We start from the raw sequence: 72,089 nt of genomic DNA on the forward strand, positions 1-72,089 counted from the left end.
TTACAATTTTTTTTCATTTTTTTAGAGATACATAGATCACACAAAATTTTACATTAAAAAATATAAGAGATTCCCACACATCCCACTCCCCACACCCCCCACTACTCCCACATCAACATCTTTCATTAGTGTGGTGCATTCATTGTATTTGATGAATACATTTTGGAGCACTGCTACACAGCATTATAGTTTACATATCCATTCTATTCAGTGGGTTATGGCAGGATATATAATGTCCTGCATCTGTCCCTGCAATATCATTCAGGACAATTCTGAGTCCCAAAAATTCCCCCATATCATACCTTTTGTTCCCTCTCCCTGCCTTCAGCAACTCCCATGGCTACTGTTTCCACATCAATGATATAATTACTTTTATTGCTAGAGTCACCATAATTCTATAGTAGAATACCAGTAAAGCCACTCTAATCCATATTTTATTCCTCTATCCTGAGGATCCTGGGATGGCAATGCCCACTCCACCTCTTCATTTTTTAAGAAATGTAACACAGAGGGGTTTAACTATGGCAGGGGAGGAACACTGGTCTGGGGTGTCATTGATGGGGGATGCATTGGTGGAAGGACATTCCTCCAGGCATGCATATAGGGTATATAGACATATTCAATGTTTGTTGGGTATTGACACATTGGGTAGAGTTTCACATTACAACTGAGGGAGTGCTGAGTTCCCATCTTGGAGATTTCTGTCGCATCCCCCAATGGAACAGCAACAACCTCTAAGTGCAAGGGCAAAGATGAGTGAAGAAGGATGGGCCAGTGATGGGCCCATGATACTGATGATCATGCCTATGAACCTGTGTGCTTGAAATTTCAACTTGACCTAGAGCTGCAGGGTGCCTAAAAGTTACCTCCTGAGAATCTCCATGTTGCTCAAATGTGGCCACTGTCTAAGCCAAACTCAGCATATAAATGCATTACCTTCCCCCCAGCATGGGACATGACTCCTGGGAATGAGCCTCCCTGGCACCAAGGGATTATTACCAAGCACCAGCTGGTGATGCAACTGGAAAAAAAATTGAGTTAAAGGGGAAAATAGTAAAGGCAAATGAGTTTATATGACTAAGAGATTTCAAAATGAGTCAGGAGGTCATCAGAGAGGTCATGCTTACACATGTCTCAGGAGGATCTCAGAGATAGTCAAAGTAGATACAATCCAAGGTAGTGGTGCTCCTGAGGGCTACAGAGCACACAAGTTCTATAGTCATGGCAGATGGCTCTGGAGTTCAGTGCCTTGCCAGTGGGTGCTATTTTGGAATTTGAGCTCCTGAGGGTGATGGAGTTGGACTTAGATGTAACTTCTCCACATATGTCTCTTCTGTCACTTTTACTGAACTGGTGGTTGGTGCTGGGGTTGGTGTATGCCCAGGAAACTTGACTCTCTGGACTGTCCATGTGCCAGCTGGGCCCTGAGCCTCAGCAGAATTGCAACACCTACTCTCCAGTTCATTGGACTTAGGTCAGCTAACAAGGAGGTGAAGATGGCAAACTACCACACCAAGGAAACAAGAGATTCTACAACTGCAAGCAGGAGAATCCCATCCATCAGCCACGTGAGATCTAAGCCTCCTCACAATTAACATTCTTGAAATCCATATTGTGTCTCAATATCATTTCCCAATTTTTAAAATCCATGTCTTCTTTAAGAAATGTCTGATTTCAGGTCTGGGGAATGAAGTGTAGAAGATGAACACAGAATATCTCATCATATCTAACAGCAAGGAAACACAAATACAAACAGGATCATGTCAATAAAAGACTCCAAAGTCAAAATGAAGATGCTCCAAATGGCCAAAGAGGGAACATTTTGGAACAGCAACAACTAGTTCATCATGGGAAGAACAGACACAACTAGTTCATCATGGGAATCTCAGTTTGTGGCCCATGGTTTAGCATTTAGTCTCCTCTAAGGCCCAGTAGGGGGCACAATGCCATTTCTCAGAAGGACAGTATCATCCCAGAAGATGGCAAAGCTTCATACAAAATCCTAAGAGTATGTGCTGTAATTCTCCAAAAGCAGCTAGCCAAATGCTCCAATGAGCATCTACATCTACTACTGCCACTTCAAGGCCTATTGGATCTGCTGAATCACATGGCCCAAATGGCAGAGAAGTTTGCAAAGCAGCCTGAACTCACTGCACAGACTTCTCTTGTTCGGGTCACAATCAAACTAGCCACTTTTTGGGTTTCTCAGTAAATAGGCCAGATTAGCACATCCAAATGAGGAAAATGTTCCCTCTGAAATCCAAAGAGACTAACTAGACATTGTGTCTCTTTATGTTGTAGGAAAAACCAGATGCAACAGCTTATCCTTCACCTAAGAAGAGATATCTCAACAAGCTCCTCACCATGGGACACCTAGAAATTTCATTAAGGTGGAAGCCATCCAAATTTTGGTTATATTTTTCCCCACCCTCTGACATGCAAATGTCAACCAATGAGTATTTTCTATTTCTTGCTCACTAGGCTCAATCGGCATAATGACATCGATGGACCAGAGTGATATTCTGAGGAAGAGAAAGGTTGTCACGTTCCCTGTGGAACACATTATGGCAAAGAGTTAACATACCATTGAGATAGAAAGCGAATGTGTATTGCCAGCCTAGCCAGCTGAAAGGAAACTGTTTCTTGTGGTCTTTACTAACAACAACAACAAAATTTCCAGATCAATAGCCATACTCTGGGTACAAGATAATATATTAGTTTCCTCAAACAATACCATATCTGGAACAGCACCTGCAGTTGGAGGGACCACCTGAGTTAGTTTATGATAATCTCTAAGATCCATCTGTTTTGCACTGGCCAAACTGGAGAGTTGAATTGAATGTGGTGGGAATCATCACCCCTGCATCCTCAAATCCTTCATGGTAGCACTAATCTCTGACATTTCTCTAGGAATATGGTATTGTTTTTTTTTTGTTTTCTGTAATTCTAGGTAGAGACAATTCTAGTGATTCCCACATGATTTTCCTACCATAATAACCTTCACCGCTCAGGTCAGGGAACAAATGTGGGGATTCTGCCAGTTGAGTCCATTATAATTATATCTTCTGGAACTGGGGAAATAACAAAAAGATGGGTTCAGGAATACACTGCACCCACTGTAAACTGAACCTGAGCTAAAATTCCAATGATCACCTAATTTCCACAAATCATGCTTTGACTGCTGGACCCCAGTGATGTGTTGAGCCTCCTGGGGTTGGTGTCAGTTCAGAGCCAGTGCCCAGTAAATCCTGGAAAATCTGATTACTGCCTTCCTGCCAATACACAGTTACCATGCTAAAATGCCATAAGTCCCATTGGGGAAGGCTAGGAGAAGGATGAACAGCATAAACTTTGAGAAGTACAGCTATGCTCTTCCTCAAGGTGACCTGATATTCCCTTCATTTAAGGGCCTCTGAGTCTGTAAACTGTCTCATCTGAGAATGAATGATGGGAGAAATTCTCTGTCTTTGTGGTTCATGTTATACTTTTGTCCACTTGACCTAGAGCTCTTCTGCTTATGCAGAACATGTAAACATATAGAAGACTGCCCAACTATTTTGCTTCAGGGCCCTCCGTTATCAATTTGCCAATGCCATCAGTTTTCTGCACTTTAATTCATAGTAATTCTAATTACTGCTTTGATTCCACTGTCCATTACAATAACCATTCCCAATATGTCTTTGGTGATTAAGGGCTGCCTCTCATCCCCTACCACCCTGGGATCCAATTATCCCCATAGCACTTAAGGATCCCAGTTCAGTGACAGCAGTTCCCATAATAATATCACACTGGCAAAAAAAAAAGCAACCAAGAGTTCATGGATTCTGGAGCTCCCTTCACAGTTTTTTTTCTCACAGTTGTGGTGAAAGATATGTCTTCAAGACACTCTTGGTAGGTGAGCAGGTCTTATAAAATAAATCCATTTAACATTCCAATCTCCTTAAGCCTTTGCATACCTTATTCTACAGTATACCAAAGCAGTTAAGGCACCTCAACTTCATTTTGGTTGGTGTTTCAGCCAACCAAAAACCAACAGAGCTCTTTCTAACACTCTGAGCTACAACAATCCAGAACCTCTGCTTACTGAATCCATATCAATAAATCGAGCCTGAACCAAATTGATACTCCTTGCATCATTATCCCTTCACCTTAATATAGATTCTCTCACATATTCCCCTGATTAATGTATGCACAAACTGGAAAAATTATGCAATTCTTTTGAAGTATACCATAACCTCTTCATGGGTTATAATCTATACCTTACCTTCTGGGGTCTGCAGGGATTTTATCCTAGTCATAGGTCTAGAAACAAAGAAGAGTGGCGAGGGTAAGTCCTGAGGAGAATTAAGAGGGTCTTACAAGTTGGTTCATCTGGAAAAGCAGGGTTTCATATGGAAAAGCTCCTCAGAGAGAAGGTGGAAGGGCTATTTCTAGTGGCAAAGAAGTCTTAGAAGAATTTAAGGATTTATTGTGCTCACATCATGATCTGCCCATGTCCTCCTTCCAATTTATAGGATTCCATTCCTTCCTAATCAATATCATCACTTTAACTGCAGAGACACTGTAAATTTGGGAAATCAATTTGTGTTGAAATTGCTACTCACACATGGCGTTCTGCATTTGGTTTTAAATATATCAATTCTGCAGCTATAGGACATAAGGGTTTCTTCCAAGACACACACAGAAACTTTCAAACCATTTATGTAATATTTGATCTGGGAATTTGAAACCCTGAGTGACTCCTTTCCTTTCATACCTTTATCTAGCATATTTAGGAACAAACAATCTCATTATAGTCAGCTTGAAAATAATGTTCTAAAGTGTTATATACACTGTCACCCAGAATCTTGCCTCTTATAGGTAATTATGTAGTCATAACCAGTGGTGACATTTTGCATATCTCTATTGGCAAATCATGCCTTGAACTATCAGTGCCTACTTTACTGTCAGAAATAAAGTAGTTAATGCCTTTAAATCTAATCAGACTAAAGAAAATATTCTAAAACCACAGAACCATTTCAGAAAATTCATCCTTAAGATTCTGTTCCTCAAGAATCACTCTCCATACAAAATATCTATATAAGACAAGGTCTATAAAAAAAAACAAATCCACAGGATATATGTGTGTAGATGCACACACACATATGTTTACATATATATATATATATATATATATATATGTAATTAAGAGATTTTATTATAAGGAATTGGCTCACATGTTTGTAGCAGTTATACAGTCTAATTCCACAGGGCATGATGCAGTCTAGAAATTCTCATAAAGGTGATGTTGTGGTCTGGCATTAAAATTCCTCAGAGGAACGTGGTACACTGGAAATTCTGGGAGATTTAATTGCGAAGTCTTGAAGCAAAATTCTTCTGACTCTGGAAACCTAAGCTTTTGCTTGTAAGACCTCCAACCAAATGGATAAGGCTCAACCACATTATGGAGGGTAATGTCTTTTAGTTAAGATCAACTTATTTTTGATACTAACTCAATCTACAAATTACATCCATAGTAATAAAAATACCACTGTACCCCAAAACCAGCCAAAGTGACATATGAAATTAACCATCACAAGGGACAGGGAAGAACATATTCACAAGAAAATATGTCCAGAATATAGTAAGCACTCAGTAGGTGAAAGGCACTAATTAATAATATTTCATGTTCACAAATATTTGCAACATATTCAAAGTACTAAATATTCTTCATGGATAATATTTTTAAATATATTTTCTTCAGGATGTTCAAAGAATACATTTGTGAAAGTTTGAAGCTATAAGGACCCTAGGAAAGTGTTTTCTTAAAACTAATTCACTGCTATGGGTATAAAGCTATTGTAAGAAGAGCCTTTCGATTAAGTTACTTCAGTTAAGGCATGGCCCACAGTAGGTCTTAATCCTCTTACTGTAGTCTTTTGTGAGAAAATGTAATTCAGAGAGAGAAAACCACAGAAGCAAGAAGCTGAAGCAAAGAAACCCAGAAACCATCTGATGCCACCATTTACCTTGCCATGGGACAGAGGAATCCAGAATTGCCATTAGCCAGTCTAAGGAAAGAAAGCATTGCCTGAAGATGAATTAATTTGAACATTTTTCTCAGCCTCAAACCTATAACATTATAAGATTTAAAAATTCCCATTGTAAAAGTCCACCCATTTCTGATATATTGCATTTTGGCGGCTTAGCAAACTAAAACAGATATATTCAATAATACATATTCTAAATAGAATATATGTATGCTTCAAATGACTATTCTTCAGAATATAAATTAAATCATTATAAAACATGTAGAATATTTTGGGGGATTTTAAGAAGACAGTATCATTGGATTTTTAGTCTCCTTGATTAACCCCATTAAAAAACATCAACAACAAAGCTATGTACCAAATTCCAATTCTAGTGATAACATCTATCACAAAAATAGGTGACATATTGTCCCTCTTTGCCCCAAACACAAGTAGATGGGCATAAATCATCAAGAGCTAAAAATATGAAGGGACAATAGACAAAAGGAATAAAGTGTCCAGGAAAAGGAGAAAGGGAAGACAGCTTTACAACACTTTACAAACACAACAGAAAATGGAGTTCCATAAGTATAAGAGTAAAAAATTAATTTGATGAAAGAATGAACAATAGAAAGTGATCAAGATGAAATTTCACATTTATAATAAAAAAGAATAACCTTTCTATTAAAATTGTACAGAAAATCACATGCTATGTCCACAAAAAGTGAATACTATAACATTATTTCAAAATGAGCTAAAACACATTAAGAAAATGACACAAAGTATGAAAGAACAACATATATCACATAAAAGAACAATAATTTTTTAAAGTTATAAATTAGGCAATAGAAGTCAGGAACTTTTTTAAATAAAAGAAAATTAACTTCAGAAATTAAGACTGAACCAGAAGAAAAACAAAGAAAATAAACAAAACAGATAATGCCTTAGAAAACAAAGAGGATTAAATAGAGACAGAAAATAATCATTTTTAAAAAAATGATGGAAGTGGATTTATAGGAAAGTAACAGGCAAAGATCTAATCCACATAGAGTAGGATTATTGAAGGAAAAAACCAAAGCAAGTGAACAGAACAAATATAAAAATTATAATTCAATAAACTTTTCCTCGTGTTGAAAAAGGAAATATATGAGATGACATACTGAAAAGAAATTATGCATACCTAAGAAATTACCCCCCAGAATAAACATCCAAACATACCCTTGTAAAATTTGAAGACTTTTTTTAAAAAGAGAGAGATTCGTTAAGCAGCAAATTAGAAGAGATTAAGTAAAAAACACATGTAGTCCTAAATTTCTAATTTGGTTGGAAAAGAGCTAGAAATAACTAACTCAGAAGCAATCAGCCTCACTGACACCCAATCTGTAATCTTGAAATATGATTTCCCTCCTTGAAGAGATGATGTTTCTTGGTAAAAATTATTGATTCAAGAGCTGAGGAATGAAATGTGCAAGAAGAACTCAAAATATCTTATCAGAATGAGAACTGACAAATAACTATAGTCACTGAATTATTATATAGATGTATTTTTAATTTTAGTATAATATAGAATAGCTCCTTCACTGTAATTGTGGATGTGATATATGTTAACTTTAAAGTAGCTAGAGACAAATATATGAAATTTATTTCTTTGATTCCAATACTATGGTTTAAAAGTGCTAATCTTTAACTCACAATTAGTCCCCATTTGTATTCCCTTATCTTACTAGGCATGGATTTTGTCAATCCTTAACAGTCCATGATGGTCCCGCTTTGTCTAGTTTAGTCATTTTAATTAGGTGATTGACAATTTCCTCTAGTTTAACATTACCTTATATGATTTAAACTATTTACATCTTTATGTATTACTTAGCTGGACTTCATCAGTTCCTAATGGATATTAATTAAGCAGTTTACTGACCAGTTTTTAATCTATAAACAGATGCCTCCTGTAAGAAATGAAGATTAGTTTAGTTTTCACATAAAGGAAGAAAATATTGATTAATGTAACCTGGCAACCTACTGCCTCAGTCCCCCACTCCAGGGTTAAACAGCAACAAAAGAAACCAGTTTAAGCCAGTCCTATAGGCAGTAAAAAAGATGCCCAAGAAAGAGCTAAGTCAATACCAATTCAGCACTAAATTACATTCCTTATTTGGCAAAGGGGAGCAGGTAAAAATGAAAATGGTTGGAATGTGATGGAGGAAGCGGTTAATCACAAACTATTGCACGGGAAAGTTAGATCTTCTCTGATAGGCTGTAACTTCTGAAGTATCCAATCTATGGAGAAACAGAGGAAGGGCTTGCATGCTAGGCTTAGGGGTATAAATTGTGTCATTTTTCTTTGTTGGGGCTCCAGCCACATTTTCTGATTGTGCGCCCCTTCTTGCAAGATTGAGAATAAATTCTTTTCATCTCCACAATAAGGTGAGCCTTATTTTCTTCCAGAAGATTTCTTTCTAACACTCCTCCAGCCAGCCTCTGGGGCCTGAGCTCACCCCACTTCCAATTAAACAAATCAATCAATATCCCCTAACATCCCAACATTGCGATCTCCACCTTCCTCTGTTTGAATTTCACAAAAACCCAAAGTTCCTCCAATTCAGGGAAAACGGATTTGGCATTATTTTCTCTTAGTCTCCTGCCTTGCACAATGCAGTAAAAGCACTTTCTTTGAGATCCTGGTGTCTCAAATTGGTCTTTGAATGCATCAGGCTGATTATACAGATTATTTGTCTGGCAACAAGATCATATAGCAAGGACGGCATTAGAGACAACTCAGACAGTGTCACAAAGACTCAAGAAATAAGCTAAAGAGAATTCCATAGGCTGAAGATAGAAAAAATTGAGCACAAAAATATTGCAATAGATTGAAATACAAAATATGTTGAGATTGGGGAATTTAACATGGCACCTTTGGACACTAACAGAAAACATAATCATTTTGAAAACTAGAAAATGAAGGAAAATTATTTTTTAAAAAAAAAGCAATTTCAGGGACCCCTGAGATGATATCTTAACTGCGATGATAGATACATGAAGCTATACAATGATAAAATTGCTTAGGAATAAATAAAGACATGCAAAAATGAGTACAAGTAAACTGGGGAGACTGAATAGATCAGTGGATTGTATTAGAGCCATTATCCTGAGTGTGATATTTTACTATAATTTTTGTAAGATATTCCTGTTAGAAAGAAATCTTCTTCTGGAAGAAAATAAGGCTCACCTGATTGTGGAGAAGAAAAGAATTTATTCTCAATCTTGCAAGAAGGGGCACAGAACCAGAAAATGTGACTGGCACCCTGAAGAAAGAAAAATGACACAATTTATACCCCTAAGCCTAGCACACAAGCCCTTCCTCTGTTTCTCCATAGACTGGATACTTCAGAAGTTACAGCCTATCAGAGAAGATCTAACTTTCCTGCGCAAAAGTTTGTGATTAACCGCTTCCGCCATCACATTCCAACCATTTTAGTTTTTACCTGCTCCCCTTTGCCAAATAAGGAATGTAATTTAGTGCTGAATTGGTATTGACTTAGCTCTTTCTTGGGCATCTTTTTTACTGCTTATAGGACTGGCTTAAGCTGGTTTCCTTTGTTGCTGTAAACTCCCTGGGAGTGGGAGACTGAGGCAGTAGGTTGCCAGGTTACATTAATCAACATTTTCTTCCTTTATGTGAAAACTAAACTAATCTTCATTTCTTACAATTGCCTCTCTTTCTTTTAAACTCTTTTTAGTGTTCACATTTCCGTTCTTCAAATTTTCTAAGCGCTATCTTACACTTTTCATCATAAGAATCTCTTTAAGGGGGTACAGATAGTTTTGCTTACACTGTATGGGCATTTGTTTGGTTAGGGCAGTTTCAATGAGTCTTTGAACTAGCCCTCAGGCACATGGAATGATACAGCATCTGACTGTGGTAAGCACCCCAGCTGAGATAATGAGGGAAGTTAAGATGGACAGCGCAACCCCTTTCCATTTTCCAAACCAATTTTTAAGCCATCCTCTGAGTGAATTACTAATGCCAGAATTCTCTGCTAATTCCTCAGATAGGGCTGTTGGACTTTGTAAGGCTTTAGTGATAGTTCCATCAGGGGCAGTGTTATTGGGGATGAATGTACAGCAACTACCTCCAATCATAACACAGACTCCCCCTTTCTCAGCTAGCAACATATCTAAGGCCATTCTATTTTCCCATGCTATTTTGCTAGTAGCATCTAATTGTTTTGCAATTCACTTAACTGCATTCTTGGTATAATTAATAAATCTCTGTTGATTATAATAGATATAATTAATACAGTTTACATTTTTATTAATGGTGACTCACCAGAACAAGAATGATTCAAACCCAGCTGCTACCTGATTTCTAGCCTTAAACTCATCTGGGACTCCTCAGGGAACTCCTGTATTGTCTAAATAGATCTGCTCATCAAAAGAACCAAGTAAACTTCTTTTCCCTCTCCCTTCCTGGGATGATATTCTCACTTCTTTTTCAAATGCCAGGGTGAATGGGATAGCCAATTGGACCAGAGCACAGATTCCGCCCCACCTCTCAGGCAGTATTGGTCGGAGAACACCTTTTCCACAGGACCACCACAGGTCTGCTCGAGGTCTGACCAAACTGGAGAAATTGTCAGTATGATCACTGCTTACATTCCACACTTGTGTACACGAGGCCATAGTTCCAAGGTCCTGGAATCCTTTCCCCTGTCTAGAGAGACAAACAGAGTGATTCCCTGGGCCCAGACATGAGGCAGGTATGGCCTTGATGTTTCCAGTGGGAAGAGAAAGGACAACGTACTACAATTTTCACCAGGAGTAGCATTTTGAAAGAGGAGTATCATGCACTTGAACTCCTTTTCATGCTTTTCCATACCGAGCAGAAAGGGTACAATATGAGCTGTGGGCCGGCCTGTTGCACAAGCATAACAGTTGCTTTAGTTTAGACTCTGGACTGTGTATTTGATCCATTCTACCCAGGCATTTGTGTCCCCATATCCTCTCTCTATTTCTATGGATTGTTTTAAATCTTTTGCCTAAAGTATCCTAACTGCTTTGGGATCATTTTGAATTGGGAAACTGGCCTTTGGTGGGTTTTCCTGTGGCATTTCTGAAGGGTTAGCTGGAGAGGGTGTTGTCGATGTCATATCTACAGGGGGAGGAAGGACTCGGATAAAGAACCTCCCCAGAGGGTCTTTACCTGTAACATCTGCTCCCGTTCCGTAGACTCTATCAACTACTTGGTCCCTGGTGCTGCTCCCAGTTTCTAATTTTCTGCTTTCTTAATAGTTATTACTACTGGATTGCACTGAAGACCTTTGCAGTTTGGTGGGGTATTACCTTTATAAAAGGTTATTTTACCCTTTAATGGCCTTGAACTTGGTGAGACCCATTCCATATTCATGGTCTATCCCTTATACTACGTAGTCCACCGTACATCATCCCAGGAGGGGAAAGGAGAGGCTCGACTGTAACCATTCCCCACTGGCTCTGGGCATAGGTATTTATTTTCCCCACTCAGCCATCGCTGGTGCTCTAAATTCCCACAGTCTATTACTTGGCAGACATCAAACTGCACCGTCTGGGACTCTAGACCTTCGGTCACATTTATAACTAATTTGATGGGGCTAGTAGCTTTTCGGGTTTGAAACATCATGGCTAGTAAGATTATTTTCACCTGTAACTTAAGATCTGAATTTCTCCTTTGGTATTCTGATAGGACTACGACCATTGTTAATTAGGACAATATACAGATCAACCCCCTCCCCCTCCCCCCAGTTATTGTTTTTTTAGTGTAATCTTTAAGGGATCTGGGGCTGAAATTATTTTCCAAGACTCAGACAAAGTTGTTGGATACTTATCGTCTGGTTCAGGTACTGGTCCCTTTACTCGAGTGTAATGAGTCCAGCCTTTTTCTGCCATTTGGACTGCTGTTTTAGTTGTTAGCAAGACTTGATAAGGTCCTTCCCAGGTCAGTTGGAGTTTGGACTCTTTCCACAACTTGATTAGGACCCAGCTGCCAGGTTGGTGTTTGTGGACTGCAAATTCAAGAGGCAGAGTTTGAGCCAGCAAACCCCAATGTCTGAGGGATGACAAAGTAGAAGACAGGGCCAGTATATAATTTTGAAGAAAGAGATCCTTCGACTCAAAGGAGGGGAGTTTTCCAGACTTCTTAGGGAAGGGTAGACCAAAAAGCATTTCATAAGGAGAAATTCCCAGTTCCTTCTTAGGGGCAGTTCGGATTCTTAACAGAGCTTTAGGTAAACATTTAACCCATGATAATTTGGTTTCTAAGACCAACTTAGAGAGATGTTTTTTTTAAGGTTTGATTCATTCTTTCCACTTTCCCTGAGGATGGTGGGTGCCAGGGTGTATGGAAGTTCCATGTGACACCTAGACCCTGCATAATATTTTGCAACACTCTGGATGTCAAGTGACTACTATTGTCTGAATCTATGTTTTCTACTAACCCGTACTGGGGAATGATTTATTCAAGGATAATTTTTGAAGTCCCTGTTGCTGTAGCTGAAGCATGAGGGTATGCTTCTACCCACCCTGTCAGGTGATTCACAATAACCAGAACATACTTTAATCTACCTACAGGGGGCATTTCAGTATAATTAACCTGAATGCTCTGGAATGGTCTCAGGCCAGGTTCCCTCCCCCCTGGCACTTGCTTTCTTAAAACTTTCTTATTAACTTTCTGGCAGATTTTTTGTTTGGCTATAGTATAGCTCACTTATTTGTTTGGCTATAGGATAAAGGTTCATACACGCAAACTGCTTGAGAACCAGGTCACATATGGCCTGTAGTCCCCAGTGACTCCCTTGGTGCAAAACTGTTAGTACTTCCCTCATTATTTGCTCATTCAACATCTGCTGGCCTTCTGGGAGAAGCCACTTCCCTTGGCTATCTAAGGTTGCCCCCAGTTGTTCTAGTTCTTTTACTTTTTTTTTCAGAGAACACAGGGATTCCAATTTCTTTGGGGATAGAGGGTATCAGGACCATTATTTCCAGAGGGAACAGAGGGAAGCCTCTTTGCCCTTTTCATTAGCCAATCTGTTGCCTTTTGCTTCAAAAGTGTGGCATTTCTGATGCCCATTTATGTGTACCATGGATATTTCCCTTGGTAAGAGCAGACAGGCTAGCACTTGTTTTACCAGTTCCACATGGTCTAATTCCTTCCCTCTGCTATTGATCAATCCCCTTCCCAAATTTTTCCAAAGATGTGGACCGTGCCAAAGGCATATTTAGAATCTGTGTAGACTGTGCTTTTTCCTCTAACAATTTAAGGGCTTGATTTACTGCATACAGCTCACAAGTGTGAGCTGACCAATCATTGGGCAGTCAGCCAGCTTCTTTCACCTCACAAGTTAGTTCATCAACAACAGCATAGCCATTATGCCTTTTTCCTTCCAGGACCTTAGAAGACCCATCTATAAACAATTTTTCCCCCACATGTAAGGGAAGATCTCCTAGGTCAGGCCGGACTTGGGTTTGGTATTCAATTAAGTCTAAACAGTCATGTTTAAGAGTTTCGACTTGGTTGGTCAACAATTATCTCAAAACAAAGAGTTTAATTTTAAAATCTTAGCAGTATATTGGCAACATATTAACAATAGTATATTACTTAATATATTCTTGAATAGGAAAATTGATTATGAATAAATTCCCCTTATGAATGAGAATATAGAACTGAAAAATTCTAATGAATGTACTTTTTCATGTTCCTCTCCCTCCTGCATTCTACCCAGGAAGTCCATGGATACGGCAGCAGGGTAACAAATTTAGCATGTCTTACAAATGTAGCTTTCTTTTACTGAAACTAGTTTGTTCAGGTAAACTATTTTAATTTATTTTAAAATCCTTTAAAATAAACATTTTAAAGCTGGGTGATTGTGCCTAATGACATAAATATTGATGACAAGCAACCATGATGTGGTAACTGATGAAGACGTTGTTGACCATGACTGAGGTGGCTGTGGAGATGATGATGAAGAGGAGAGGGAAGAGGAGAAGGAGGAGGAGGAGGAGAAAAGGAGAAGGAGGCTGTTAGAAGTGAAAAGCACCAAAGTCAACATTAGAACCAAAGCTTCCCAAGTTGCAAGATAACTCCCTCAATAAAAGGAAAATTAACACACCTGGGAGGAAAACGTGACTCACAGCAGAGGTGTAAACAAAGACTCCCAATTGCTCCTTCAGTGAGGACACAGTCTCTGGAGTCACCACACCCCAGAAGAGGTTCTGCTTCTAAATATATAAACAGACCCGAGGCTTCCAATCTCAGTGACCTGTGGTCCCCCCACTTCCTGATAGTTACTTCCTGATTTTTAAAACCAAGGCATCCCTCAAAATTACCTGGATTCTGTAACATTTTTTTCTCAGAACAGGTCATTCATTGTAGATTTAAAGAAATTTCATAAAAACATCTCTCATCCATAAACTTTTGTTTATAATACAGGCTATTTACAACCATATCATTCCCCTTACCTCTAAGTGCTTTTCCTCTGTGTTCTGTGTTCTCAGCAGCAGTAACCGTGAACCTCTGATGGTCAAGTAAAATGAGAGGTAAGAACTTTAGTAACTAATAAGAATATGTGGATTATTTAAAGGAATTAGAGGAGTAAAAAAATAGGTCAATGCTGTATCTGTCAGGTTTCCCCAGAAAAACAGAACCAAAATAATGTGTGTGTGTACGTGTGTGTGTACAGAGAGATTTATTATAAGGATTGCACCATGCAATTTTGAGGCTGACAAGTCCAAATAATGTTGGGCAGGCCAGAGGCTAGAAAATTCTGGTAAGAGTGTTGTTGAAGAGTTCAGTGTGAATTCATTAGCTGGAAACTTAGGAAGGATTCTTAAGGGAGAATCTTTCTGATTCCTGATACCCTCAGTTCTCACACTTAAGACTCTAACTGATATGATGAGAACCATTCCCATTTTTGAGAGTAATCACCTAAAGGTCAACTGACTGTAGTTGATAATGCCACTTATGAAATACCTCCATGCAACAACTAGGACATGGTTGGCCTAAAAACTCAACACCATAACCTAGACAAGCTGATACAAAATTATCCATCACAAATGCAGTCTAGAATTTTCCTATACAATGGTCTTCACTTCTACACTGCACTGAAGGAATGGTGTTCACTCTAGCAAATTGCAGTTTTCTGGAGACCAAACAGACTGCTGGTCAAAAGTCATGGGTTCTAAGCCCTGTTCTCTCATACTAGCTGTATGATCTTGAGTAACTTATTTAACTTTCAGAGTTTTGAATTCCTAGGGAATGAAAAAAAAATGTTATAGCACTTCTCTTTTATCATATGTTCTACTCAAATTAAGACATGAAGTGTAAAACATAGTCAACCACAACACTACCTTAGAGATATAGGTGTGCTTATTATAAGGATGAAAACTAGAGGCAAGAGAAGAAACTCAGTAATAGGAGGTAGCAGAATTAAATTTCTGTTCCAACTGCCAATATGTAACAGACCTCAGACAAATCACTTAATGGCCAGGACTTGAGTTTTTATGAAAATGGGATAAGAGTCCTGCTCTAAATATTTTCTCCCCTTACTCAGGAACTTCATGAGGTGTTAATGAGATTGATCTTTGAAAGGAATATTTAAAATATAAAACATTAAACAAAGGTTAGTAATTATATAAGGAAAAAAATTAAAATAGTGAGAATATAACTTTATTAATAAGTATAAAAAATACATCTGAGACAGAGATGTTTGTAAGTTTTGTATGCCAGCAATGGTGATTCCAGGCTTTCTAGAGAAGATGACTATAAGTTGAGCACTTTGCCACCAGGGAGATAATAGTGCCGAGGTGGGATTTTTTAATTAGAGAAGTTGTGAGTTTATAAAACAATCACACATAAAGTACAGAATTCCCATAAACCATCCCACAACCAACACCTTGCATTGAACATTTCTTAACATAGATAATGGCACTTTTTTATAATTGCACTGTTTTTAACTGTCTTTCTTAAAATTGATGAAAGAATATTAAAATAGCTCTATCCATTGGCCATCATTTACATTAGGTGTATTTTTCCACATACCATCCTTTTATTAACACCTTGTATTAGTATCATATTTGTTATAATTTATGAAAAAACATTCTTCTACTTGTACTATTAACTATAGTCCATCATCTACAATAGGGTTCGCTGTGTTGTACAGCCCTGTTTTATATTTTAATTTTTATTCCAGTAAAATATACATCCTAAAGTTTCCCCTTTTAACCACATTCACCTATATAGTTCAATGCTGTTGATTACATTCACAATAATGTGCTACACACACCACCATACATCCCCAAAACTTTACTATCAGCCTAAATAGAAATTATGTACAAGATAAGAATCAACTCCCCATCCTCAAACCCCAGTCTATCTCCTGGTAATCTATAATCTACATTCTAACTATGAGTTTCTTTATTATAATTAGTTCCTAACAGTAACATTAAACAATATTTGTCCTTCTGTGTATGGCTTTTTTCACTTAACATAATGACCTCAAGATTCATCCATTTTGTCACATGCATCAGGACCTCAATCCTTTTTACAGTTGAATAATATTCCATTGTATATGTACCACATTTTGTTTATCCACTCATTGGGTGATGGACACATAGGTTGCTTCCACCTCTTGGCAATAGTGAATAATGTCTCGAACACTAGTGTGCAAATATCTGTTCAAGTCCCTGCTTTCAGTTCTTCTGGGTATATGCCTAGAAGTGAGATTACCGGATCATCTGGTAATTCTATACTTAACTTCCTGAGGAACTGCCAAACTGTCTTCCACATCAGTTGTACCATTTTACATTCCCACCAGCAATGAATGGGTGTTCCTAGTTCTCCACATCCTCCCCAACACTTGTAGTTTTCTGTTATTTTTTTTTTTTAGTGGCCATTCTAGAAGGTATGAAATGGTATCTAATCATAGTTTTCATTTGCATTTCCCTAACAGCTAATGATGTTGAGTATATTTTCATGAGCTTTTTATCCATTTGTATTTCCTCTTTGGGGAAATGTCTATTCAAGTTTCTTACCCATTTTTCAATTGGGTTGTTTACATTTTTATTGTCGAGGTATAGGATTTCTTTATATATTCTGGATATTAAACCCTTATCAGATATGTGGTTTCCAAATATTTTCTCCCATTGTGTAGGCTGTCTTTTTACTTTCTTGATGAAGTCCTTTAAAGCACAAAAGTTTTTAAGTTTGAGGAGGTCCCATTTACTTAATATTTTTCCATTGCTTGTGCTTTGGTGTAAAGTCTAAGAAACCATTGCCTATCACAAGATCTTGAAATGATTCCTTATATTTTCTTCTAGGAGTTTTATAGTCCTTTTATTTAGGTCTTTGAATAATTTTGAGTTAATTTTGTATTACAGTGTGAGAGAAGGGTCCACTTTAATTCTTTTGCATATCAATATCCAATTCCCCAGCACCATTTCTTGAAAAGACTTTTCTATCCCAATTGAGTGGTCTTGACACTCTTGTCAAAATCAATCAGCTACAGAAGTAAGGATCTAATTCTGAATTCTCAATTTAATTCCTTTCATCAAAAAATCTATCCTTATGCCACTATAATGCTGTTTTCACCACTGTAGCTTTGTAATATGCTTTAAAGTTAGGAAGTGTGGGTGCTCCAAATTCATTCTTCTCTTTCAAGATGTTGAAACTTCTTTTTCAAGAAGTTTTGGCTATTCAGGGACACTTACCCCTCCAAATAAATTTGATAATTGGTTTTTCCATTTATGCAAAGTATTTATTGGGATTGCATTGACTCTATAAATATTGAATCTGTCAATCATTTTGGGTAAAACATATTAGTGATATTTAATCTTCTAATCCATGAATATAGAAAGTCTTCCCATTTATTTAGGTCTTCTTTGATTTCTTTTAGCAGTGTTTTATATAGTTTTCTGTGTTTTGGTCCTTTATATACTTGGTTAAATTTATTCCTAGATATTTGATTCTTTTGGTTGTCATTGTAAATGAAATTATTTTATTTCCTCCTCAGATTGATCATTACTATTACATAGAAACACTACAGATTTTAGTGTGTTGATCATATCCTGCCACTTTGCAGAACTTGTTTATTAGCTCTAGGAGCTTTGTAAATTTTTCAGGACTTTCAATATATAGGATCATGTCATCTGCAAATAGTGAAAGTTTTACTTCTTCCTTTCCAATTTATATGCCTTTTATTTCTTTTTCTTGCCCAACTTCTCTGGCTAGAACATCTAACAGAATGTCGAATAACAGTGACCGTAGTTGTCCTCGTATTATTCCAGATATTAGAGGCAAAGCTTTCAGTCTTTCACCATTGAATATAATGTTAGTTGTGGGTTTTTCATATATGCCCTTTATCATGTTAAGAAAGTTTCCTTCTATTCCTGTTTTTCAAAGTGTTTTTTATCAAGAAAGAATGCTAGATTTTGTCAAATGCATTTTCTGCATCAATCGAAATGATCATGTGGTTTTTTCACCTTTTGTTTTGCTAATGTGGTATATTACATTAATTGATTTTCTTGTGTTGAACCACCCTTGCATATGTGGGATAAAACCCGCTTGATCATAAATATAACTCTTTTACTGTGCTTTTGGATTGGATTTGAAAGAATTTTATTGAAGATATTTATGTCTATATTCATATAAGAAATTGGTCTGTGATTTTCTTTCCTTATAGTATATTTATCTGGCTTTAGTATTAGAGTAATATTGCCTCATAAAATGGGTCAAAGAGTGTTCCCCCTGCAATTTTTCTAGAAGAGAATGAGCAGAATTTGGTTTTAATTCTTCTTAGAATATTTGGTAGAATTCACCTGTGAAGCTACCTGGTTCTGGGCTTTTCTTTATGGGAGGTTATTGATGACTGATTCAATCTCCTTACTTGTAATTGGTCTTTTGAGGTGTTCTATTTCTTCTAGAGTCAGTGTAGGTTGTTTGTGTGTTTCTAGAAATTTGTCCTTTCATCTAAGCAGTCTAATTCATTGGCAAACAGTCATTAATAGTATTCTCTTACGATTCCTTTTATTTCTGTGGAGTCAGTAGTAATGACCCGCTTTCATTCCTGATTTGCTTTATTTGCATCTTCTTTCTTTTTTTCTTTTGTCAGACTAGATAGCACTTTGTCAATTTTATTGATCTTCTTAATGAACCAACTTTTGGTTTTAATTCTCAATTTCATTTATTTCTGCTCTAATCTTTTCTTCTGCTCACTTTGTTATTAGTGTGCTGTTCTTTTTCTAGTTCTTCCAGATGGGCTTTGATTTTAGCTTTTTTTTTTTTTTTTTAATGTACAGTTTAGGGCTATAAATTTCCTTGCCAGCACTACCTTCACTATATTCCATAAATTTTGAAATGTTGTATTCTCATTTTCATTTGTATTGAGATATTTATTGATCTCTTGCAATTTCTTTTTTGAGCCAGCCACTGATTGTTTAAGAATATGTTGTTTAACCTCCATATGTTTGTGAATTTCCCAGTTCTCTGACCATTATTGATTTCCAGCTTCATTACATTATGGTTAGAGAAAGTGTCTTGTATAATTTCTATCTTTTTGAATTTACTGAGATGTGTTTTGTGACCCAACATGTGGTCTATACTAGAGAATGATGCATGCACCCTTGAGAAGACTGTATATCCTGCTTTTGGAGAGTGCAGTGATCTGTATATGTCTGTTAGGTCAAGTTCATTTATCATACTATTCAATTTCTCTGTTTAATTGGTGATCCTCTAACTAGATGTTCTGTCTATTGATGAGAGTGGTGTACTGAAACCTCCAACTATTATTGTAGAGATGTCTATTTCCCCCTTCAGTTTTGCCATTGTCTTCCTCCATATTTTGTGGTACCATGGTTAGGTTATGACTGTTTTTTCTTCTTAGTGGATTGCCCTTTATATTAATATAAAGTGTCCGTCATTGTCTCTTATAACACCTTAGCATTTAAAGTCTATTTTGTCCAATATTAGTATAGTTACTTTAGAAATTTTTTGGTTACTATTTGCATGGAATATCTTTTTCCATCTTTTTGTTTTCAACCTATCTGTGTCTTTGGGTCTACACTGAGTCTTTGTAAATGGTGTATAGTTAGATGATGCTTTTTTATCCATTCTTTCAAAAAAAATTTTTTTTGAGATACTGGGGGTCAGGGAATGAACCTGGGACCTCGTATATTGGAAGCTGACACTCAATCACTGAGCGAGATTGGCTTCCCTGTGTTGGTTTTTTTGTTTGTTTTGCCTGTGGTTTTGTTTTTGTTGTTATTTTTTAGGAGGCACCAGGAACCAAACCCAGGGCCTGCCATATGGCAAGCAGGTGCTCAATCACTTGATCCACATCCACTCCCCAATCTATATCTTTTGATTGTGCAGTTTAATCCATTAATGTTATTACTATAAAGGCAGTACTTACATCAGCCATCTTATTATTTAGTTTTTATGTCATATCATTTTATTTGTCTTTTTTACCTTTTTAAGTATCCTTACTGATAATCTTCATTTCTTCACACTACTATACGTCACTCTGTCTTGTCCTTTCCTTTCAACCTGCAGAATTCCTTTTAGTATTTCTTGTAGGGCAGGTCTCTTGTTGATGAACTCTGTCAGTTTCTCTTTATCTATGAATATTTTAAATTCTCCCTCATTTTTGAAGGACAGTTTTGTCAGATAAAGAATTCTTGGCTGGTAGATTTTCTTTCAGTACCTTAAATAGAACATACCACTGCCTTCTCTGTTATTTCTGCTTAGAAATCAGCACTTAGTCTTATTGTGGTTCCCTTAAAATGACAAGTTCCTTTTCTGTTGTTGCTTTCAAAATTCTCTTTATCTTTGGCACCTGATATTCTGATTAGTATGCATCTCAGGGTAGGCTTATTAGGATTTATTGTGTTTGGAGGATGTTGCACTTCTTGGACATGAATATTTATGTCTTTCATAAGAGTTGGGAAATTTTCAGACATCATTTCTTCAAATTTTCTGCCTCTTTTCCCTTCTCTTCTACTTCTGGGATGCCCATGAGGCATATGTTTATGCACTTCATGATGTCATTCAAATATCTGAGACCCTGCTTAATTTTTCCCATTCTTTCTCTATCTATTCTTCTGTCTGTTAAGATTACAATTGTCCTGTCTTCTAGTTTGCTGATTCTTTCTTCTGCCTGTTCAAGTCTACTGTTGTATGCCTCCCGTGTATTTGTTAATCTCTTTGTAGCAGTTTGATATTGTTTATGAATTCCAAAAATAGATATTGGATTATGTTTGTAAATTGGTCTGTTCCTCTGGGCATATTAGATTATTTTAGATTCAGAGGTTTCACTTTTATTTTATTAAATCAGGATTAAGGCTTTTATTTGACCACATCATTAGGGCATGCAGGGTTGAGTCCCCACTCCCTTTTTGGGAAAGAAATGAAATAGACTCTCACACAGAAGTAAATGTATGGAGAAGTAGAATACAGAAGAAGAGAGACAGCTCATTAGACAGGATCCTGCCACTCTGGGAAGAGTGATGAGCCTGATAGTCTATAGCCGACCTTGTGAATGGACTAGAGCAACTGATCCCAGAAAGAAATGAGCCCTAGTAAGAGAGATGAGCCTTATGCCAGCCTAGAGCTGAGATCAGAAGAAGCTGGGACCTAGAGGAAAGAGGAAGGCTGAACCCTCTCAGTCATTGCTTGCCATCTTGCATCAACACATGGCAACAGACTTTGGGTTAGAAAGTACCTCTTATGGTACCTTGAGTTGAACTTTTTAGGGCCTGGTTACTGTAAGCTTTACCCCAAATAAATACCCTTTATAAAAGCCGACAGAGTTCTGGTACCTTGCATCAGCACTCCTTTGGCTGACTAATACACTCTTCTATGGTGTCCTTCATTCCCACACTTTCTCTTATGTTTCTTTTTGTTCTTTCAAATTCTTCTTTATGCTCACCTAGTGTCTTAATATCCTTTATCTCTTTAGCCATGTTTTCCTTCATCTTCTTGAATTGACTTAGGAGATTTGTTTGAACATCTTTGGTTGGTTGCTCCAAATTCTGTGTCTCCTCAGTTTTAATTTCCTCTACTGACCTGGCCATGTCTTTCTGTTTCTTCATGTAGCTTGTAAATTTTTGCTGATGTATAGGTATTTGATTATCTTGATGTGTTTACTCTGAATGTCTGTTTTTCTCTCTTGCCTAGGGTTTTATTCTTGATTAACTTTGTGTTAAAGCTCTTCTTTGACTCTTAGTCCACCTTATTCTAGATTTTAGAATTGTATGCTTTTTACTACTCAGTTGTTTTCAGATCTTCCTCATCTAATTCTGGCCCTGGACATGAGATATGAATTTTTAATATTGCACTTTTTTTGTAATTATTTCACTTCCAGATGAAAGCTTCCTTTCCACTATCCCTTCTCCAGGAATATTGATCTGTTTTATTTGTTTTTGTTTTGCCTTTATAGTTGTTTACACTCCTTTTGTTGTCTCTAGCTGCTTTTGCCTGGAGGGCAAATTCTGGGAGGAAGGTCACTCCTCCAGAAAGTCCAGAGACTTTCCCATGTTAGTCTTTTCCAGCCAAAACGGGTCCAGATACCCATGAAGGGGGTAGAAACCAGTTGCAATATACCCTGCAGAGCAGATCAGGAAGGGTGCCAAAATCCTCTTTGATGACTCTCCAAAAGCGTGCTTTTCTGGCCTGCCCAGAAAGTGCAACCTTTCAGCTAACTCCTCCCCAGCCCTGAGGAAGTGCTGTATCTTTAAATTTCCACTCCTTCCTCCCCGATATGAAACAATGGTTGCCCTTTTTGTCCAGGGTGGGTGGAATCAATAGCTCCGAGTCAGGACCCAGCAATCTGAACTTGCTAATCAAATGCCTTGGATCATTTATCAGCTGTGTGCATCCCTCTGCTTAGGAAATCAGATTTTTATGGTCATTTTTGTCACCAGCAAGCTAGCTAAGGACCAGACCCCAAGGTGGTCTACAGCAAGAGAGAGGGGATGGGTGCTGCCAGCCACTTCACAGAGAAAGCAACTCACTGTTCTTTACACAGTTTATCAGCCTCTTTCTCTTCCTCTTCCCTGGATGCTGTACTGTGTTCTTCTGGGCTCTGGAGTCCCAGAACAGTTATTTCAGATATTCCTACCATTTCATAGTGGTTTTGGTGGAAGAAATGAGTCCTGGACCTCCCTACTATGTTTTCTTCTCCAGAAGTCTCCCTCAGTGTCAAGGTTATATTTGTTCTGAATATAGTAACAGTAGTAGTAATAATAATAATAAATAGCTATTGAGCACTAATTATGGACAATACTATGTGCCAATGCACAGGCTGCACCACAGACCAATTAAACCAAAATCTTTTGTAAGTGGAACCAAGTCATTAATATCAGCCAATGTTGAGAACCACTGCCTTAGGACCTCCATTCCAGTGCAAATCTAAGAAAAAGACCCAGACACATCACAACTCATTTTTATAGACACTATTTGTAAAGTATTTATAAAAATGCAATACCTATGTTATTTTTACAGCCACCTTAAGAATTTATTTTATTATTTTATTTATCATTCAGATAACAGAAATAGACTTATCGCTAAGTAATACAGCTGTAACTACCGTATCACCCTGACACCCTGACTATGGATTTGAGACAGGTATTCAAAGGTTCATATTAAGTGAATATTTGGTAATAGTATAAATGACTCATATTACAATTCTGAGTCAAAATACATCTCCAACTACAAAATATACTATCTATTATCAATAGGGTATAGTCTACCTTCCAGAAAACTGAGAGTGAGGGGAGAAGTCATCAGGAAAGAGCCCATTATTCCCTCAGCCAGGGCCAAATACTCAAAATTAGCTTCACAAGCAGTCCAAGGGCAGCTTTTCATAGGTTCTTCTCTCTGAAACATATAGGCGCAACTATGAGGAGAATGGCTGCAGAAAATCACTCTACAGTGACAGAGTTCATTCTCGGGGGATTAACAAACCGACCAGAGCTCCAGCTGCCCCTCTTCCTGCTCTTCCTAGGGATCTACACCGTCACCATGGTGGGGAACTTGGGCATGATCACGCTAATTCGTCTGAATTCTCAGCTTCACAGCCCCATGTACTTCTTCCTCAGTAACTTGTCCCTTGTAGATTTGTGCTACTCCTCTGTCATTACCCCTAAAATGCTGGTGAACTTTGTGTCAGAGAAGAACATTATCTCCTACGCGGGGTGCATGGTACAACTCTACTTCTTCCTTGTTTTTGTGGTTGCCGAGAGTTACATGCTGACAGTGATGGCCTACGACCGCTACGTTGCCATCTGCAGCCCTTTGCTTTATAACATCATCATGTCCCATCAAGTCTGCTCCCTGCTGGTGGCTGTGGCCTACATCATGGCACTCATGGGCTCAGTAATAGCAACTATCCTCATGTTAAAGCTGTCCTATTGTGAGGTCTTCATCAGTCACTACTTCTGTGACATCCTCCCTCTCATGAAGCTCTCCTGCACTAGCACCTACGATGTCCAGATGGTAGTTTTCTTTTTGGCTGGATTTGATATATTAGTCACCAGTTTAACAATCTTTGTTTCCTATGCCTTCGTTTTCTCCAGCATTCTCCACATAAGTACAACAGAGGGCAGGTCCAAAGCCTTCAGCACCTGCAGCTCCCACCTGGCAGCTGTGGGAATGTTCTATGGCTCTACTGCTTTCATGTACTTAAAGCCCTCCACGGCCAGTTCCCTGGCCCAGGAGAACGTGGCCTCCGTGTTCTACACCACAGTGATCCCCATGCTGAACCCCCTGATCTACAGCCTTAGGAACAAAGAGGTCAAGGCTGCCATGCAGAAAAAACTCTGGAGAAAATAATTTTGATGCAAAGGTTCTTATTCTTTCCAATTTTAAATGTAAGCTGTTGTAAATGTCAGAAAGAAGCCCTCTGAATGTGGGCCCAACCAACTCTACATAGTCCCTCTTCCTTCTCTCCCTCTCCTCTCTCTTTGACACTGAAACTAGCTCATTTCTCAGGATCTGTTTTCTCTCCTGAACTTTTTGGCATTTATTAACTTAATTGAATTTAACATAAACTTTAAAATTTCAACCTTGAGTTTGTGAGACATTCATTGTTTTATTACCTTCTATAGATAAAATATTAATCATGTTCTTACTTTTTGTTCTTGGGAACACACACAACAAACAGAAGTGGATTTCAAAGTCACCAAGAAGTGAAACACAGTCTCCTCTCTCACTCCTCTCTATTTATTCTTGCCCAAGAACTTCTACCTGATCTCTTTATTCAAATGCATTAAAAAATAATAATAATAGCAGCTAATACTTTTTGTATGCTTACTATAAGCCAGGCAGTCTTCTTAGTGCTCCATATATATTATTTCATTTATATTTCACTATACCTCAAGTATTCCTCACTAGAGGTACTATTTTTATCCCCATTATTGTCATTTGGTTTAATACCTCACTCAGGGTTATGCAGCTGGTAAACAAACAACACTGGGATTCAAACCCAAGGCTGGATGGCTCCAGGGCCCACACTCTAGGTTATCACATTATCCCCCTCACTTTAGGCTGTCTCAGGACTGCCTATTGATCCTCACCTAATTAAGTCCTTCCACTTTCAAATGACTCCTAAAATTAACTCAAATCACATCCTTTATCATTGACCAACCTTTGTTTTTTTAAAGGCTTCCTCAAGTTGACTAAAAAGATTATACTGTCATCATCAAGTCGACTTAGTTTGCTTGGGACTTTCCCAGTTTTAGCACTGAAATCCCTGTCTCAGGAAACCCCTCATCCCCAGGCAGCCCAGGAATGTTAGTTATCCTGGATCAAACATTGTTGCAAAATCCTTTGCCAACATCACTCAGAAAATCCAATCATCTTGGGACATAATTTCTTTTCCTTACACTTATAGTTATATAACGATACACATTTTAGACTCAGCAACCTTATAGTGAAAAAGATTTTTGGGCCCAATATTGTATCAGTCAGTGGTTCATTATGGGAAATAGAAATTATTCCAAGTTTCTCAAGCAGAAAGAGATTTAATATAGGGAATTACATGCTTACACATTTTTGAATGATTAACGAGGAAGAAGGACTTTGAGTCCCCTTTAGTCTACTGAGTCCAAAGCAATTCCAGAATAGATATGACCTAGAAGTCCGGGAGCTCCTGCTTTTACTGTCACTATTGCCACCAAGAAAAATGCCAATAAACTGGCAAATAAAAAACAGTACTGGGAAGCGAACTTGGCCTAGTGGTTAGGGCGTCCATCTACCACATGGGAGGTCCACGGTTCAAACCCTGGACCTCCTTGACCCATGTGGAGCTGGCCCACGTGCAGTGCTAACGCACGCAAGGAGTGCCGTGCCACACAGGAGTGTCCCTGCGTAGGAGAGCTCCATGCACAAGGAGTGCGCCCCATAAGGAGAGCTGCCCAGCACAAAAGAAAGTTCAGCCTGCCCAAGAATGGCGTCACACATACAGAGAGCTGACACAACAAGATGACGCAACAAAAAGAAACACAGATTCCTGTGCTGCTGACAACAACAAAAGTGGACAAAGAAGAACACGCAGCAAATAGACACAGAGAACAGAAAACGGGGGGGGGGGGGGGCGGTGGGGGGTGGATAAAAATAAAATAAATAAATCTTAAAAAAAAACAAAACAGTACTATAGGATATCATTCAAAACCAGAGCATCTATAGAAGGATTATCTGGGAACTTGTTAGAAATGAAAACTTTCAGCCTCATCCAGATCTACTGAATAATGGGGTGGGGTCTACTATCTGCTTTTTAAGAAACCCTCAGGTGATTCTGACACACACTCTCACCTTCTGAGTCTCACACAATTACTGGAAACTAATTCACATACAGAACCCTACATGGATGGGAATCTGAAAATTGTAAATTTCAGCCTCTTAACGCTCTGACCAGAGAGACAGTGGGACTGATATTGAGAGGCATTCCAAAGTAGCTACTTTACTCATTTCCTCCTGACCTTTCTCTAGCAAGAGCTGCAATCTCGACCATTAAAGATCCCTTCTATTCTGAAAATAATGTAGGAAATCATCTTTTCAATATAAAGATGAGAAACCAAAAAGAAAAATTTGGTAAATTTGATTACATCAAGTATTAGAATTTTTGTCCATACAGGAGATCAGAGGTAAAGTTAATAAAAATATAATAGAATTGGAGAAGATACCTAACTAGCTCATATAATGCATCAAGAAAAAGACATCATCATGAACAGGGGAAAATGGTCAGAATATAGAGAACAGACAATTTGCAGAAAAGAAAACCTGAAGTGCCCCCGAGCACATCAAGCGCCCCAAGCTCACTCATTACTAATCAAAGAAGTGCAAATTAAAATAACAATTATATATCTCTTTACAACTATAAAACTGACAAAAATTTAAAATCTGGATAGTGTTAAGTGTTGCTGAGGATGTGGTGATTGAAGAAACTTCATGCATGGAGAGCATTCTGAAGAACAATAAGATATTACTTAGGAAAAATAAGTAAATGCATCTGTAAGACCTAGCAATTCTAGTCTTGGGTATATATGCTGAAACAATTCTCCCCAGGCTCATATGAGGGTATATACAAAGAGGCTCATTGTAACATTATTAGCAGTGGTGACAAATTAGAGAAAAAATGAGGAGCAAAGTATTAGCTATAAGCATCATGGATGGACATTACAGTCATAGCAATGAGTAAGAAAAGAAAGATTATGAGATACAAAGCATATTGTTTATGTATAAAAAAATACAAGCATACAAACCGACAAAAGCATATTTAGAAAAAAATAACATTAAACACTTAGGCAGGTTAAAATGCTGGTCTGGAGAGATAAGATGCATGAAAATGGGATTAAAAGAAAAGAAATGGAAATAAAATTCCTTTTCTTAGGTCCACCTCCATTTCTTTATCTCTCAACACACCTAAGAATTCCTAGTTACAGGGAGGCACTGAACTATTGACTAGAGAAGCAAGCAGGCCAGCCCTTAATATTTGTGGGGCCTGCAAAAAAGTTACAAATAAAGCCACACATACCAAATATCTGAATATAAAAAAGTTATGAATCAAGTTAACAAAATGTTAAATATTTTCCTTCATCCTACCTTCTCAAATAAACTGTCATAACAAGCAGCAAGATAGGTGCAAATTTAGAAGTCTCAGAATTCTGATTTCCATGTCAGAATGTAGTAGTAGGAGAAGCTCCTTGGCTCCTGACCCCCTGCCCACAGCCACAGCCATAGCTTGTCCCTTTCCATGTCTGAGGAGACCTCACACATATACACATAGGAACATCCTCATATCCAAGTTCTGTACACATCCCTTGCAGAGAGCTGCCCCCCAGGACATCTTGGTCTAGGGGTGAACAACCGGTATTGTGGTCTGCCCCTAGAATGATGAGCCAGAGCAGAGTCTGTAATTAGGCACAGGTTAATTTAGGCAGGGAATTCTGGTACCCCAAACACTGGAAGCAAAGTCTAGAAGCAAGTGCATGGGCTCTGGCACGGTACATCCTCTCGGTCCTAGGTACTATTCACTCTACATGGAGATGCACAATGAGAGGAGGGTCAGATCAGGGCAGAGGATAGGGGCACCACTCACCCAGGCTAAGACAGCTACAAGAGAGAGAGGTGACCTCTGCCCATGTATTTGTCCCTAGCAGCTACTCCTCTTCCCACACTGGCTAATCCCAGTGGGGAATGACATGCAATGTTTGTCCCTCACATTACAATTTACAAAGCACCAAGAGCAAGCAATCCTCACAACCTTATGACGTCATCCATAAGACATTTTATAGAGATGAGAACTGGGGCATAGTGACTTGTCCAAAGTCACACAGTGAGAAATTGGCACCAACATTCCACATCTTGTGACTGCAGATTGCTTTTTTTTCAAAGTTCACACCCTTTCCGCGTCTATACTCTGTCATGCATTCTGTCACTTCTCAGAAGAACCTAATGTAATTGAAACACCTTGGGACTAGTCCAGGATGAGGCCATGGAGAGGATGGACTTTAGCATTAGGTACACAGCACTTTCGAAAAAGGAACCACAGTTCAGAGCCTAATCCTTCCTTAGGGCAAAGAATAAAATGCAGTTGTAAATCATCTCAGATAGAGGTGGGGGGCTCAATTCTGATCCTAAACTACAAAATGAGAGCTTTCAACCTGCTTATGCAAATTTCATTTAAATTCCACCACAATGACATGGGGTCTCTGGCCCCACAGCACTTCCTTTCCCCATCACCTTGCAGAAAGTGCCTCATTTGGGACAGTTTAACATAAGCCACAGGAACCTAACAGCTCAAAGGACAGTTCCAATGTAAGCAATGAGGCAAGAGCTCTGACTAAAGTTGGACTAGCTTCCAAAAAAAGATCTGAAAAGGCCAAGCTTCCCTCCATTTACCACGGGCCTGGACAGTTATCTACGGAATCATCTCCTGCTCCTAGCATAAATAATCACTCAGAGCCAGTTGCCTAAATACGTCATGCACGCATTCTGCCTGTCTTGGATCTCTGCCTGCTGTCCCTTCTCCATGCTCAGGGGCATATTGCTGCTTGTACACAAGCTCCCAGAAGCCCTGCTGCCAGACCAGATGGTCAGCTTCACAGTGGGCTCCCCCTGTCACTCACGTCCCTGGCCCAAAAGTTATCCTCTAGTGTGTTGCTGCCCCTATTCAGGTGGGGAGGCTCCATTAGTTTAATCCACTCTGTGCATGGGATTTGGAGTAAGAAATCTCCAAATATCATAAAAATGACCATGTTTTATTATTTGGGGCTGGACTGGATTAACCAAGAGTCAGATGAAGCATGTGCTTAGGCACCAGAAAATTAGACACTCTGCCTATTTGGAAAAATTAGCTTTGGAAAACATCTTCACAATTTTGCAATTAAAAAATGTGGAAGGAAACCACTTTAATTTCAGGATCTGTATAATGTTTGTGCTGTTTTCAAATTAAATTTTTTCTTTGAATTTCATGACTGAGGGAGACTGGCCACTATAAAATTTTCAGGACCTAGGACACCAATATATTTGAGATAGGTTGTCTACTAGTGACAGATCAGTGGTTCTCAAAATACGACCTACACCATAATGACTAGGGAGTTTGATAAGGCAAAGTGCTACTATGCCCCACCCTGAAGTTTCTGAATTATTAAGCCTGGAGGTAGGATTGAGAACTTGCATTTCTAACACACGCTGATGCTGCTACACTCAACACCATGCCTTTGGATGAAGGTGTCCACGTAGGCCACTTTATCAGGATCAGTAATTATATTTTTAAGTTGGTAAATTTTACCAGGAACCCCTCCAATCTCCTAATTTAAAGGAGCAAGGAATATGGTCATAATAAGGGGGACTGGCTCCAACATTCTAAGAACCCAGCAGTGGAAAAAAGTATAAGGGCATCACATTATTAGCACACAGATTTACACTTTTTTATTATTTTTTTATTGTCTTTTTTTTAAAGATACATAGAACACACAAAATGTTACATTAAAAAATATAAGAGGTTCCCATATACTCCACACCCCACCCACCCGCACTCCTCCCACATCAACAACCTCTTTCATCAGGGCAGCACATTCATTGAGAGTAGGAGTTATAACTCTGCTGAGGCACAGGGCCCAGCTGGCACATGTAAAGTCCAGAGATTCAAGTCACCTGAGCATACACCAACCCCAGCGCCAACCACAGTTTCAGTAAAAGTGACAGAAGAGGCATGTGTAGAGAGGTCACATCTGAGTCCAACTCCACCACACTCAGGAGCACAAATTCCAAACGAGGGCCTACTGGCAAAGCACAGAACTCCAGAGCCATCTGCCATAACCATAGGACTTGAGTATCTCTGTACCCTCAGGAGCACCACTACCTGTTGTATCTATTTTGGCTCAGACTTAGACTTAATCCCAATCTTTTCGACAGAGAACTTCCCCATTTCTCTATCACCTAACAGGTATCCTTAGTATATAAGAAGTAGATAATATTTCCACTGTACAGATAAATAAACTGAGATTAATAAGTGAGAAATAACTCAATCTTTGGGGTTCATAAGAACCAGAGCATAACACATACATCTAGCATATCTTAAAAGATCATATTTTTTTAAAGGCAAATGTGGCAATTTTAGCTTCCTAGTGCTCCCATTAGAAATTACCACAAACTGGGTGACTTAAAACAAGAGAAATTTATTCTCACATAGTGTAGAATGCTAGAAGTTCAAAATCAAGGGATCAACAAGGTCAGGTCCTTCTGGAGGCTCTAAGACAGAATCCATCCCATGACTCTCTCCTAGCTTTTGGTGGTTTCTGACAATTCTTGGCATGTCTTGGTCTGTAGATATATCACGCCAATCTCTGCCTTCATCTTCACATAACCTTCTCTGTGTTTCTCCTCTCTGCCTCTGTATCTCACACATCCTACTTCTTCTTCTTAGAGCACCAGTCATTGGATTTGGGGTCCATCCCAATCCAGGATGATTTCCTCTTAAAATCCTTAATCCAATTACATCTGCAAAAACCTTATTCCAAACAAGGTCATATTCCAAGGTTCTGTGTGGAAAGAAATTTGTGGGGGACACTACTACGCCCTTTTGCAACAGCTAAGGTTGGAAATTCATATAAAATGCACAAGGCCTAATGGCGAGAATTGTCCTCTTGAGTCTCAGAGAAATGCAATCCTTGTAGCACCATCACCAACTGCAAAGTACAGGGGCTTTTTAGTCAGGCAGATCTAAGTTCAAACTGCCTCTTCATTTACTGCAAAACAAAGATTCACAGGCTGGATACTTATTCTGTAGAGTTAAACATTCTCCAATATCAACCTCCCTTGGGAAAAGTGGATCCCCAAACATGAAACCCACATTGTGGGAAGAGAGGCCCAGATGAGAGAAATGGAGAGAATCTGGCTTTCCTTTTGCAGTCTGGACATTGACAGGTTGACAAGTCCAAATATCATCCTGGATAGTGAGGGTAAATGATGGTCTCTGCCATAACAGCTGGGCACAACACCTGTGGGGTTCCACAAGGTGACACCAATTAAACAATGATTGAACAAGAGAAGCACTCCTCCTTTACTTCCCTTTTGCTACCCTTTACTCTTAGGATGCTCATGTTGGAACTTCCTGACTTTGTTTCAAGATGCACTACAGGGCATCAAGGTTACAATCATTTGTCCATTGTATGGGGAGAGCATCCCTCTAAGGTGAACATGGTGGTGGGTATATATCAAGGAGAAGACCAAGGGGAAGGCATAAGGGAATCTGCAGTACAGTCTGCATCACTTGGTCAAATTGCTTATTCCTATCCACAGAGTCAGCTTCCAGCTCTAAATTTTATTGATTCTTGGGTTATTTTTGCAAGTTATTTTTTCCCCATAATTTCTTCTTCTATGACAGTTTCACCCATTACAAAGAAATAGCCTCTAAAGAGACCCACAGGTTTTATGGTCATGGCAGATGAAGTTCACTGCCATGTCAGTTGGCCCTTCTTTGGAGTTGGTGTTTCTGCGTGATGGAGCTGGACTCAGATGTGACCTCTTTTCACAAGCCTTTCCTGTTACTTTACCAGAATTGTAGTTGGTGCTGGTGTTTAAGATACATCTAGGGGATCTGAATCTCAGGACTGACCATATGATAGCCAGGCCCTGAGCCTCAATAGACGTCAGCTCCTAAACTCTGGTTTATTGGACTTACCCTTCTCAGCTAACATGGAGTTGAAGAATGTCAACCACCACACCATGGAGCCAAGAGTGCCTACAACTGAAAGCAGGAGGATTGCATCCAGTATCCATGTGGAATCTAAGCCCCCTCTTGACATAGATGTGGAACGGACACAACCAATCCAAGGTTGACAGGATGGAGGAATACAGTAAGGATTAGAATGGACTTATTGATATTCTATTCATGAACTATTGTGGTTAGTAATCGAGAAAATGTGGCATTGGTGTGGAAAAAGTGGCCATGGTGGCTGCTGGGTGTGGGGAATGGGAGGAAGAGATGAGATGTGGAGGCATTTTTGGGACTTGGAGTTGTCCTGGGTGGTGCTGCAGGGACAATTACCAGACATTGTAGATCCTCCCATGGCCCACTGGATGGAACGTGGGAGAGTATGGGCTATGATGTGAACCATTGACCATGAGGTATAGCGATGCCCAGAGATGTATTCACCAAATGCAATGGATATGTCATGATGATGGGGGAGAGTGTTGCTGTGGGGGGAGTGGTGGGGGGTGAATGGGGACCTCATATTTTTTGAATGTAATATTTTTAAAAAATGAATTTAAAAAAAAGAAAAAAAAAGAAATAGCCTCAGAAATATGGGATAAAGAAAAATCTCTGTTTATTAGAATAAAAACCAAAAGTCCATTCATTCATTCACTATCAACTGATAGTTCCAGCAATTTAGCAATTTGAATGTTTAGGGGGAAAAAAATGCCCTCCCACTAGAAAACACTGAAAAATGTGGAATAAAAACGCTAAACCATTAAAATGTTGGCTTGTCTAAAAATAACAGTGTTCACAGAAGAAGAAAAAAAGATGAAGCAGCATTCTGACAGTATGGATGAGGATAAAACAAATGTTTGTCCTGGAAATAGCTGTCAATCCTTGGAGACCTAAGGCCTGAATTCTTAAGTGCAAGGAGCTAGACAAAGGACCTGGTATCCAGGCAGGAAGGAACATGGGATTCCAGGCCACCTCACCTCTTCCATTACCCTCATAAATCCATAATCAAAAGGTGAATCCTGAGTGGGCGAACTAGAAAAAACTTACTATTGTAGGGACATGATAAGGATACAGGCCGCTCTGACCCTTGGTCACAGAAAAGAACAGGGAAATTAAAAAGAGAAACACTCTCCCTTGAGAATCACTTGCCACTGACTGCATTCACATGTATATAGAGCTGAAATTCACACTAACTCTATAACTTGTAAAGCACCAATCCAAAAATTTAATATAAAGTGGCCCTTGTGCTACTATGATGAATTAGAAGTATGATAAGTATGCCTAAGAAAAGTACAGAGTTATATGAAGGCATTTGACTTAGGGCAGCTGAACTGAGTTTCTAAGGTCAGGAATGGCCTCTCTGAAGAAGAGAAATTCAGAGACCTGTGGGAAATGTAGTGGATATATGGCTTTGCAGCATCAGAATACCTTCCTCTCTGGAGGAGCTGTATTTGTGTGAGCTTAGTTGAGATTTACCCACTGGTATGGTCAGACACTTGTTCCCCAGAACTCTGGAATTACCTCAGGATCACATTACCCAACTTCAGCCAATCAGATGCAGCACTTTGCTTCTGGAACAAGTGGTAAGAAGAATCCAGGACAATCTAGAAATCATACGGGCCAAGACAAAGATAAAGTTTTCTAGAAACCAGCTCCAGCGTGTGGTATCCCGGGACCAGAGCAAAAAAAAAAAAAAAAAACAAAAAACAGTCTCTACCTAGACTGTGCCCTTAGTGTGACAGTAGCTATCTGCACAAAGATTAAACTATATCCCATTTTACAAGGGAAAGGTTAAGAGGACAAAAACTGCTGTCTAGGAATTCAAAAGGAAGCTCAATAACCATCACTGTTCAAATTCAAGAGAAAAATCACAGACATCTCATCAAAGAAAATTAGATACTTTGGTTCCTTAAGATGTTGACAAGACAGATCTTCATGAGCCTCATCCTGATGAAAGACACTGTGGGTCATTTTTGCTAAACCAAATCCAGGAGAGATAAATGGTTTTCCAAAGAAAATAATAAACAGGGATTAAGTATAATTTGCAGATGCTAAAGATTGGACCTAGCTGCAGAATTGGGAAATGAAGAGAATGAAGAGAATGAAAACAAAAAGATTAAGACAATGAAATTGAATACTACAATGGAAATTACTATGTCAACGAAATCCACATGCTTGTGCCAAAGATGCTTATTCAGGGGCTGGAAGAGAGAGGCTATTTTATGCAAGTGAAGACTGAAGCTACTGTGATCACAAAAGGGCAGTCAGCCCGGGCCCTCTGACAAATGAACCATCATCAGGAAGCACTCCTGAGGGGTCAGGGCCTCGTAGTGACAAAAGGGCCAGTGGTATCAAAGTGATTACTAATGGCAAACAAGCGGGAATAAGCTGAGTCACTGACATCACATGGATGATGGAGTTATTCTTTCACAAGGCTCATTATGATTTTGACACAGTAGAAGAAACCTATGTAATAAAAACTAAATATGGAGGTGTGGAAGTGAGAATCAAGCCCATTTAGGGTGACCAAAAAAACGAAGAGGAGAAGGAAGGAGCTCTGGTCTACCCGTCAACCTAGCAGGAATATAGTAGTCACTGATAAACCATTTTCCACAGCCAATCTCTTCTGAGGACTCATCTCTGGGGCTAGGAAAGAAGAATTATATAAGAGACAGAATTAGTTCTTTGAGTCCAGAATAAGAATTTCTATTACTGTAACATGAAAATCTTTAGTCTTGATGGAAGAGAATATGAGTGATGTAGGAATGTCTATCACTTTCTGCCACTTTTGACATGTTTCTCTACCCTCTCCTTTCAAATCCAAACACAGAGTTGAAAAGTGTCTAAAGCAGGAGAATTTAACCTTTTTTGTTCCACAGACCCCTTTGCCAGTCAGGTGAAAATCAGGGACCCCTTATTAAGTCCACACGATGGCAGTTTTTAAAACATTCAGTTCCCAGGGCTTTGTGTTAGGAAAAGGACACGAAGAGATAGAAGATGCAGCCACTCTCCCTTGTCTGCCTGGTGACACCTGAGCAGAATCTTACAGTCCTTTTTCTCCCTTTTCTAGAAGGAAAATAGCTTAGGTGATGTAAAAGGGAACTGTTCTGAGCCTACAGCCTTCTATTCATTGTTATACTAGAAAATAAAAGTCTAGTTCCTTTGTCTCTAAGTTTCTTGACAGCACTGAGCCTAAAGTTATAATGTCTTAATAAGGCAGTGCCCTAATATTCTTCTCCAGTTGAAAGAAGGAAATGTTTTCTGTCGACAGCACTGTAACGATAAGATAATATTTTTTAAGTTTTTTTCTTTTATAGCGGCCATAAAACTTTTTCTTTATAGATGTTCACATTCCAAATTTGCAACTATAACTATGAATTGCTTCCAGAGTTTGACTAGAAACCCAGAGAAGAAAGGACCCTCAGATATTCTCCCAAGGAGGAGTTACACCTGGAAACAAGAAGCTTTGCTCATCGTGTTCATATGTGAAGAACTCTTTGACTACTCTCATGCACAATTTCATGTAATTCCTGGTCTTCTTACGCTGGAAGAATACGAGTTAGATGTCTAATCTATACTTCCCTCAATAAATATGAAAGGATTGAGAATTTAGAGTGCATGTGCTCTAAACACAAAGGATTATATTAGAAATAAATATCAAAACATACCTGATGACTTCTGGGAAGATGGAAGATTATAGAGGCAGAGGGATCACTTTCTCCCAGAAAAAAATAGCTAGAGGACAGGCAGAGACAGTCTGGAGGGCTGCTCTGGGGCTCAGGACTGAGGGGAAGATGAGACACCACCCAGAAGTGAGAGGGACAAAGGAAAGGAGTCTCAGCTGGCTGAAAAATCCTGTGAGCAGAGCAGCAAAAGCAACAATGGGCACCCATCTGCCCACCTATGGAGTAAATAGCAGTCTGTGGACTGTGGCAGCTGTGAAATGCACTGACTACAGACTGAGAGAGTTGCAAGGGTCCTCTTCCCTAAGTAAGGGGAGAGGGAAGGACACAGCCTACAGCAAATTCAGATTTTTGACCAGCAAACTTGATCTGCTGCATTGGAGGAGTCTCACATTTACAAGCCGGCTGGGTGGACCACAACGTTATTTGCACTGAGAGCAGGCAGGGAGCTAAAGATAATTTGCCTTCTCAAACATCCTCCTACTGCCTGGACTGGTTGCTAAGATGGCAAAGGGAGGGAGGGTATGGCTGGCCAAAGGTAGAGAAAGTTTGTTTGTGAGGCTTGGCCAACCCTGAGGATATTGCTTCTGAATGCATGAGGAGTTATTCTTTTTTTAATTTTTTTTTGAAATAGTCATCTTTGTGGCAAAATCATTTTTGAGCTCTTCTGGATTTAAGAAAGTGCTAGAGAATCTAATCAGTTTTATTACCAAGAATATTGAGAAGTTGATAGGTCCTTTAGAAATAAGCACCCCATATTTTCCTATTTGTAAACAACTCATCTCTCAGAAATTGGCTTAGCTAAGAAAAATGTGACAAACATTATTCAAATTGTTCCTCCCTATTTTAAAATTTCTAATTCACTTTAACAGAATATATTCTTTCTTCTGTCTTTTCTCAGAGGAGATCTTCATCTTCTTTGATACATTTTTTTCTTTTCCTTTCCTTCTTTATTTTTTTTAAATATTACATTCAAAAAATATAAGGTCCCCATATACCCCCTACCCCCCCTCACCCCACTCCTCCCACATCAACAACCTCTTTCATCATTGTGGCACATTCATTGCATTTGGTGAATACATTTTGGAGCACTGCTGCACCACATGGACAGTGGTTTAAGTTGTAGTTTACACTCTCCCCCAGTCCACCCAGTGAGCCATGCAGGACATTGGTTGGAGACCCATACAATGAGAGTGAAGGTATACTCACATCCTGGGGAGGACTGATATTCTCAAAAAGAGGGAATTGTGTCTCTCGAGAGAATTGGTGGCTCTCAATGGGTTAGGGCAATCGAGTATGTCAAGCTCTCAACATTGTTGCAAATATCTGTCTATATGGTCTTTCAAGTAATGAACATTGATTGTCACTGTGGGTGCTGTGGGGAGAGGGAAAGATGTATTGAATAGATGGAATCAGTGTAACTGTGGGGCAATGGAAGTGTTCCACAAGATCATTCAATGATGGATATAGGACATGTTAAATTGCACCAAAAATGTATAGAAGTCTATAGGCTAAAATGTAAACCATAATGTAAAACATAAGATAACTAAAAATTTAGAAAATTGTATATTATGAAATATAAACCATAATGTAAACCCAAATGGAACCATGTTTGAAAGCTATTGTTTCAATATCTGTGCATCAGCTGCAGCAAATATAATGTGAACATGTAAAAAGATCATTGCTGGGGAAGGGACAAAGAGTTTGATGTTGGATATGTGGGAGTACTGTATATTGTTATGTGAATTACTGTGATCTAAAACTTTTGTGAAGATAAAGTTAATAAGTAGAAGAGAAATAAAAAGAAAGGATGTAGACACTGAGGAAAAAATGGAAGAAATTGCCTTGCCACTGTACATACAAGGCAACGGCAAAACATCAAAAACAAAGCTTTTTCATTTTTTATTTTTTGATACCCCAATTTATTTTTACTTTATTTTTCTAAATTAGTATGTATTCTATATCTAACCTTTAAACCCATCACTATATTCCATTTTACTCTTAATGGAACCTGGCAATATATTAGGCCTCATTTTTAGAAGTTTCAGACCACAGATGAGGAGTTACTCTGAATGCATCCCCCCATAGCACCTGGAGTCTAAGCTGAGAGGTCTACCAAAGAGCACCATCTGCTGGCAAGACCAGAAAAGTGCACAAAAAAGGAAAAGTGATAATAAAAAAATGAGGTCCTGATAGGAGCAGTTAAACAGGGGCAATACTAAATATCTAGAACAAGTTGAACCAAGAGTCAAAGAATAGTGGTAGCACAGCAACTTAACAGTAAATCCCTAGGGAAGAGAGGGAACTTGAACATCAGAGTAACTCAGTATGAGAATCAGATGCCTAGACATCAGCAAACAATTACAAGCCATACAAAGAAAAAGGAAGATATGACACAGGCAAAGGAACAAATCAAAGCTCCAGACAGGACACAGATCCATGAGGCTCATACAAATCTCTTTGTATGGAGTTGAAAGATGATATGGCTAAAGAAATTAAAAAAACATTAAGAAGACACTGAGTGGGAAGTGGGCATGGCTCAACTGATAGAGCTTCTGCCTACCATATGGAGGGTCCAGGGTTCAATACCCAGGGCCTCCTGACCTGTGTGGTAAGTTGGCCCATGTGCAGTGCTGCTGTGTGCAAAGAGTGCCATGCCCCACATACCAGAAGTGCACCCTGCATGAAACCTGCTCCACATGAAAAAAGCACAGCCTGCCCAGGAGTGGTGCTGCACACACAGAAAGCTGATGCAGCAAGATGACAGAACAAAAAGAGATGAAGCTTCCTGGTGCCACCTGATAATGCAAGTGGACACAGATGAACACACAGTGAATAGACACAGAGAGCAGACAATGGGTGGGAAGGGGAGAGAAATAAATAAAATAGATCTTTTAAAAAAAAAAAAAGAAGACACTGAGTGAGCTAAAAAATTTTGAAATCTTGGATAGAAAAGTAACAGAGCTTATGGGAATGAAAGAAACAATAAGTGAGATGAAAAGTACAATAGAAACACACAAGAGCAGATTTTTTTAATTTATTTTTTTATTATTGATTCTGTAAAAATATTACATTAAAAAAATATATATGAGGACCCATTCAACCCCACCACCCCCACCCCACCACTCCCCCCCCCCCCCCCCAGCATTTGAAATCATGGAAGAATCAGTGATGTAGAGGAAAGAACTGAAATTGAAGACAGAGAAGAACAGAGAGAGAAAAGAATAGAAAAAATGGAGCAGGGGCTCAGGGAGTTGAATGATAACATGAATCACACCAATGTATATGTTATGGGAGTCCCAGAAGAAGACAAGAAAGAAAAAGGAACAGAAAGAATATCTGAGGAAATAATGGCTGAAAATTTCCCAACTCCAATGAAAGATATGAATATAAATGTCCAGGAAGCACAGCATTCTCAAATTAGAAAAAATCCAAATAGACCTACTTCAGATACATAATATGCAGAATGCCAAATAGATAAAAAGAAAATTCTGAAAATAGCAATGGAAGCAAAATGTCACACACAAGGGTTGTCTAAAAAGAATTAGTGTGGCTTTCTCTTCAAAAACCATGGAGGCAAGAAGACAATGGCATGATATAATTAAGATACTCAAAGTGAAAAATTGCCAGATAAGAATTCATTATCCAGCAAAACTGTCCTTCCAATATGATGGTGACTTCTAAAATATTCACAGATAAACAGAAACTAAGAGAGTTCATAAACAAGAATTCAGTTCTTCAGCCAGGAAAAAAAAAAAAGATGAGAAAGATAGGCTTGGTTGAAAATGTAGAAGTGGAAACTATCAAAATGGGTAACCAAAAAAATAAAAATATGGACAAAAATAAGATATGACATATGAAAGCCAAAGGATAAAATGGTTAAAGTAAATAATGCCTTTACAGTAATAACATTGAATGTTAATTGATTAAACTCCCAAATGAAAAGATATAGACTGACAGAATGAATAAGAAAACATGAGCCATCCATATGCTGTCTGCAGGACACTCATCTGAAACCCAAGGATGCAAATAGATGGAAAGTGAAAGGTTGGAAAAAATATTTCACAAAAAAAGTAACCAAAAGAAAATAGGGGTAGCTATACTGGTGTCAGACAAAACATACTTTAAATGAAAAAAAAGTGATAAGAGATGCAGAAGATCATTATATAAAAGGGACGATCCACCAGGAAAGAGTAAATATCTATGTACCTAACCAGGGTGCCCCAAAATACAAGAAACAAACTCTCAAAAAACTGAATGGAAAAAAAGACATCTCTACAATAATAGATGGAATCTTCAACTCACATCAATGGATAGAACTAGATCAAAAAGGAAACATAGAACTTGAACAATATGATAAACAAGCTGGACAGATATGTACAAAATATTGCACCCCAAATCAGTATGTTATACATTCTTCTCAAGTACTCATGGATCTTTCTCCAGGATAGACCACATATTGGACTACAAAGCACTTTCTCTGATCACAATGGAATGAAGCTGGAAATAATTAATAGGTAGAAAAAGAGAAAACCTTCAACTATATGGAGGTTAACAACACAATCCTAAACAATCAATGGGTCAAAGAAGAAATTGCAAAACAGATTAGTAGGTATCTCAAGAAAATGAAAACTAGAACATAACTTACCAAAATGTATGGTACACAAGGGGAGCAGATGTGGCTCAAGTGCTTGAGTGCCTGCTTCCCACATGGGAGGGTCCCAGGTTTGGATCCTGGGCCCAGTACCTAAAAAAAAAAAAAGTTTATGGGATACAGTGAATGCAATGCTGAGAGGAAAATTTACAGCCCTAAATGTCTGCATTAAAAAAGATGGAAGAGCTAAAATCAAAGTCCTAACTCAACAACTGGAGAAACTAGGAAAAAAAAACAAACACAAAACAGTCCCAAAGCAAGCAGAAAGAAAGAAATAACAATGATTAGAGCAGAAATAAATGAAACTGAGAACAAGAAAAATAGAGAAAATCAACAAAACCAAAAGCTGGTTCTTTGAGAATCAATAAAATTGACAAACTCTTAGCTAGACTAACAAAGAAAAGAGAAGATACAAATAAAATCAAGAATGAAAGAGGGAACATTACAACTGACCCCACAGAAATAAAAAGGATCATAAGAAGATATTATGAGAAACTGTATTCCAACAAATTAGACAAGCTAGATGAAAGGGACAAGTTCCTAGAAATGAACAATGTATACTGACTCTACAAGAAATACAGGAACTCAACAAATCACAAGCAAAGACATTGAGTCAGTCATCAAAAATCTTCCAACAAAGAAAAGTCCAGGACTAGATGGCTTCACAGGTAAATTCTACCAAACACTTTGAGAAGAATAAATACCAATCCTGTTTAAACTCCTCAAAAAATTGAAAAGAAGGGAAAATTACCCAATCCATTTTATGAAGTCAACATCACCCTAATACCAAATCCAGATAAAGACACTACAAGAAAAGAAAATTACAGACCAATCTAATGAACAAAGATGCAAAAGTTCTCAACAAAATATTTGAAAAGTAAATCCAATAGCGTATAAAAACAATTATACGTTACACTCAAATGGATTTTATTCTGGTATGCAAGTGGTTCAACCTAAGAAAATTAATTAACATAATAAATCACATTAACAAATTGAAGAAAGAAAAGATGTCCATCTTGATTGATGCAGAAAAGGCATATGACAAAATCCAGCATCCTTTCTTGATAAAAACACTTCAAAAGATATGTATAGAAGGAAAGTTCCTCAAAATAAAAAAAGGACAAATATGAAAATCCCACAGCCAACATTGTACTCAATTGGAAGATGTTAAAAGCTTTCCCCCTAAAATCAGGAAGAAGACAAAGATGTTCACTGTCACCACTGTTATTCAATATTGTGCTGGAAGTTCTACCTAGCACAATTAGACAAGAAAAAAATAATTAAAGGCATCCAAATTGGAAAAAAGGAAGTAAATCTCACTATTCACAGATCCTATATTTAGAAAATCCTGAAATATCTATAACAAAATTTTAGAGCTAATAAATGAGTTGAGCAGAATACAAGATCAACACTCAAAAATCAATAGCATTTCTATACACTAGTGTACTGGTTAGACTAATGTGTCAATCCATCCAGGTAATTGTGCTCAGTTGTTTGGTCAAGCAAGCACTGGGATAACTGTAATACAAGGGCTTTTATGGACTTTAGTTACCATTGACTTTACTGCAGTGGTAAATCATAGATAACTGATTAAAATTACATCAGTCAGGGAGAGTCCCATCAGCAATGAGTGATGCTTTATCCAATCAGATGAATGCCTTAAAAGGGGAAGTGATTCCAGCATTAAGTGAGAATTTTCCAGATTGTCTTGGGACAGCCAACATCTCCCAGAACTCATCAAGAACCTTCATTGGACTTTCATTGGAGCCCCTGATTGCAGCCTGCCTGTGGAACCTGGACTTGTGCATCCCCATGGTCACATGAGAGACTCATAAAATCACACACTACTGACAGATATCTCTTGTTGATTCTGTTTCCCTAGAGAACCCTGCCTAACAGAGTTTGGTACCTGAAGTGGTCCTTGAGGAACAGAGTCTTAAACATGGGGTGTTTGAGGTGGTTCCAGGACTTTTGCAACTGGCTCTCTACTCTAATAGTACTCAAGGGTATTGATGACTCCCTTTGCAATAACGAAGAGGCTGCTAACAGTCTATGGCATGAGTTGGCAATCGAGATGCACAAACTATCATCACTAGATTCCCCTACTTCCTCACTTATAAAAAGCAAAAATCTGGGTGAGAGTGTTTTCAACAGCTTAACAGAGTTTTGTGGAGTCAAAAGGTATAATGATGTTGGGTGGTTTCTTATAGATACTCTGGGGGATACTATTACAAAGGAAGAGATGAGTTAAAGACTTCAAAATTGAAACTCAAAAGCTGCATGAATGATGGGAAAGTTTCTAAGTGTGCTCTGAAAGAAAATCTTGTCTCTTGTAGCCACAGGCTCAAAATATCTGAAAACCAAACTCAGACTCTCACTGTATGAGTAGCAAAGTTACAAAGAAAACTAAAGTCTCAACCCCACAGGGTTTTTGCAGTTAAAGTGAAGGCATTGATTGGAAAATAGTGGAATCCAGAGAATTGGGTCAGAGACATATGGGATGATGATAATATTGGTGGAGACATTGGAACCCTGAATTCTGCTGAGACTTTACCAGATAAGCCTGTGAAGGCCTGCTCTATCCAGACCACACCTTGTTAACCTTGTATCATCCAGACTCCACCCTGCCCCAAGGAGTCTGGACCTCCTCCCAGCTCTGAGGCCCATACCAGCCAAATTCCAGCATGCACTGCTGAGCCTCCAGTCTGCCCTAAGAAAACTGCCTTCCAACCTCTGCCTGAAGAAATTAATTGTGTCTCACCAGAAGAAAATGCAACGGAATGCCCTGAGGTCAGTACCCTTGCAAGGCACTTCTAATCTTTCCCCTTACCCACTCACACCACAAACAAAGTGTGACCCATAAGGAAGTAAGGTATTCTCAGAAAGAACTGCATGAGTTTTCCAACTTATATAGACAGAAATCAGGGGAATATGTGTGGGAATGGATACTATGGGTACAGGATAATGGTAGAAGGAATATAAAGTTGAATCAGGCTGAATTTATTGTTATGGAACCACTAAGCAGAAATTCTGGGTTCAATGCTGTAGCTTGAGCAGTTAGAAAGGGCTCTAACAGTTTGTTTGGGTGACTGAGTGAAACATGAACCAAAAGATGACCTAGCATGTCTGAGGTTGAGATGCCCAATTTGCCCTGGTATACAGTAGAAGAGGGAACTCAAAGGCTTGGGGAGATTGGAATGTTAGAATGGATTTACCATTTGAGAGCTGCCCACCCACCCCAGGAAAGTCCAGAGGACACACCTTTAACCAGGACTATGAGGAATACATTTGTAAGGCTAACTCCATCTTCCCTGAAGAGCTCTGTGGTTGCTTCTCTCTGTAGTCCAGATATTAATATAGGGAGGGCTGTGATGGAATTAGAATCCTTAAACATTACAGGAATGAGCTATGTCGGTCTGGTAAAAGTCAGGTATTGGCAATTAATCATCAGAGTCCAGGTGGGCGTGGCTACCACAATGAAAGGCAAATTCAAAAAAGCACTCAAAATAGTCTGAGTTATGTAGAGTTATGGCACTGGCTAATACATCATGGGGTACCTAGCAGTGAAACAAACAGGCAATCTACTAAATTTCTTCTGGATCTGTATAAACAGAAGAGTTCTAGGTCGAGTGAACAAAACACTAACTCAAATTATAGGCACAGAGAATCATGGCCTCTTAATCAATTTCCAGAATTGAGACAGTTTACAGACCCAGAGCCCCTTGAATGAGGAGAAGGCCAGGTCTCCTTGGGGAAGGATCCTATTAAACTGCCCAAAATTTATACCATTAATCTTTCTCCCATCTTTCCCCAAGGAGATCTATAGCCTTTTACCAGAGTAACTGTGCACTGAGGAAAAGGAAATGATCAGACATTTTGGGGATTATTCGACACTAGCTCAAAGTGACATTAATTCCAGGAGACCCAAAACGTCACTGTGGTCCACCAATCAGAGTAAGGGCTTATGGAGGTCAGGTGATTAATGGAGTTTTAACTCAAGTACATCTCACAGTTGGTCCAGTTGGTCCCAGATTCATTCTGTGGTTATTTCCCCAGTTCCAGAATGCATCCTTGGAATAGACATACTCAGTAACTTGTGGAATCCTCACATTGGATCCCTGACTTGTGGTGTGAAGGTTATTATGGTTGGAAAGACCAAATGGAAGCCACTAGAACTGGCCCTACTTAGCAAAATAGCAAACCAAAAGCAATACCAGATTCCTGGAGGGATTGCAGAAATTAGTGCCACTATCAAGGATTTGAAGGATGCAGGGGTGGTGACTCCCACCACAACCCCATTCAACTCTCCTATTTGGCCTATGCATAAAACAGATGGATCTTGGAGAATGACAGTAGATTATTGTAAACCTGACCAGGTGGTGACTCCAATTGCAGCTGCTTTCTCAGATGTGGTATCATTGCTTAAGCAAATCAACACATGCCTCATACCTGGTATGCAGCTGTTGACTTGGCTAATGCTTTTTTCTCAATTGCTATTAGTAAGGATCACCATAAACAGTTTGCTTTAAGCTGGCAAGGCCAGAAGTATACCTTTACTGTCCTGCCTGAGGGGTATATGTCAACTCTCCAGCCCTATGTCTTAACATTGTCCACAGGGATCTTGATCATCTTTTCCTCCCATAAAATATCACACTGGTCCATTATATTGATGATATCATGTTGCTGGGACCTAGTGAGCCAGAAGTAGCAAAGACTATATACTTATTAGTAAGGCATTTGTGTGAGAGAGGATGGGAGATATAGCCAACTAAAATACAAGATCATCCACCTCAGTGAAATTTCTAGGTGTCCAGTGGTGTGGGTGTCAAGCTATCCCTTCTAAAGTGAAGGATAAGCTGTTGCATCTGGCCCATCTACAATCAAGAAAGAGGCACAACACTTGGTTGGTCTCTGGATTTTGGAGACAACACATTCCTCATTTGGGTGTGCTACTCCAACCCATTTACCAGCTGACCAGAAAAGCTGCTAGTTTTGATTGGGGACTGGAACAAGAAGAGGCTCTGCATCAGGCCCAGGCTGCTGTGCAAGCTGCACTACCACTTCGACCATATAATCCAGCAGATCCAATGGTGCTGCAAGTTTCAGTGGCAAATAGAGATGCTCCCTGAAGCCTTTGGCGGGCCCCTATAGGAGAATCACAATGCAGACCCTTAGGATTTTTGAGCAAAGCCCTGCCATCCTCTGCAGATAACTACTCCCCTTTTGAGAAACAGCTTTTGGCCTGCTACTGGACCTTAGTGGACACTGAATGCTTAACCATGGGCAATCAAGTTACCGTGAGACCTGAGTTGTCTATCATGTGTTAGGTATTGTCTGGCCCACCAAACCATCAAGTTAGGTGTGCACAGCAGCACTCCATAATAAAGTGGAAGTGATATATACAAGATAGGGCTTGAGCAGGTCCTGAAGGCATGAGTAAGTTACAAGAGGAAGTAGCCCAAATGTCCATGATCACCACCCCTGCCATGTTACCTTCTCTTTCCCAGCCCACAGCTTTTGCCTCTTGGGAAATCCCTTACAATCACTTGACTGAGGAAGAGAAAACTCAGGCCTGGTTTACAGATGGTTCTGCATGATATGCACATACCACCTGAAAGTGGACAGCTGCAGCACTGCAACCCCTTTCTGGGACATCCCTGAAGGACAGTGGTGAGGGCAAATCCTCTCAGTGGACAGAACTTCAAGCAGTGCACCTGGTTGTTCATTTTGCTTGGAAGAAGAAATTGCCAGAGGTACATCTGTACACTGATTGATAGCCTGTTTGTTGCCAATGGTTTGGCTGAATGGTCAGGGAATTGGAAGATACATGATTGGAAAATTGGTGACAAAGAGGTCTGAGGAAGAGGTATGTGGATAGATATTTTTGAGTGGGCAAAAAATATGAAAATATTTGTGTCCCACATGAATGCTCACCAAAGGGTGATTTCAGCAGAGAAAGATTTTAATATTCAAGTGAATAAGATGACTGCTCTGTGGTTAATGCTCAACCTCTTTCCCCAGCTACTCCTGTCATCGCCCAATGGGCTCAAGAACAAAATGGCCATGGAGGTAGGGATGGAGGTTACATGGGCTCAGCAACATGGACTTCCCCTTACCAAGGCTGACTTGGCTACAACCACTGCTGAGTGCCCAATCTGCCAGCAGCAGAGACCCACACTCAGTCCCCAATATGGCACCATTCCTCAAGGTGACCAGCCTGCTACTTGGTGGCAGGTTGGCTACATTTGATAACTTCCACCATGGAAGGGGCAGTGATTTGTTTGTTTTAACTGGAATAGACACATACTCTGGGTACAGGTTTGCATTTCTTGCACACAATGCTTCTTCCAAAACTACCATCCATGGACCTATTGAATGTCTTATCTACCACCATGGCATTCCACACAGCATTGCTTCTAATCAAGGAACCCATTTCACAGCAAATGATGTATGGGAATGGGCACATGCCCATGGAATTCACTGGTCTTACCATGTCCCCCAACAACCCAAAGCAGCTGGATTGATAGAATGGTGGAATGGCCTTTTGAAGACTCAGTTATGGTGCCAAGTAGGTGGTAATACTTTGCAGGGCTGGGGCAATGTTCTCCAGGAGACTGTGTATGCTCTAAATCAGCATCCACTCTATGGTTCTGTTTCTCCCATAACCAGGATCCATGGGTCCAGGAATCAACGAGTGGAAATGGGAGTAGCACCACTCACTATTAACCCTAGTGATCCAATAGGAAAAATTTTGCTTCCTGTCCCTGAAACCTCAAACTCTGCTGGTCTAGAGGTTTTAGTTCCAAAAGGAGGACTGCTGTCACAGGGAACGCAGCAATGATTCCACTGAACTGGAAGTTAAAACTGCCACCTGGCCACTTGAGACTCCTCTTACCTCTGAATTGACAGTCAAAGAAGGTAATTGCTATACTGGCTGGATGATTGCTCCTATCAAGGGGAAATAGGACTGCATCTACATAATGGGTGTAAAGAAGACTTTGCCTGGAATACAGGAGATCCTCCTAGTACTGCCATGTCCTATGATTAAAGTCAATGGGAAATCACAACAACCCAACTCAAGCACGACTAATAATGGCCCAGAATCTTCAGGAATAAAAGTTTGGGTCACCCCACCAGGCAAAGAACCATGGCCAGCTGAAGTGCTTGCTGAGGTCAATGGAAACATGGAATGGGTAATGGAAGAAGGTAGTGATAAATATGAACTTCGACCAGTTATAAAAAGGAGAACTGTATGGTCAAAAGTCTTTCTTCCTCGTTTCATTATGGTGATGATTGTATATGTACACAAAATGAATTTTTTTGTCTTCTTCCCCAAACTTTTCCCTTATCATAACAAGTTGTATCAGTTTCATGTCATAATATTTGAGAATGTCAAGTTTAAGAGTGACTATTACCCAAGAACTTGCACCCTATTCTGTATGGAATTAAAGTGTTTCTGATTGTATGCAGGAGAGTTGAAATTGTTAGGTGGAAATATATATATATATGCATGTTTGTTATTGTTTTTACTTAGAGATGAAGTATGGCTTAACGTAATGTGTATGATTGCCAAGTTGACAAGGGGTGGACTGTGGTAGTTAGGTTAATGTGTCAACTCAACCAGGTAATTGTGCCCAGTTGTTTGGTCAAGCAAGTGCTGGAATAACTATAATACAAGGGTAATTATGATCTTTAGTCACCATTGACTTTACTGCAGTGGTAAATCATAGATCACTGATTAGAATTACATCCGCCAGGGAGATTGCCATCAGCAATGAGTGACACTTTATCCAATCAGTTGAATGTCTTAAAAGGGGAAGTGATTCCAGCATTAAGTGAGAATTTCCCAAATCATCTTTGGACAGCCAGCATCTCCCAGACTCATCAAGAACCTTCATTGAACTTTCATCAGAGCCCCTGGTTGCAGCCTGCCTGCAGAACCTGGACTTGTGCATCCCCACGGTCACATGAGAGACTCTTACAAAATTGCACACTATTGACAGACATCTCTTGTTGATCCTGTTTCCCTAGAGAACCATGACTAATACAACTAGTAATGAGCAGGCTGAGAAATCAAGGAAAATGTTCCATTTATCATAGCAACAAAAAGCTTCAAATATCTAGGAATTAATTTAACCAGGAACGTAAAGGATCTCTATTCAGAAAACTAAAAAGCATTGCTAAAAGAAATCAAAGAAGACCTAGACTAATGGAAAGATATTCTTTTTTTTTTTAAATATGTTTTTTATTTTTTAAAAAGATACTGAACAAAATGTTACACACAAAAATATAAGGGATTCCCATATTGCACTGGCTTTTTATGTCCTTGTAGATGCTTGTCTAAGACCAGAAGACACTGCTTCTGAGAGAAACTGAGGCTAGTGTCTATGCTGAGCCCTCAGGGTTCTGCCAAACTTAATAATACAAAAATTGTGAAGAAGAAATTCAACTAATGAAGAAGTGTACTGGGTCTTTAAGTCCTGGTAGATGCTGGTTTCTCTTTGTTCATGGATTGGAAGACTAAACATCATGATGATATCTATGCTCCTTAAATTGATTTATAGATTCAATGCAATACCAATCAAAATTCCAACAGCCCACTTTAAAGAAGTGGAAAAGTCAATTACCAAATTTATTTGGAATGGAAAGTGGTCCCAAATAGCTTAAAAAAAATTCCTAAAAAAGAAGGGTGAAATCTGAGGACACACACTTCCTGAGCTCAAGGTGTTTTATAAAGCTTCAGTGGTCAAAAAGCATGGTATTGTCATAAAGATAGACAAATTGATCAATAGACTTGAATTGAGAGTTCAGAAATAGATCCATGCCCTTATGGTCAACTTGAGAAGTCTGTTAAGTCAACTTTTCTGGAACAGAATAGTCTCTTCAACAAATGGTTCTGAGAGAACTGTATATCCATAGCGAAAAGAATGAAGGAGGACCCCTATCAATCCCTATACAAGAATCAATTCAGGGAAGTGGATATGGCTCAGTGGATAGCGCTTCCACCTACCATATAGAAAGTCCAGGATTTGATATCCAGGACCTCCTGGCTCATGTGGTGAGCTGGCCCACGTAGAGTGCTGCCACATGCAAGGAGTGTCATCCCACACAGGGGTGGGCTCCACACAAGGAGTGCAACCCCATGCAGTAGAGGAGACTGCCCATATGGAGAGCTGATGCAGCAATATGATGCAACAATACAAGATGCAATGAACTAGGGAACTGAGGTGGAGCAAGAGAATGATCACTCTCCCACTCCAGAAGGTCCAAGGATGGGCTCCCAGAGCCACCTAATGAGAATACAATAGACACAGAAGAACACACAGCAAATGGACACAGAGAGCAGACAACAGAGCAAGGGGAGGGAGGAGAAATAAAGAAAAAAAAAGAATCAATTCAAAATGGATCAAAGACCTAAACACAAAAGCCAGGACCATACAATTATTAGAAGAAAATGTAGGGAACCATCTTAAAGATCTTGTGGTAGGGAGTGGTTTCTTGGATCTTATAACCAAAGCATGAACAACAAAAGAAAAAATCGATAAATGGGACCTCCTCAAAATTAAACACTTCTGCACCACAAAGGGTTTTGTGAAGAAGGTAAAAGGAAAGCCTACTCAATGGGATAAGATATTTGGAAGTCCAACAGGGATCTAATATCCATGCTATAGAAAGAGAACTTACAACTCAACAATAAAAAGACAAACTACCCGATTAAAAAATGAGCAAAAAACTTGAAAAGACAATTGTCCAAAGAAGAAATACAAATGGAAAAAAAAAACCATGAAAATATGTTCAACATCACTAGCAATTAGGGAAATGTAAATCAAAATTACAATGAGATATGATTCCATACCTATTAGAATGACTACTGTTAAAAAGTCAGAAAACTATAAGTGTTGGAGATGATGTGGAGAAATAGGCATGTTTAACCACTGTTTGTGAGAATATAGAGTGGTACAGCCACTGTGGAGGACTGTTTGTCAGTTCCTAAGGAAGTTGAATATAGACATGCCATGTGACCTGGCAATACAATTACTAGGTATATGCCCAAAAGAACTGACACAAACAGACATCTGCACATCAATGTTCATAGCAGCATTATTCAAGATTGCCAAAGGATGGAAACAACCCAGGTGCCCATCAGCTGATGAATGGGTAAACAAATTTTGCTGTGTGCACATGATGGAATATTATGCAGCTACAAGAAAAAAATAAAGTCTTGAAGCATATGACAACATGGATGATCTGGAGGACATTATGTTGAGTGAAGTAAGTCAGACACAAAAGGACAAATACATGTGATTGCACTATTATGAACTAAATTTATTGTGTAAACTCATGGAATTAATAATCAGAATACAGGTCACCAGAAAATAGAATGAAGGTATAGAATGAAAACCTGAGGGTTAATCTGTGCAGAACTGGTAAAAAGACTGAGTGTAAAGCTTTTGAAATGAATAGTAACAGTGAAAGCACATTATAGTGTGTAGAACCATTATATAGGAATGACAGTGGTTGAAAGGGTAGGTCTAAGGTCATGTATATTACTAGAAAACAGGCTAAAAATTTTAACATGAGCCTGTATATCATAGTAAAAACTCATGTAAACAATGAATATGGGTGATATTGCATCACCTAGGACAAAAGAGGTGATGATTTTTGTTTGTCTTTGTTCATTATTATTGGAATAATGAAAATGCCCTAAAAATTATTGAAGTGATGAATGCACAACTATGTGTTTATACCAAATACCATTGATTGTACACTTTGGACAGGTTATAAGGTTTATTAATGTGTATCAATAAAATTTGTATGTTAAAAATAGACAAATAAACCAATGAAAAAATGAGCAAAAAAACCTGAATAGACATTAAATACAAACGGCAAAAAAAGAAAAGAAAAAAAAAAGGTTCAACATCACTATCTATTAGGGAAATGCAGATAAAAACTACAATGAGATATCATTTCACACCTACTAAAATGGCCTTTATTAACAAAACAGAAGACTACAAGTGTTGGAGAGGTTTTGGAGAGATAGGAGTGCTTATTCACTCTTGGTAGAAATGTAGAAAGGTACAGCCACTGTGGAAACCTCTTTGCTATTTCCTAAGGAAGTTAGATATTGATCTACCATGTGACCATGCAATACCACTACTAGATATATTCCTAGAAATGAGAGTAGTGACGAAGAGATTTCTGCACACTGATGTTCATAACGACATTCTTCACAATTGCTGAAAGATGGAAACAACCCAAGTGTCCATAAAATGAAGAATGAATAGGGAAGCGGAATTGGCCCAGTGATTAGGGCATCCGTCTACCACATGGGAGGTCCCCAGTTCAAATCCCAGGCCTCCTTGACCCATGTGGAGCTGGCCCACACACAGTGATGATGTGCACAAGGAGTGCCATGCCACGCAGGGGTGTCCCCTGCATAGGGGAGCTCCACATGCAAGGAGTGTGTCCCATAAGGAGAGCCACCCAGCATGAAAGAAAGTGCAGCCTGCCCAAGAATGGTGCCACACACAGGGAGAGCTGACACATCAAGATGACACAACAAAAAGAAACACAGATTCCCATGCCACTGACAGAAGTGGACAAAGAAGAAGACACAGGAAATAGACACAGAGAACAGACAACCAGGGTGGGGGGAAAGGGGAGAGAAATAAAGAAATAAATAAATCTTAAAAAAAATGAATAAACAAACTGTGGTATATACACACGATGGACTATTATTCAGCTGTAAGAAGAAATGAAGTTGAGAAGCATACGACAACATGGATGAACCTAGAGGACATTATGTTGAGTGAAGCATGCCAGGCACAGAAGGACAAATATTGTATGTTTTTGCTTTTATGAACTAAATATAATGAGCAAAGTCATGGAGTTAATAACTAGAATATAAGTCACCAGAGATAAGAATGTGGTTAGAGAATGGAAAGCTGAGGTATGATACATGCAGAAATGGTAGAAAGATGTTTGGAAATGCATAGAAATGATGAAAGCACATTATAGGATATGTAATTAGTACTGCCAAACTAAGGGTATGACAGTGGTTTGTTTTTGTTTTCTTTTCTTTAGAGTAATGAAAATGCTCTAATAGTGATCAAAGTGATGAATGCACAACTCAGTGATTACACCAAATGCCAGTGATTGTACACTTTAGATAAATTATATGGTTTATGGACAAAAAAATAATAGAGTCGGTTGGGGGAGAAATACAACAAATGTAAGGTACAGACTATAGTTAGTAATAGTATATTGATGATGCTCTTTTATAATTTATTACAAATATTTCACAAAGCAAGGCATTTGTGGTGGAGTGATATATGGGAGCCCTGTCTGAGGTTATATGTGTTTGTTTTGTAAGTTCATAAGTTTTACACTTATATTGTTTATATATGTTCATGTATGAATGATATGCTTCATATAAATTATTTTTGAAATGAAAAACATAAAACCACTCCCAAAAGTATTCCATCTCTTCTACTTCCTCTAATGTAACAGCAGATTTTTCATGTGCAAACATTCAAGACTTTTAAATCTATTTTTAAATTAATTGTATTCTTTCTCTGGGTTTTAGAAATTAGTACACTGTTAGCATACTGTTTTCATTCTTTGAAGGTAAGAATAGGAACTGAATCAGAATGTTCCAGAACCAGTTACTGTTAATTTTATGATGAGAGCATGGCTTTGGAATCATTAAAAGCTAGGTTTGAATATTGGCTCCACTCCTTGGCTGTGTAATTGTGGTTATGTATCTTCTCTGAAACTCAGTTTTTTTTTGTTTGTTTGTTTGTTTTTCATTTTTAAGTGTTGTTACCTGATCTGCTCTCAAGAAAGGGTAGTTTTGAGGAGGAAGAAGAAGATAAGGAGGAGAAAAGGAGGAGGACTTCTGTGTGTCCACTATCCAAGAAACGTTTTGAAAACTGACCATATATATGAACTGTTGTGACTGTCCATGTACAATAGAATAAATAAAATCCTGCTAAAGAAGAAAAAAATATATCTGAGGGAAAAATCACATATTAAATAACATATTCCCAAATAATAAGTTGGTCAAAGAAGAAGAAATCACAGGGAAAATGGGAAAACAACTTGGATGAAAAAATAATGAAAATAAAAGAGGCATGTATCCTGAGAAAATAATCAGAAGTCTAAAGAAAATGTTTTACAAAACAGTGATAATCATAGCATCGTTTATGCTAATAAACCCATAGGGAATGTTGATACATTTTTAAAATATTTTAAAATCTTATTGAAGTATATCATCCATACATGAACATACATAAACAATAAGTATATAGTTCAAGTTGCCAACTTACAAAACAAACATGCATAACATCATACAGGGGTCCCATATATCAACCTACCACCAACACCTTGTATTGTTGTGAAACATTTGTACAAATTATGAAAGAATATCATCAAAACCTTACTATTACCTGTAGTCCATATCTTATATTTGGTGTATTTTCCCCCAACCCACCCTATTGTTATTTTTTAAATTTGTTTATATTACAGAAGTTGTGAACTTACCAAAACAATCATGCACATGTGTAGAATTCCCATACAACACCCTTTCATCAACACACCACACTGTGGTGAACCATGTGTTACAGATTATGAGATAATATCACCAACTATTACCACCACCCATGGTCCATAGCGTACATTTGGCATACTTTTTCCATACTCTCCCATTATCATAGATGTGTGAATATTACAGTATTGCAGTTAACTACAGTCCATTATTAAATGAATTGTATTTTCCCCATGCTTCTCTACATTCCCACAACCCTGCAACAGTGATGAACATCTTTTCTAGCTCACAGAAGGACACTCTGGCATTTATACCATCAACCACAATTCTCATCCACCTCTGGGTTCACTGTGTTATTCAGTCCCTAGATTACTCTCTAGCTTTCTTTCAACTGACATTTGCATCCTTAGAATACTCTTTCCAGCCACATTCCTATTTATAAACCAGCAGCTATGCACTATAATGTGTTACCATCAACTCTATGCATTTTTACTTTTTACAATAAAGTTAATTAAAACTTATACACACATTAACTATCAGTAGTCCTTCTTAGCCTCCCTCTTATCTCCTTTAAGAATCCACCACCTACCACCAGGTCTTGAAGATGTTTTCTTATATTTTCCTCTAGGAGCTTTATTGTTCTTGCTTTGATATTTAGGTTTTTGATCCATTTTGAGTTAATTTTCGTGTAAGGTGTGAGATAGGGGTCCTCCTTCTTTCTTTTGGCTGTGGATATCCAGTTCTCACAGTATCATTTATTGAACAGACTGCTCTGCCTGAACTGGGTGAGTTTGACAGGCTTGTAAAAATAACTTAACCATACATGTGAGGGTCTGTTTCTGAACCATCAAGTAGGTTCCAGTTGGTTTATATGTCTATCTTTATGCCAGTACCATGCTATTTTTACCTATAGCTAGGTAATATGATTTAAAGTCTGAAAGTGAGAATCCTCCAACTTTGCTTTTCCTTTTTAAGATGTTTCTGGATATTTGGGACCCTTTACCTTTCCAAAAAGATTTGATAATTCTATTTCCATTTTTTTTTTAATGCTGGTAATTTTTATCAGGATTGTATATCAATTTGGGTAGAATTGACATCTTAATGATATTTAGTATTCCAATCCATGAGCATGGAGTGTTCTTCCAATTATTTATTTAGGTCTTTTTTTTAAAAAAAATTAACAATGCATTGTAGCTTTCTGAATACAAGTGCTTTACATCCTTAGTTACGTTTACTCCTAAATATTTATGAATAAATAGTTGCTATTGTAAATGAAATTTTTTTCCTGACTTCCTCCTCAGATTGCACTTTACTAGTCTTTTAAAGGCTATTTCATCTGATGTAAGTACAATATTTCAGTTTTTGTTTGTTTGTTTGTTTTTTACGGCACACATTGAATATCTTTTTCCAGGCTTTCACTTTCAATCTTTTGGTATCGTTGGTCTAAGGTGAGTCTCTTGTAGACAGCATACAGGTGGCAGAATATCCATTCTGCCAATCTGTGTCTTTTGATTTGGGAGTTTAATGCATTTACATTCAATGCTGTTGTTGCAAAGGCAGTTCTTATTTCACCCATTTGGCCCTTTGGGTTTTATCTGTCTTATCTTATTTTCACCAATTTTTAAAAACTTTTACCTACTTTTACTGATATAATCCTCATTTCTAGACTCTTCCAAGCTTCTCACTCCTGCCTTATCTTTTCTGGTTGTATCACTCCCTTAGTATTTTCTGCAAAGCTTGTCTCTTGGTAACAAACTCTCTCAGTATCTGCTTATTTGTGAATATTCTAAACTCATTTTTGAAAGACCATTTTGCTGGATATAAGATTGTTGGCTGGTAGTTCTTCCCTTTCAGTATGTTAAAGAGATCATACTGTCTTCTTGTTTCCAAGGTTTCTGAAGAGAAATCAGCCCTTAATCTCACTTGGCATCCCTTGTGTGATGAATCACTTTTCTCTTGCTGCTTTCAGAATTCTCTCTGTATCTTTGGCATTTAACATTCTGATTAGTATATGTCTCAGAGTTGGTCTATTCAGATTTATTCAGATGGGAAAACAATGTGCTTCTTGGACATGGACACCTATGTCCTTCAATAGGGTTGGGAAATTTTCTACCATTATTTATTCAAATATTCCTTCTGCCCCTTTTCCCTTCTCTTCTCCTTCTGAGACATCCACAACATGTATGTTTGCACATCTCTTGTTGTTTAGTTCCCTGAGACCTTGTTCAATGTTTTCCATTCTTTTCCTCATCTGTTCTTTGGTATTTTTGCTTTTGGAGGCCATGTCTTCAAGCTCACTGATCCTTTCTTCTGCCTCCTCTAAGTTGTGATATATAACTCAGTGTTTTTTTATTTTATTTTTTGCACCTTTTTTTACCATAAGATCTGTTATATTTCTATGTATGCTTTTGGTTTTGTCTTTGTGCTCACCCAATGAAGACATTAATATCTTTAATCTCTTTAGCCATATCATTGAATTTATTAAGGAGATTTGTTTGAACATCTATCAATTGTCTCAACTCCTTTATGTCATCTGGAGGCTTATCTTGTTCCTTTAACTGGGCCATATTTTCCCATTTCTTGGTATGGGTTGTAATTTTTTGTTGGTGCCTTGCATCTGGTTTACTAGATGTATTTATTCTGGGTGAAATTTCTCTCTTCAGTTTAGGGTTTTCTTGCTCTTTCTCCCTTTCTGGTTGTATAGTAGGAGCCAAGGATGTAGTTGGTGGTGTAAGTTGTGGAGGCTGAAGCTGCCCACATTGCCCCAGGGACCTATGAAGCTTCTCCCACCTTTCTCCTTTGCCAGGGGTAGGGACAGAGCCACAGCTATGTGGAATAATCCAAGTCATGCAGGTCAAGACCATCTGTAGTTGCCCAGAGAGACTGATGAAGCTTCATGCCCCTTCCTTTCTTACCTGGGGCAGGAATGGAGCTGCAGGAGTGGGCAGCAATCTATGCTGTGCCAGTCCAAAATGACCACAGTTGCACAGCAGAACTGACATAGCACCAGCCTTCCCTCACTGCCAGGAGTGGAGATGGACCCTCTAGACTGCCCAACAATTTAATTCACATGGGCTGAGTGTGCCTGCAGTTTCCCTGAGAAGCTGAGGGAGTATTATCCCTTCTGTGATGTAGGGGGTGGGAACAGAACCACAGTGTACCAACAGTTGAGTCTGTTTAGGCCGAAAGGCCTGCCATTGCCCAGTAAGGCTAAGGAAACACCAAACCCCTCCTATCTTACTGGATGGTGGGGGTGAATCCACAGGGACCCAAAGTTTAGCCCTAGTAGGCCAAGAGTACCTGCGATTGCCCAGAAAGGCTGAGGAAACACAGCTCCCCATCTAACTTACATGGGGGCAGGGAAGGAGCTATAGGTGTCCATCTATTCAGTCTATGTGAGCCAAAAGCACCTGCAGTTACCCAGAGAGGCTGAGAAAACACAGTTCCCCTCTTATCCTATTGGAAGGTGGGGATGGAGCTTCATGTGTCTGAGTATCCAGTCTGTGTGTCTGAAAGCACCTGCAGTTTCCCAGAGAGGCTGAAGAAACCCCAGCCCCCATTCTATGATGTTTGAGGAGTGGAGATGGAATTGAAGATGTTCAACAAATCAGTTTGTGTGGGCTGAAAGGGCCTGCAGTTATCTGGAGAGGCTGTTTGGGAAAATTGCTTGATTTGCATTTGAAATTTGTGTGGCCTATTTCCTATTATTGTTGATGTTGCACCTGTTCCCTATTATTGTAGATGTTGCAGTTCTGACAGCGAATAGTTGTTTGGTAGTTTCTAGTAAATACAATGTGGAAACTAGGGTTGAGGCTCTCAGTTCCAGAAGCTGTGTGTCCCCTGGTCCCATCTTTATTTCCTCTCTTGTGTCTTTCTGTCCTTTATTTCTTAAGTTCTGTGTCTCCTTCACTTTGAGCCAACCTATTGCTGAGCTGGTCTCAGCACTGAGGAAACACAGCTCCTCTCCTATCCTATTGGGGTGCAGGGATGGAGCCCCAGTTATGCAACTATTCAGACTGTGCTCACCAAATGTACCTGCAGTTACCCGCAGAGGCTGCTGCAGGTCCTGCCAGTTTCCTCCCTGCCAGAGGTGGAGGTGAAGCCTAGGCAAGTGCTGCAGTCCAATCTGAGTGGAAAGAAGCCAGTCCCTAATGTCACTGTGATTTTCAATCAACCCCGCTTCCCTTCATGCTGGGGGCAGAGTCAAAATGGCAGCTACAGGCCTCTTTCTGGATTGGACAGGTTCAAACTTCAGCTAGTCTTAGGATCATACTTTAGTCAGTCAAATTACTAATCAGTAGCTGAAGTTGATACCCAACCATCTCTTTCTCTCATTTTTGGGAAGTTGAGTTTCCAATTCTACCCATAGAATATCTCCCAAGGCAGCTTGTGCCACCAGTAGAGGATGGGCACCATCCTCCATGGTGTGGAGTGCTCTACTCATGAATCTTCCCTGCAGATGGGCAGTCTCCTCCTTCCATTCTTTCAAGGATGTTGTAGGATGCTCTTCTGGTTTCCTGGAGCCTCCAAACAGGTGCTTTAGAGAGCTCTTGGTGATTACTAACAGCCCTGTAGCATGAGCTGACTCTTGGAGCTCCTTATTCTGCTGCCATTTTGCCGTTGTCCTTTGAAGTTGTTTGCTGATGCATTTTAATGTTCACCAACAGAAAAAATGTTTAAATAAAATATTATATATCTACCTGATCCATGAAAAATTAAAATTCAAAAATATTTATTAACTAGCAAAAATTCTCACATTATAATAAGATAAATGACATTCTATAACATGGCATATAGAGGATGAACCAACTGGAAGAAAATCTCATAGTCTAGATGAGATAATCCTTTGCTGACCTGTGAATGATACAGCTTATCAGTTAGCTATTGCTATATAATAACCAAAAAATCTCACTTGTGTCCAACAGTGATTTTTGATCCTCACTATTTCTGCAGGGCTTATATGACAAATACCAATAGCCCAGTTGGCTTAAAGAACAGGAATTATTTGTCTAAAAGCTTTGAAGGTTTGAAGTCCAAAATAAAGGATTCAGTAGGATCATGCCTTCTCTGAAATCTGTATCATTCTGGTGGTGGTTTGCAGGCTCCATCTCCATCACATGGCCATCTGTCTCCTAGCTCCTACTCATTCTCCTTCTCAAAAGGCAGTAGCAGAAGCACAAGAGAGAAAGCTCCACCATACAAACCTACTACATGCTTACTACATATCTGCTAACATCTCAAAGACCAGAAAGGATTATATGGCCAAGCTCAATATCAATAGGTAGGGAAATATACCATACAAGACCAGGGCAAGGGCATAGATACATAAAACTATTAGGACATTAGTTTTTTTTTCTCAGCCATATCTCTTTCCAAACTCCTCAGTGATTGTTTCCTCTTCTTTTTGCCCCTGTAATGTTTGCTGCTCCATCCTATTCTGATCTATTTATATTTTAAGAATCATTCTTAAAGACCCTTTTATAAAACTCTAAAACCAGAAATGGCATTAGATATGTATAAATAGAGTGAGAGACACATATGCTTAAATATGTATATACTACCTATCAGAGTCATAAGAAATTGGTGTAATTATTACATCCAGCAAGGAGAATTTAGGAATGAAATGATTAAAGGGGAGGAAGACATCTTTTCACTGTATAGCCTCCACCTTTACTGTTTAATATGCATGTATTATTTATTACTTAGCTAAAGTATATCATTTTTAAATGACAGTTAGAGATGAGCTCATATTTCTCATAACTAAGCAGAGGCCAGGAAGATGAAGTTGTTGCCTAACACCAGGCAAAAGCTATGGGAAGTGCTAATAACTAGATGACGGAGTTCTAGCAGAAAGAGAACTAAGATTTATGGAGTGCCTGGCAATGAATTCTCTCAGAAACTCCAAGAGACTAGGATTATTGCCTCACTTTTATAAACAGAGGGAATAATATTTACAGGCATTAAGTAATTTGCTTAAAGTCACACAGTGTCTAACCAGCTGAACTCCAATACAAAACTGACTTTACTATATGCTTTACAAGTCACTGTATTCTACACTCTCAACTTCATATATCCTATTCACTTCACCCAGCTTATGACAACCAAGAGAAAACTCAATGTTCTTCCCTATTCTGTGCTAAGTAAATCATAATCCTCCCCCAACACTATCAGCCTTATGATTTCATCTCCACTGACCCATGTCATACCAAAGGGCCAAGCTAAATATTCATCCAACTCCATTTTTATCTCAAAAGAACAGAACTTTCCCAAGGAAATATTTATAAGCCAAAGTGTCTCTCTACCACTTAAACATGTTAATGTTTGTCAAAAGAAACTCTGCTATTAACAAAGCTTTTAGAGCAAAGTGTTCTGATTTATTACATAAACCTGGACCTTACTTTATCCAATGATATGGATTTATAAGCCAGTCCTGAGATAAATTGTCCTTTCCCCACATATACCTGTATGGGAAGCACTGTCTAAAGTTCTGGAAAATCCAGTACAAATTGCTTCTTCTTATAATGAACTGCTTGGTGTTACCTGGTAAGTAAGTAGATTCTGAAGTTATTTACTGCTCCTTTAAAGCCTCCAGACACTTAGATGATTGTTCTGAGCCACAGGTTTCTAAGTCATAGCACAAATTTTCCTTGTCTAAAAGGATAAAGCTCTAGATTCTGACACACAGTCTGGAAATATTGTACGCAACTTTAACTCACCACATTCAAACCCACTGAACCTATAGAAGTCCTAATTCCCTAGCCTGGGTCCCCGGAGTTCCACATACTACCTCAGGAATTACCATATATTTGCTATCTGGAACCTAACATACCTACCACCACACATCCCAATCTTCCCACAATTCTCATATCATTTGGCCAAGAAAAAGTAGGAAAGTTTTCACCTCCTGCCTTCTTGAAAAAAATTGTAATACTCAAAAGTTATTTATTGAGAAGTTTCATGAAATTGCTGTGAAAAGAATCAAATTTCAAATGTGCTAAGATACTAAACTTTTAAATTAAACCTGCAAGGGGAGAAAAGAAGCAGGAAAGGAGGCATATAGGAAAACAGCGTAGACTGGAATTCAAGGGTCTGACTACAGATTCATTTGTGGCCCCTGTTGCTTGTGTGTCCTTGGGCAAAAGAATACAATACAATAAATAGAATAGAATAGAATTAATATAATATAATTTATCTCAAATGTGTGATCTGTTAAATGAGGAAGTTGTATTAAGTGATTTGTAAGATCCATTTAAAATTAAATGACCTATGATTGTAGAAAAATTTCCATAAATAAAGAATGCTTTGAAAATCGCAGTGGGTTGAGGGGTTGAGAGAAGAGGACTACAGTCATCCAAATGTAAAAACTTAAAATTCTCTTCTGAATGAGAGAGAAAATACATCCTCATTTAAAACACAAACACACATAAATAAACAAAGCACTGGATCCCCTCCCTCAAATATTGCTCCTACCTCAAGAAAATGTTTTTCTGCTCAAGGTTTTCCTCAGGGCAAATTTAACATCCTTATTTCTCAAGCTATAGATTAAAGGGTTTAACATGGGCACCACAATGGTATAGAACAGGGAGGACACTTTCCCTTGGTCAAGGGGCAAAATGGAAGGTGGTTTGAGATATACGAAAGCTCCAGAACCAAAGAAAAGGGAAACCACAATTAAGTGGGAGCTACAGGTACTGAAAGCTTTGGACCTGCCCTCTGTGGAGTGAATATGGAGAATGCTGAAGAGAATTAGAGCATAAGAGATGAAGATGGTGACAATGGGCACTCCAATGTCAATAGCCACAAAAATAAAGACCACCAGCTCATTCAAATAAGTGCTATTGCAGGAGATCTCAAGGAGAGGAAAGATGTCACACATGAAATGATCAACAAGGTTGTTGGCACAGTAGGTCAGACTTGCTACACTTCCTGTATGGGCCATGGCCCCCAAAAACCCCATTACATAAACACCTAACAAAAGGAGTAGACACACCTGAGGAGACATGGTGACTGTGTACAGCAGTGGCTTACAGATGGCAACGTAGCGGTCATATGCCATTGCTGACAAGATGAAGGACTCAGAAATGACAAAGAAACAGAAGAAAAAGAGTTGAGTCATACACCCTGCATGCGATACAATATTCTTCTTTGAAACAAAACTCATCAGCATTTTAGGGGTGATGGTACTGGAGTAACAGAAATCTATTAAGGAGAGATTGAGGAGGAAAAAGTACATGGGAGTGTGCAGGTGAGAATTCAGTCCAATCAGTGTTATCAAGCCCAAGTTTCCCAAAATAGTGATGACATATATGCACAGAAACAGGAAGAAGAGAGGGATCTGGAGTCCCAGCAGGTCTGTTAAGCCTGCAAGGATAAAATCTGTCACAGAAGAGTTCATAGATGCCATTCTCCTCTAGATGGGTCTGTGAGAACAACAGAAAGAACCAATTAGAAAGAAAAACATTACTATCGCCCTCCCAGTATCCACCCACCATTCTAGAGAACGGATGCCACAGAGATAGATGTGAGCAGGAAGGTCTTTCCCTACTGCTATGGATAGAGTACAACACAAGAGTGAACTTTGTTTCCATGACAAGAGCTGGTGCTCCTGGGGAAAGGGGTGTCAAAAATACCTTGGATGACTTTTAGATTTTTAAGTCAGTCCCTTTTCTGTAACCTTCTCTCTCCTGCCTCTGCTTCAATTACTGACAACTAGGCCTGTTTTCAGAAAGAACTTTGGCAGGTAGAAGCCAGTGTGACTCTACTTAGGGATTCTGCCTCTAGGGCCATACTGGACTAGTAGGAAGATAAAGTTGTGTTTTGCTCAGAACTCTTAGCTCAATTGCCTGTAGCTTAATAATAATTGTGTAAAGCTATCACTTATTTATGGATTACTATGACAAATTCTAATCTAAATGCTATGTGACAATATTATTATCCTTATTTTACAGATGAGACAACTATGATTAAATAATTAGCCCAGAGTACAAAACTCCTAAATTGAAGACAGAAGGTGATATCAGACAGTTTGTGCTTTTCACCACCATTTAACATGACAGACCAGGATCAAGCAGGCACTCACCTGTCTTAAGTTTAAAGCCTCAATGCTACACAGTACAGTCTCTTACCTACAGTTTCCCTCAGGAAGAAAATGGCCCCAGTGAACAAAGGATAACAGCATTGAATTCAGAACCCTTTGCTCCCCATACTGATCAAAGTATCAGAACCTCTAATTTATCTTGTAACTCTTCCACAATGAAGATTATTGGTCTCTATTTGTTGGATTGTCCTAAAGTCCCTCTCCAGCTTCCAGAGAGAAGGCAGCATCTTTTTCAGACCAGTAAATAACAGGAAACTAAAGAATTTTATTCTGGATTAGAGATCTCAACAGACTGATCATTAAGGCAGAGAATCCCTAAGGATCATTACTTCAGAGACTACCTTCCCTAAGGAAGAAGGAATGTTTGTAACATGATGTTGATAGTTTGGCCTTTAAAGACTCAATTATTTCATTCAACTGTCATATATTCAGCACTATTAAATCATTGTGAAAAAATAATTATTATCATTTCTTGAGTATCCATTATTACACCTGTCATAGCACCCTTATACTAACCTCTCACTGCCAAATCCCAAAAGTAATGTACAAATATAACCTTGTATATTCCTCACAATAATGATATCCATTTTAAAGGTAAGGAGCTGATAAAGACAATATGCTTTAGAGACCAAAACCATCCTATGTCTGTCTGCCTCCATGTCTCTTATTCTGAACAACCAGACTACATTCATCTTGATGAGAGCTACTAGTAAAAATCCATAAAGTAGGATCCTTGACATCTAACATCTAAAAGTCTGTTGGAAAACAAAAAAATATATGTGACATGACTTTAATAAAAAAGTTAATGGGACCGTATAGCATAGTGAAGATTCATGAAATATGAATATGGGTAATATTGCATACATGTTGAAACTGAAAAAAATGTATGTTAATGTTGTAAGATGTTACTATCAGACAAAAATACCACCAAAGCAAAATATGGACAGTGGTGTACAGTAATATATTAATAATCTTCCATTAAGGGTAAAAAAAAGGAAATATACTAAGTAAAAGAAATTGAACAAAAGGTACTACATTTTGTTTGACTCCATCTATACAAAATAGAAATACAAATGAACTAGAAAGGCAGAAACAGAATAGCAACCATGTATGTCAGGGGAAGCATAGAGAGACTGAAAGGGAATTATTAAGGAGTAGAGCTTTTCTGTTTGTCTAGTTTTTGTTAATATTATTATTAGAATAATAAAAAATGTCCTAATAATAATTGAAATGATGAATACTTCACAACTAGGTGCTTATACCAAATACCATTGATTGTACACTTTGGATGAATTGTATGCTTTATTGATATGTATCAATAAAATTGGTAAACAAAAAAGTGATTAGAGCCAAGAAAGATAAACAATAAGGTAATTATAATTTAGAATATAACATCAATAATTTACCCATGTTAAAATTCAATGTAGCTTAAACAAGAAAGGAGACTTCTCTGATTCTTCTCTTCTATCTTTTTTGGGAGCATAAATTTGATGGTAACAATGAATCCAAATCAGGTAACTGCTCTTTTACTCTTCCAAGATCAGATCTTCTCTAAATTAATAACTAGTCAAAATTCCCCATTAATATCCCCACCTACTACCCACATTTCTTTGAGCACTTGCTCTGATTGATTTTTCAGCAGCTCAGTGCTGTCAAACTAAATCCTAGTATATCATATTCCTAGCACAGGACAACACACAAGTTTATTTTTCTTCTTTGGTTTTCTTTTTCTGTCTTCTACCTATCCCCAACCTCTGCCTTGTCTGTCCTATATCTCAGTATCTCAGATTCTTGTTGTCTTAATTTCTTAGGGTTGCCATTAAGAAAGCACCACGAACTCGTGGCTTAAAACAACAATAATTTATTGTTCTAGATGTGAGAAATCCAAATCAAGGTGTCATCAAGACCATAACTCCTCTGAAGTCTGTAGAGTTCTGGAGGTGGTTTTCAGCCAATATATGGCATTATTTGGCTTGTGGTATAATTCAGTCTCTACTTCTGTCTGCCTTCTCTCTCTGCTTTCCTGTGTCCAGTTTTCCTCTCTTCAAAAGAACATAAGTCATATAGGATTAGGGCATACTTTAATCCATTTTGGCCTTATCTTAACTAAATAACATATTCAAAGATGCTATTTCCAAAATGAGTCACATTCACAATACCTGGAGATAGGAAGTGAATATATCTTTTTGTTGGACACAATTCAATCCACAACATTCTGCCCTCTGGCCCTTACCATATGCAAAAAGTATTTACTGCATCCCAACATCCCCAAAGCCATCCAGCATCATCTCTAAATCATCTAAAACAGGTATGGATGAGACACTCAGTATGATTCATGCCCAAGTGGGTTGTTTTGGGGGCTTGCAAGGCGGGTGTTTGGACATTGATTTGGAGAGACTGCGACAGAAGTAGTGCTTATTAAAGGTAAAATTGTGGGTTTCTAGCACTGAGGCCAGAAGTTGTGGGGAGGCAGGACTCTTTCCCCTAGGGTTGGTGGCTGAAGCATTCCCTGAACTGTCGGTAGGGTGGCGGTTTTCCCAAGCCCTGTGGTCCCCAGAAGTGTGGTCCCCAGGTCCATGACCCTAAGCCCCTATAGCCCACGTTCCACAGACCCACATACTCTGAGTCCACAATATCCTGGACTTCCCTTTCCCAAATCCAGTGCTCCCTGAGGTACAGGAGTACCCTAGACCTCCAGTTTTGGACTGACTCTGTGAGTCAGAGGGTTTTGATGGGAGGTGCAGAGGAGCCAAATGAATGTGGGTTCAATTTTCTGGTCCTCCCCCCTTTTTTTGAACTTGGAGGAGCATACCAGCTGGCTTGGGGAGAGCCTGGGAAGACAGGAGAGGTGAATCTGCTGAGAAAGCCCAATTTACCTAAACAACCTGAAATAGGAAATTTGGTCTGGGAGAAGGCGGAGTCAGAAAATCAACTAGCTGTCCTGTAGCACACCTAAGGGAGAGTGACTGTAGGACGTGTTTTGAAAGCTTCCAATAGCATATTTGTGGTTCCTGGTGAGGTGTGGGTGCTCTTTCTTTGGAAATTAAGAGTCATTGTTTTCTCCAGTGATTTGGTTCACCAAGGACCCACTTGAATCTCCTACTGGACTCCTCATACAGCTTTCCTGCTGCTCTGGAAGAGAGGGAATTGAGAAAGGGAGGAAGGGGGAAGGTCAGACTCCTAAGTGTTTTATTTAACTGTAAAGAGGATTCCTTGCTTGAAACTTTGTCTGGTTTTTTTTCATTGGTTTGTTTTCTTATTTTTCCTTCCTCTTTATCCCCCCACAGCCCTTTCTTCTTCTTTTTTTTTTTTTTTTCTTTTTCTTGCTTGCTTTTCTCTTTTTTTTTTTTTTCTTTTTCTTTCTTTCTCTTCTTTTTATTTTTTTTATATTAGGTACTGCAGGGAGTGCTTCACATTTGCTGTGTTTCCTCACCCTTGATTTCCTCTTTTCTGTGTGTACTGATTTTGGCTACCAACACTATCCCCTTTACTCTACATCTTTCTATCCTACATCATTTATTGTTTCTCTTACATTCTACCTCTCTTTGTTTAGCCCCCAATTTCTCTGACTTTTTATTTCTAATACCTTTTTACTGTTTTCGGTCTTTTACTCACTCTCTATATTATTGTTCTTTCTTTTCTCTTTCCCTCTATCCTGACCATGCTGGTCTTTTAATTCATACTATATTCCTCCTCATATTCAGTTGACTGTCTCATTATAGGTACTGCACTTTTCTTAGTGTTATAACTCTACACAGCTTACATGAGACTATATCAATTCTCCTAGCTCTCACACGGGTCTTCTGTTAACATTTACTATCAATACTACTATTATTCTTTTTCTTTTCTTATTCCTTTTTCTTTCTCTTGCCCTAATATTTTCCTTCAAGAGAACTTAGCCAACAACAAGGAAATAGAATAAGAAGAACAAACTGATAAAGAGAAGATTTAACATGCGCACAAAAAGAACAACTAATTAAACCTCGAGACTAGACAAAGAAGTTAATCAATTGAATAAACCCACCAAGATAAAATGATGACCATACAGCAGCAAAAAACTACAAACAAAACCAATAATCAGGAAAACATGGCCCAATACAATGAAAAAACTAAAAACCAGGAAGAAGAGCAGAACATCAAACAAGTAACTAAAGCTCTCAAAACATATATTAGAGACCAATTTAATGAAGAGAAGGAAGAGATTAAGAATATGAAGAAAACACTTTGAGAGAATACAGAAGAAAATGAAATCATTTCATGATGAACAGCACAATCCAAGAAATTAAAAATACACTCTAAGCAAATAACAGCAGATTTGAAGAGGCACAGGAAAGAATTAGTGATGTGGGAGACAGTACATCTGAAATCAAACAGATAGTAGAATTGATAGATAAAAAGATAAAAAAAGTCCAGCAGGGACTTAGGGACATGAATGACAATGCAAAACACACAAACATATGCATCATAGGCATCCCAGAAGGAGAAGAGAAGAGAAAGGGGACAGAAGGAGTGTTGGGGGAAATAATGGCTGAAAACTTCCCAAACCTATTGAGGGAGATGCATGTCCATGTCCAGGAAGCACAACGCACCCCAAATAGAATAAATCCCAACCGGCCTACCCCAGGACATATACTTGTGAAATTATCCAATGCTCAGACAAAGAGAAAATACTAAAAGCAGCAAGACAAAAGAGAACCATCACATACAAAAGAGGCTCCATAAGATTAAGTGCTGATTTCTCATCTGAAACCATGGAGACAAGAAGGAAGTGGTATGACATAGTCAAGGTGCTAAAAGAAAAAAATTTCCAAACAAGAATACTCTATCCAGATAAACTGGCATTCAAAAATGATGGAAAGTTCAAAATATTCACAGACAAACAGTAACTAAGAGAGTATGCCAACAAGAGTCCTGCCCTTCAAGAAATACTAAAGGGAGTGCTGCAGGAGGAAAGAAAAAAATAGGAGAGTCAGAGTTGAAGAAGAACAACTAAAGAACAACTAAAAATATTTTAAAAAGGAAAAAAGAATTAAACAAAATATGACAAACAAAAAAACAAAGAAAATATGGCTAATATAAGTAATTCCTTGAAAGTAATAACACTGAATGTCAATGGATTAAACTCACCTGTCAAAAAACTCAGACTGGAAGACTGGATAAGGAAATATGATCCATCTGTATGCTGTCTACAAGAAACACATCTTAGACCCAAGGATTCAAGGAGGTTGAAAGTGAATGGCTGGAAAAACAATCGTACAGGCAAATAATAACCAAAAAAGGGCAGGAATAGCTATATTAATATCAGATAAAATAGACTTTAAATGCAAAACAATTGTGAGAGACAAAGAGGGACACTACATATTAGGGAAAAGAATAATCCTTCAAGAAGAAAGAACAATCATAAACATTTATGTTCCTAACAAGGTTACCTCCAATATGTGAGGTAAATCCTGGAAAAACTAAGTGAAGGAATAGATGCCTCTACAATTATAGTGAGGGACTTTAATACACCACTATCACCTTTGGACAGAACATCTCAAAATAGAATCAATAAAGAAACAAAGACTTTGAACAATATAGTAGAGGAACTGGACCTATTAGACATATACAGAACATTACACCCAAATACAGCTGGATATACATTCTTCTCAAGTGGACATGGATCATTTTCCAAGATAGACCACATGCTAGGCCACAGAGAAAGTCTCAATGAATTCAGAAAGATAGAAATCATCTGAAATAATTTATCTGACCACAGTGGAATGAAGCTGGAAATCTGCAAGGTCCAGAGACCCAGGTTTGACAACAAGATATGCAAGTTAAACAACACACTCATAGAAAAACAGTGGGTCAAGGAGGAAATCTCAAAAGAAATCAAAAACTACTTTGAAACAAATGAAAATGATAACATAACATATCAAAACTTATGGGATGCAGCAAAAGCAGTACTGAGAGGGAAATTTATATCCATAAATTCATATATCAAAAAAGAAGAAAGAGCTAAAATTGAAGAACTAACTGCACACTTGGAAAAATTATTTAAAAAAACAACAAACTAAACCCAAAGGAAGAAGAAAGAAAGAAATAACAAAGATCAGAGCAGAACTAAATGAAATAGAAAATAAGAAAGCACTTGAAAAAAATAAACAAAACCAAGAGCTGATTCTTTGAGAAGATCAATAAAATTTACAAACCCTTAGCAAGAGTAACAAAGAAAAAAGAGAGAAGATGCAAATACACAAAATAAGAAATGAGAAAGGGGATATCACCACTGATCCCACAGAAATAAATACTATCATAAAAGGATACTTTGAAAAACTATATGCCAACAAGAAGGACAATTTAGAGGAGAAGGATAAATTCCTACAAACACATAAGCAACCTACGTGGATGAAAGAAAAAATTGATGACGTCAACAAAGAAATCACAAGTAAAGAGATAGAATCAGTCATTAAAACCTCCCAACTAAGAAGAGCCCTGGGCCAGATGGCCTCACAGGTGAATTCTACCAAACTTTCTGGAAAGAAATAACACCAATCTTGTTAAACTCTTCCAAAAAATTGAAACAGAAGGAACATTGCCTAACTCATTCTATGATGGCAACATTATCCTAAGACCAAAGCCAAACAAAGACACCACATGAAAGGAAAATTACAGACTAATCTCTCTAATGAACCTAGATGTGAAAATCCTCAACAAAATACTTGCTAATCATACTCAGCAATTCATTAAACAAATTAGACACCATGACCAAGTGGGATTCATTCCTGGTATGCAAGGACGATTCAACATAAGAAAATCAGTTAATATAACACACCACATTAACAGAGTGAAGGGAAAAAATCACATGATCACATCTATAGATGCAGAAAAAGCATTTCACAATATACAGCACCCTTAATAAAAACACTGCAAAAGATTGGAACAGAAGGAAACTTTCTGAACATGATAAAGGGTATATATGAAAGAAAACACAGCTAACATCATTTACAATGGTGAAATCTTAAAATATTTCCCTCTGATATCAGGATATCAAGGATGCCCACCACACCCTTTCTATTTAACATTTTGTTAGAAGTACTTGCTCGAGTACTGAGGCAAGAAAAAGACATAAAAGGCATCCAAATTGGAAAGGAAGAAGTCAAAATTTCGCTATTTGCAGATGATATGATCCTATACATAGAAAACCCTGAGAAGTCTACAACAAAGCTTCTAGAACTTATAAATGAGTTCAGTAAAGTCACAGGTTATAATATCAGTGTGCAGAAATCAGTAGCATTTCTGTACACCAATAATGAGCAATCTGAGGAGGAAATCGAGAAACAAATACCATTTACAATAGTAAATAAAAAAAAATACCTAGGAATAAATTTAACTAAAGATGTAAAAGACTTATACATAGAAAACTACACAACACTGTTCAAGGAAATCAAAGAAGACCTAAATAAATGGAAGACTATTCCCTGTTCATAGATAAGAAAATTAAATATTATTAAGATGTCTATCCAACCAAAACTGATCTACACATTCAAAGTAATCCCAATAAAAATCAACACAGCATTCTTTAGTGAACTAGAAAAACTATGAATTTTATTTTGAAAGGAAAGAGGTCCCAAATAGCCAAAGACATATTGAAAAAGAAGAATGAAATTGGAGGAATCACATTACCTGACTTCAAAACATACTACAAAACTACAGTAGTGAAAATGGCATGGTATTGGCACAAAAATAGACACACTGACCAATGGAACCAAACTGAAAGTTCTGATATAGATCCTCATACATACAGTCATATGATATTTGACAAGGCCACTAAACCTACTCAACTGGGAGAGAATGGCCTCTTCAATAAATGGTGCCTGGAGAACTGGATATCTATATGTAAAAGAATGAAAGAGGATTATCAACTCACACCTTACACAAAAATCAATTCAGGATGGATAAAAGACCTAAATATAAGAGCCAAGACCATAAAGACCTTAGAAAGCAATGTAGGGAAACATCTACATGAGCTTGTAATAGGAAATGGCTTCATGAAATTCTCACCCAAAGCATGAGCAGCAAAAGAACAAATAGACAAATGGGACTTCTTCAGAATTAAAGCCTTTTGCACCTCAAAAGAGCTTGTCAAGAAAGTGAAAAGACAGCCTACCCAATGGGAGAAAATATTTGGTAAAAATATATCTGATAGGAGACTAATATCCTGCATATATAAAGAACTTTATCTCAAAAATAAAAAGGCAAACAACCCATTTTAAAAATGGGCAAGAGATAGACTCTTCTCCAAAGAAGAAATACAAATGGCTAAAAAACACATGAAAAAATGCTCCAAATCAGTAGCTGTTAGGGAAATGCAAATCAAA

General features: G+C 38.4%; 2 protein-coding genes across 2 annotated transcripts; one reads left to right on the forward strand and one right to left on the reverse strand.

Moving 5' to 3' along the window:
- The first annotated feature begins 23,937 nt into the window (after positions 1-23,937).
- LOC101426932 (olfactory receptor 8A1-like) lies at positions 23,938-24,861 on the forward strand. The gene has a single exon (XM_004469280.3). It carries the CDS (start codon positions 23,938-23,940, stop codon positions 24,859-24,861), a length of 924 nt encoding a protein of 307 aa, XP_004469337.3.
- A 37,239-nt stretch (positions 24,862-62,100) lies between these two features.
- LOC101426490 (olfactory receptor 8B12-like) lies at positions 62,101-63,033 on the reverse strand. The gene has a single exon (XM_023591938.2). The coding sequence runs from the start codon at positions 63,031-63,033 to the stop codon at positions 62,101-62,103; it is 933 nt and encodes a 310-aa protein (XP_023447706.1).
- Between the last annotated feature and the right edge of the window lie 9,056 nt (positions 63,034-72,089).

Source organism: Dasypus novemcinctus, chromosome 27 (genome assembly GCF_030445035.2).
Source record: "Dasypus novemcinctus isolate mDasNov1 chromosome 27, mDasNov1.1.hap2, whole genome shotgun sequence".
Taxonomy (NCBI): Eukaryota; Metazoa; Chordata; class Mammalia; order Cingulata; family Dasypodidae; genus Dasypus; species Dasypus novemcinctus.

Bases quoted from the DNA above. Each gene is read 5' to 3' on its own strand.
- LOC101426932 (XM_004469280.3), top strand. From the start codon at position 23,938: ATGGCTGCAGAAAATCACTCTACAGTGACAGAGTTCATTCTCGGGGGA.
- LOC101426490 (XM_023591938.2), bottom strand. From the start codon at position 63,033: ATGGCATCTATGAACTCTTCTGTGACAGATTTTATCCTTGCAGGCTTA.